The 53,366-nt window shown below is 45.7% G+C and overlaps 1 long non-coding RNA gene across 1 annotated transcript; it reads right to left on the bottom strand.

Moving 5' to 3' along the window:
* Nucleotides 1-26,324: 26,324 nt before the first annotated feature.
* On the bottom strand, nt 26,325-52,216 carry LOC115459203. The gene is made up of 3 exons (XR_003940215.1): nt 52,118-52,216; nt 26,795-26,892; nt 26,325-26,682 (listed from the first exon to the last, which is right to left on the bottom strand). It is a non-coding gene; the product is annotated as an uncharacterized LOC115459203 (long non-coding RNA).
* Nucleotides 52,217-53,366: the final 1,150 nt, after the last annotated feature.

Here is a 53,366-nt window from a genome sequence, read left to right as displayed (position 1 = left end):
TCAGTGCCCTGATGGAGAGTAAAGAGGCTTATGGATTTGAATTTGGGCTTCTGGTTCCCAACCCACTGTTCTAATAAAAGACTACTCTTTTACCATTTTAATTGTTAACCAAAGAGAAACTGTAACTATACCAGACCTGAGCTGAACTCTGTGTGGTAAAACTTATCAAATTGGAAGGACTGGTTGGTCTGTCTTCATTATAGTATGTATTATTTCATATGTCATTGCCTACAGAAAGGGCTGAGACATAATGGCATCTGGTTCATTTTTTTAACTAGGTTATTTTACATAGCAAGTAATAGATTATATTTTTATGCTATACTAGTAATTATGGTGTCCTTTTACTAAGGCACGCTAAATGATAAGACACCCACAGGAATATAAGGGACATCTTATCATTTAGCACATACTAATCATTAGTGTGCCTTATTAAAAGGACTCCTATATTACAGACCAGTTCAACTGTTGTCAAAAACTACTGAATGCATCTTTTTACTGATTGAAGAAAATGAATGAATGTAGTTAATTACAGAGCACTTATCTGATGTTTAAAAGACCCATGTGTTCAATTTTTTCGCTACTTGGTCAAGCACAGACAATTTAGAAGCTGCTGGCCAATATTTCTTATTCTCTGTGTCTCTATTTAGTTCATGAATAATTTGGTTTCCTGTGTCTTTAAACCTGCAGGTCTAATTTTAAAAAGTGCCTTTTGCTTCATTAGTGTCGTTGGGTTTGTCACGGCAGAACTGAAGAGAAAGATGGGGCTTTGGTTTGTGGCAGCATTTTTGTTGAGGTCACCCAACTTCTTACTGTGACCTTCCTCTCCAATCACCAGTTTTGCATAAGCTGAGAACACAAAGTGACTATTTGCAAGCACAGGACACCGTTATTTTTGAATCATCAAAGCCTAAAGCGTGGGAAGATGGTGCACATTTACATACACAGTTCTTACCCCAATCTCTGGTTCCTGCTTACAAAATGATAGAACCAATGTGGTCATTCTGTAACTGTCCACACAGGTCAAGACTTAGGGGCCCATACAGCTTAATGCACACGGCCTATAAAGCCCATTTTGTCCTTTCTAATTGTTGTTGCAAAATGTAAGCAACCTAGGGCTGCATTAGGTCATCGCTTTTGGCACTGCACATATATACAAGTATTTTGGAAGACCTTGGGCTCCCATGTCTCGTCCCTCCTGGGGGGTGCATTGGATCCTGAGGCCAAAATATTGTTTGGCAAATATGATATTGTCCCTCCAAAGCCTAGAAGTTATTTAAGATTTGTTAAATGTGTAGTATTGATGGGCCTTAAATGTATACTTACTTGCTGGTTGTAGCCATAGGCTCCTCTAGCTCAGTGGCGCTCAGTTATGATTGCACAGGCCTCTTTAGGGAGAAGAGAATTTACAACTCTTGATACAATACCTGGGAAACAATTTTGTGTGATTTGGGAGTCCTTTTGGAACTCTATGACTCACCAGGCTCAAAGTCGTCTGCTTAAATCTTGAGCTTGGTTATGTATATCATTCCATTCTTTGGGAAGTGGTGTGACCGATATTTTCTTTTCCCTTTTTGTTTGGGGGGGGGGGGGGTTGATTGAAGGATAAGGCAGATTCAGCTTTGTAGCAATGGACTAACACTTGTTTATTTTCTTACAGATGTTCTATGGATTTTTATATAAAGCAATAAAGATATTTTTCAGGAATGCTTAGGCATACTAGTGGATGTGCTAAGTACCACATGGCCCATAGGAATAAAATAGGATGTGCAGCATTTAGCGTACACTAATTCCGTTAGCGCGTGCTAATCTTTAGTAAACAGGCCTCTAAGAGTACACAGTATGGTAAGGGTCATGGATTTAATATTCCTCCTTTCTGTGGTTACAATCAAGGCAGTTTACATATTATATACAGGTACTTATTTTTTAGAGGAATTTTCAAGTGTAAAGGCCTTTAAATAAATTACCCCAAGAGTTAGTTATGTGTAGTGACAAGAAGGCACGCACTTTTATGTGACCAGCATTTATGTGACCAGCATATTCTGAGGCAGAGTTGGGTGGTAGACAAGTGGAATAGGTATAATTTTGCACAGCTTCAACCTAGCCACAATTTCTGCTGGTTTGCCCTTTGGATTTTATAAAGACACATGCACACCTAAATGCCTTTTTAAAATAGGCTAAAAATAGGCACCTACAAGGCCTTTGCACTACTCTTGTAGTCTGACTACACAAAGGTTTACCTGCATACTGGGTGATTTTTGTAACAGGCAAAGTGAAGAATGAATAAATGGATAACAAACAAATCAGTGCTTTGTCATGATGTGTTGTGATACCTTTTTTTAAAAAATGACAAAAATATGGGGAGTAAAGACATCACAGAACTCTATGAAGACCTCAAAAGTTCTTTCTGTTGGGCTTTTAAAAGGTATCACAGTCTAAAAATATTATTTTATTTTTTTCCCCTAGGACCGAAACAACTATTAGAACTTCATACTCATAAAACCTAGTGGATTTTGATGGTTTCCTCAGTTGAAAAGGTTATCAATAGAAATCAAACAAAATAAAACATGGGAAAAAAAATAAGATGATACCTTTTTATTGGACATAACTTAATACATTTCTTGATTAGCTTTCGAAGGTTGCCCTTCGTCAAAATACAACAGGATAAACTCACAAATAGTACTGCCACTTTATAATTTTGTTTGGTAGAAATGAGTTTCTAACAGTTGGATGCACTCTGAATCATTATTTCAAAGAGTGCTCATCTATATTTTGACATTTCCACCACAAAGTATTCATGACTATGTAAAAATGTTGAATTTCAAATGGAAATCAGCTAGAGACCCTGTTGTTTGTTTTTATAACAAATAAATGGTCAAGTGTGCCATATAAAAGAGCTATAAAATGATCATGCAAATCATATGTAGGGTGGTACTCATTGCAAACTTCACATAATAAAGGTACTTCAAAATATCACATGAACAAATTAAAACAATAAATGTGAATGCTAACACTGTTATGCTCAAACTAAATTTGCAGAATTTAAGGGGTCCTTTTACTAAGGTGCGCTAACAGATTTAACACTTGCTAACGATTAGCACATGCTAAATGATAAGATTCCCATAGGGATATAATGGGCGTCTTATCATTTAGTGCACGCTAATCATTAGTGCATGCTAAATCCATTAGCTCATCTTGGTAAAAGGACCCCCAAGTTATTTGCACTGACAGTTTAAAGTGCATGTTCAAAATGTCCACCCTTTGCTGCGATGTAAGCATGAAGATGTTCATGCCGTTGCTTAACAGCTTCATCGATGATGCACTGGTTCAAGCGCTCCCATTCCTCAAGGATAGGCTGCTGCAACTCTTTAGCATCTTATTTATTTATTGGGATTTATTAACTGCCTTCATGTTGGTAATATCAATTTTGTGAATAAGCTTCTTCAGTCTATCAAGTGACCATTGTTTTTTAAGAAACATTTTCACTCCATAACATTTTGTCTGTCTCAGAAATTGTATTATCTGCTTATCTTCTAGCTAAAAACCCATGATACCAAACTGTAAATAAAGATGATGTCATAATTATATCATGATTTGCAAAGAGTATTTATTATACTTCATATTTGTTGCATAATTAATTTTATAGCTCAATCACAGGACTATTTGTGAACCAAGTTTTATTATTGTATATCTAACCATTTATTTGTTATATAGAGATAAATCACACTTTTATGAAACATAGAGGGGGTCCTTTACTAAAGATTAGCTCGAGTTATCTGCAGCAGGGCCCATTTTATTCCTATGGCTTGTTGCAGATAACTCAAACTAATCTTTAGTAAAAGACCCCCAGTGTGCACAAAAAATGACCCCAGTAGAAGTGCCTCTCTATTGAAAACCTGGCACTTTCTGGGATGAGATAACCCAGCCCTTCTTTCATGGATCAGTATCAGCTGGGAATGCTCTAGATACCTGCATGTTTTGTAATAATGACAACCCCTGGCCACCTAAATGGTGCACTTGTAAAACAGGACACCAAGATTAGACTATTGCTGTGAGGACCCACAATGAAAGAAACACATTCTATAAAACTGCAGTATGAAAAAGGTCAAAGATCTAAAAATTTGGTGTCAGCATTTTGTAATGTCCTGTTTCCTTCATGTCATAATCCTTTCTCTAAAATGTTAAACTACTTTGCTTAAAGGAACCTCCAAAATCCATTTATTGAACTAATGCCAAATTATCCTCAAAGGTCCCTGACTTAGGAATGAAGTGTATTACTCCCATTTGGAGGCATCATCTCTAGGACCATTCTTACTTTGGTCCAGCATGATTTTATTTATTTATTATTACAATTGTACCCCACACTTTCCCACTCAAAGCAGGTTCAATGTGGCTTACATAGTAATAGGGATTACAGGATATTGATGAGAAAATAAAAGCTAAATATAACAGAATAACAAAAGTGATAGGTAGGTAAAGAAGGACAGGGGTGAGGAGTAGGAGAGGTGTAAACAATCTCTAGAACTCTACACTGTGGGATCCAAGATGGTGCTGAGCAGGGAGCAGTAAACTACAGGAGCTCTGACAAGAGAAAGGTTTCTTTGTCTGTATTACCTGAAATGAGCAAATAAGACCCCAGTACTCTGCAAGGGTTTCCAGTCTAACAGGAAGCCCCCACAGGAGGATGTGCCAGGGCCTGTGAACGTTCCCTGCCTTATAGTCCCCATGCTGACTGCCACTATTGAGCACAAATCACACAGTGGGGTAAGCTTTATTTTATTTTTTGTTACATTTGTACCCTGCGCTTTCCCACTCATGGCAGGCTCAATGCGGCTTACATGGGGCAATGGAGGGTTAAGCGACTTGCCCAGAGGCACAAGGAGCTGCCTGTGCCTGAAGTGGGAATCGAACTCAGTTCCTCAGTTCCCCAGGACCAAAGTCCACCACCCAAACCACTAGGTCACTCCTCCACAAGCTACCAAGCCAGGGTCCATGACCCCCAACCAACAATAATATGACCATATTTGGGGTCCTGACCCACACACAGTTTGACGACCATTGTGCTACTGATTTATTTTTTTCTCTGCTTTTTACATTTGATAACTTAAACTTATCAACTAAAGAGAAAGTTAAAAACTTAGGACTCTGCATTGTTGGTGAATATGCAACATTTCCATGGTGGTGAAAATTTTTGTTTGTTTGTTTTTTAGAATTGATCCATTCCTTTTGTTGAGTATATATTTTACAAAATTGATCTAGGTGTTGATAACATCAAGATTAGATTATGGAATATTCCATAGCTAGGAGTGCCCTGGAAATTAATCCATAGGTCATAGTAGCTCATCTTTTGTGTGGAATCAAATATAAAAAAACATTATACATCTGCTCTAGAGACATTACAGTGGCTACAGTAGTAACATAGTTTCTCCGAGGACAAGCAGGCTGCTTGTTCTCACTGATGGGTGACGTCCACGGCAGCCCCTCCAATCGGAAACTTCACTAGCAAAGTCCTTTGCTAGCCCTCGCGCGCCCGCGCGCACCGCACATGCGCGGCCGTCTTCCCGCCCGAAACCGGCTCGAGCCGGCCAGTCTTCTTTTGTCCGCACTCGGTACGGTCGTGTTTTCGCCGTGTCGAGCCCCAGAAAGTCGACCTCGCGCGTCCAATTTGTTTTGAACGTGTTTTTTTCCTTCGGGAAAGCTTTGTCCTAGTCGGGAAGTGCTCCGGAAACCCCCCGCCGGGTTTCGTGTAAATCCTCCCCGTACTTCCAGCTTTTTTGCCCCGGTAAGTTTTCTTTCGTCGTCGGGGTAGGCCTCTTTTCGGCCTCGGTCGAGATTTTTTCTCCCTCTAAATTTGGTGCTTCAAATTTCGCCATTTCGGCTTTTGATTTCGCCGGCGTGATTTTTCCGCCCATGACATCGAAGCCTTCCAGCGGCTTCAAGAAGTGCACCCAGTGCGCCCGGGTTATCTCGCTCACTGATCGACACTCGTCGTGTCTTCAGTGTCTGGGGGCCGAGCACCGCCCTCAGAACTGCAGTCTGTGTTCCCTGCTTCAAAGGCGGACTCAGGTAGCGAGACTAGCCCAGTGGAACGTGTTGTTCTCGGGCTCTTCGTCGGCATCGGCACCGGGATCTTCGAGTGCATCGACGTCGTCAGCGTCCAGACCATCTTCCTCGGCCGCCCCTGCATCGAGTGCATCGAGGCATCGGGCCTCTGCATCGGCGCCGAGACATCGGATAGCTGCATCGACGTCGGTGGTACCAGGACCTCGTCTGCTGATGTCGTCGGACGGTGGTGCATCGGGTGGAGTGCAGGTGAGGGCTGTCCATTCCCCTGCTGGTGGCGGTGAGCCCTCGGGTGGGTCTCCTCCTACCCTGAGGGCTCCTGCGGTACAGCCCCCCCGAGATCGACCTTCTTCAGTCTCGGCCCCGAGGAAGCGACGGATGGATTCGACGTCCTCCTCGTCGGTGCCGGGGAGCTCTGGTGACATGCTTCGGAAGAAATCGAAGAAGCATCGACACCGGTCTCCTCCCCGGGTCGGCACCGAGAGCTCTGGGTCGCCGAGGGATTCGGCACCCAGCAGGCATCGGCACCGAGAGGACCGCTCACCCTCTGTTCAGGAGGTGTCGATGCGCTCCGCTCTGGACAGCCCGGAACAGCCTCCACGCCCGGAACAGGTACTGACGTCGACGCCTGCATCGACCTCTCAGCCTTTCTCTGCAGCCGCTCTAAACGAGAGCCTCCGGGCCGTTCTCCCAGAGATTCTGGGAGAGCTGTTGCGCCCTACCCCTCCGGTACCGGCGGTGCTTGCGCCACTGGTACCGTCGAGCGTGGCGCCGGCTGGCCCATCGCCCAGGTTGAGGTCCCCGACGTCGGTACCGCGTGCGGTACCGACCGCGGCCACCTCCCAGGAAGGCTCCCCGACTACGTCGGCGGAGGGAGCTTCGCCGATGCGGGCGAGGGAGTCTACCTCTCGACGCCCCCATCGTGGACGGGGTTCCACGGAGTCGAGCAGGGCGAGGTTGCAGACACAGGTCCGTGAACTTGTGTCTGACACCGAGGGTGAGGCCTCGTGGGAGGAAGAGGAAGATCCCAGATATTTCTCTGACGAGGAGTCTGAGGGTCTTCCGTCTGATCCCACTCCCTCTCCTGAGAGACAGCTTTCTCCTCCCGAGAGTCTGTCTTTTGCCTCCTTTGTCCGGGAGATGTCTACGGCCATCCCCTTCCCGGTGGTTGTGGAGGACGAGCCCAGGGCTGAAATGTTTGAGCTCCTGGACTATCCTTCTCCACCTAAGGAAGCGTCCACTGTTCCCTTGCACCATGTCCTGAAGAAGACATTGCTTGCGAACTGGACCAAGCCATTAACTAATCCCCACATTCCCAAGAAGATCGAGTCCCAGTACCGGATCCATGGGGACCCAGAGCTGATGCGCACCCAGTTGCCTCATGACTCTGGAGTTGTGGATTTGGCCCTAAAGAAGGCTAAGAGTTCTAGGGAACATGCTTCGGCGCCCCCGGGCAAGGACGCTAGAACCTTAGACTCCTTTGGGAGGAAGGCCTACCATTCCTCTATGCTCGTGTCCAAGATCCAGTCTTACCAGCTCTACACGAGCATACACATGCGGAATAATGTGCGGCAGTTGGCGGGCTTGGTTGATGCTCTTCCCCCTGAGCAAGCCAAGCCTTTTCAGGAGGTGGTCAGGCAGCTGAAGGCGTGCAGAAAATTCCTGGCCAGAGGAGTTTATGACACTTTTGATGTTGCGTCCAGGGCCGCTGCTCAAGGTGTGGTGATGCGCAGGCTCTCATGGCTGCGTGCCGCCGACCTGGAGAATAGAATCCAGCAGCGGATTGCGGACTCGCCTTGCCGTGCGGATAACATTTTTGGCGAAAAAGTCGAGCAGGTGGTAGAGTCTCTCCACCAGCGGGACACCGCATTCGACAAGTTCGCCCGCCGGCAGCCTTCAGCTTCTACCTCTACAGGTAGACGATTTTTCGGGGGAAGGAAGACTGTTCCCTATACTTCTGGCAAGCGTAGGTACAATCCTCCTTCCCGGCAGCCTGCGGCCCAGGCTAAGCCCCAGCGCGCTCGCTCTCGTCAGCAGCGTGCGACTCAGCAAGGCCCCGCGGCTCCCCAGCAAAAGCAAGGGGCGAGCTTTTGACTGGCTCCAGCAGAGCATAGCCGACATCCAAGTGTCAGTGCCGGGCGACCTGCCTGTCGGAGGGAGGTTGAAAGCTTTTCACCAAAGGTGGCCTCTCATAACCTCCGATCAGTGGGTTCTCCAAATAGTCCGGCAAGGATACACTCTCAATTTGGCTTCAAAACCTCCAAATTGTCCACCGGGAGCTCGGTCCTACAGCTTCCAGCACAAGCAGGTACTTGCAGAGGAACTCTCCGCCCTTCTCAGCGCCAATGCGGTCGAGCCCGTGCCATCCGGGCAAGAAGGGCTGGGGTTCTATTCCAGGTACTTCCTTGTGGAGAAGAAAACAGGGGGGATGCGTCCCATCCTAGACCTAAGGGCCCTGAACAAATATCTCGTAAAAGAAAAGTTCAGGATGCTTTCCCTGGGCACCCTTCTCCCCATGATTCAGCAAAACGATTGGCTATGCTCTCTGGACTTGAAGGATGCCTACACACACATCCCGATACTGCCAGCTCACAGACAGTATCTGCGATTTCAGCTGGGCACACGCCACTTCCAGTACTGTGTGCTACCCTTTGGGCTCGCCTCTGCGCCCAGGGTGTTCACAAAGTGCCTAGCTGTGGTAGCAGCGGCGCTTCGCAGGCTGGGGGTGCACGTGTTCCCATATCTCGACGATTGGCTGGTGAAGAACACATCCGAGGCAGGAGCCCTGCAGTCCATGCAGATGACTATTCGCCTCCTGGAGCTACTGGGGTTTGTGATAAATTACCCAAAGTCCCATCTTCTCCCAGTGCAGAAACTCGAATTCATCGGAGCCCTGCTGGATTCTCGGACGGCTCGCGCCTATCTCCCAGAGGCGAGGGCCAACAACTTGTTGTCCCTCGTCTCGCGGGTGCGAGCGTCCCAGCAGATCACAGCTCGGCAGATGTTGAGATTGCTGGGCCACATGGCCTCCACAGTTCATGTGACTCCCATGGCCCGCCTTCACATGAGATCTGCTCAATGGACCCTAGCCTCCCAGTGGTATCAGGCCGCCGGGGGTCTAGAGGACGTGATCCACCTGTCCACGAGTTTTCTCGAATCCCTGTATTGGTGGACGATTTGCTCCAATTTGACTCTGGGACGTCCCTTCCAAATTCCTCAGCCTCAAAAAGTGCTGACCACGGATGCGTCTCTCCTGGGATGGGGAGCTCATGTCGATGGGCTTCACACCCAAGGAAGGTGGTCCCTCCAAGAAAGCGATCTACAGATCAATCTTCTGGAGTTGCGAGCGATCTGGAACGCTCTGAAGGCTTTCAGAGATCGGCTGTCCCACCAAATTATCCAAATTCAGACAGACAATCAGGTTGCCATGTACTATGTCAACAAGCAGGGGGGCACCGGATCTCGCCCCCTGTGTCAGGAAGCCGTCAGCATGTGGCTCTGGGCTCGCCGTCAAGGCATGGTGCTCCAAGCCACATATCTGGCAGGCGTAAACAACAGTCTGGCCGACAGGTTGAGCAGGATTATGCAACCTCACGAGTGGTCGCTCAATTCCCGTGTGGTGCGACAGATCTTCCAGGCGTGGGGCACCCCCCTGGTGGATCTCTTCGCATCTCAAGTGAACCACAAGGTCCCTCAGTTCTGTTCCAGGCTTCAGGCCCACGGCAGACTGGCGTCGGATGCCTTCCTCCTGGATTGGGGGGAAGGTCTGCTGTATGCTTATCCTCCCATTCCTCTGGTGGGGAAGACTTTGTTGAAACTCAAGCAAGACCGAGGCACCATGATTCTGATTGCTCCCTTTTGGCCGCGTCAGATCTGGTTCCCTCTTCTTCTGGAGTTATCCTCCGAAGAACCGTGGAGATTGGAGTGTTTTCCGACCCTCATCACGCAGGACGAAGGGGCTCTTCTGCATCCCAACCTCCAGTCCCTGGCTCTCACGGCCTGGATGTTGAGGGCGTAGACTTTGCCTCTTTGGGTCTGCCAGAGGGTGTCTCCCGCATCTTGCTTGCTTCCAGGAAAGACTCCACTAAGAGAAGTTACTTCTTTCATTGGAGGAGGTTTGCCGTCTGGTGTGACAGCAAGGCCCTAGATCCTCGCTCTTGTCCTACACAGACCCTGCTTGAATACCTTCTCCACTTGTCTGAGTCTGGTCTGAAGACCAACTCCGTAAGGGTTCACCTTAGTGCAATCAGTGCATACCATTACCAAGTGGAAGGTAAGCCGATCTCAGGACAGCCTTTAGTTGTTCGCTTCATGAGAGGTTTGCTTTTGTCAAAGCCCCCTGTCAAGCCTCCTACAGTGTCATGGGATCTCAATGTCGTTCTCACCCAGCTGATGAAACCTCCTTTCGAGCCACTGAATTCCTGCCATCCGAAGTACTTGACCTGGAAGGTCATTTTCTTGGTGGCAGTTACCTCGGCTCGTAGAGTCAGTGAGCTTCAGGCCCTGGTAGCCCAGGCCCCTTACACCAAATTTCATCACAACAGAGTAGTCCTCCGCACTCACCCTAAGTTTCTGCCAAAGGTTGTGTCGGAGTTCCATCTGAACCAGTCAATTGTCTTGCCAACATTCTTTCCCCGTCCTCATTCCTGCCCTGCTGAACGTCAGCTGCACACATTGGACTGCAAGAGAGCATTGGCCTTCTATCTGGAGCGGACACAGCCCCACAGACAGTCCGCCCAATTGTTTGTTTCTTTTGATCCCAACAAGAGGGGAGTGGCTGTAGGGAAACGCACCATATCCAATTGGCTAGCAGATTGCATTTCCTTCACTTACGCCCAGGCTGGGCTGGCTCTTGAGGGTCATGTCACGGCTCATAATGTTAGAGCCATGGCTGCGTCGGTAGCCCACTTGAAGTCAGCCACCATGGAGGAAATTTGCAAAGCTGCGACGTGGTCATCTGTCCACACATTCACATCTCATTACTGCCTGCAGCAGGATACCCGACGTGACAGTCGGTTCGGGCAGTCAGTTCTTCAGAACCTGTTTGGGCTTTAGGATCCAACTCCACCCCCCGAGGGCCCTGTTTGTTCTGTTCCAGGCTACACTCTCAGTTAGTTGGTAAATTTTTTAGGTCAATCTCAGTTATGTCCTCGCCGTTGCGAGGCCCAATTGACCAATGTTGTTGTTTTGAGTGAGCCTGGGGGCTAGGGATACCCCATCAGTGAGAACAAGCAGCCTGCTTGTCCTCGGAGAAAGCGAATGCTACATACCTGTAGAAGGTATTCTCCGAGGACAGCAGGCTGATTGTTCTCACAAACCCGCCCGCCTCCCCTTTGGAGTTGTGTCTTCCCTTGAAGTGTATTGTCTTGCTACATACTGGACTGGCCGGCTCGAGCCGGTTTCGGGCGGGAAGACGGCCGCGCATGCGCGGTGCGCGCGGGCGCGCGAGGGCTAGCAAAGGACTTTGCTAGTGAAGTTTCCGATTGGAGGGGCTGCCGTGGACGTCACCCATCAGTGAGAACAATCAGCCTGCTGTCCTCGGAGAATACCTTCTACAGGTATGTAGCATTCGCTAAATGACAGCAGATAAAGACCTGACAGGCCATTTAGTCTGCCCAACAAGATAAACTCATTATACATGGTATGCATACTTTATATGTATACCCGAGGGCCGAGTTTGATGTGTCCTCACCATTTTCAGGGCACAAACTGTAGAAGTCTACCCAGCACTGTTCTTGTACTGAAAGTTCTGAAGCTAAAGTTAAGCCCCTTAAAATTTACACTCCAGCACATTGGATGACAAAGGCCACCTTTGGTGTCCCTTGCCACAGAGCCTGCTTTCAAATAGGGCCAGTCACTTTGCAAAATAACACAAATCCCTACAAAAAGACATTCAAAACCTATGTCAAACCATAACAGCCCTAATCCATTTATGAAAAGACAGTGCTATAAATATTACACTGGGCTATAGAGCACCAATATACTTGCTACTAGGAAACTAGAAGATGCTGGACTGTTACACATTCCTATATGTTAGCAGAATCCTTCACCTCAGTCACACATGCAGAACACAGACAGACAAAACTGAAATGGAGACCCCCAAGAAAGCCAAACTCCATTAGCAGTGCAATACTTGTTAAAGAGAACAGTGGTGTTCCTGGCCTGGATGGCACCAGGGGCGGAGCGCCAATGCGCCCCCCCCCCCCCCCCCCCCCGCTAAATGACACCTTCCCCCCCCACCGGTGAAATGACACCCCCCCCCCGGGTGCACGCCGCTGGGGGGGTGCCGCGGCGCACGCCTGCTCCGAGTTCGCTAAACTTTGCTTCGCTGCAGCTCCCTCTGCCCTGGAACAGGAAGTAACCTGTTCCGGGGCAGAGGGAGCAGCAGCGAACGAGCGACGAAGTTTAGCGAACTCGGAGCAGGTGCGCGCCGCGGCACCCCCCAGCGGCGTGCACCCAGGGCGGACCGCCCCCACCGCTCCCCCTTGGTACGCCACTGAAAGAGAAACAGAAATACATTTGTACTCTGCTAAATACAAAAATTGAAAAGATATGAACACATACCAATCCTTAAAAAGTTATAAATAAAAATATTTTTTCTACTTTTGCTGTCTGAACACTCTTCTAATTGGGTTGGTTCTGATTCATTTTTTGTGTCAGTCTTCTCCTAAATTCTTTTCCAGGTTTACCTTTCCATTTCTTCTCTCTCCTCTTCTCCTTCCCTTTCTTCTCTACATTTGTTAGCATTGAACTTTTTTTTCCCACTTTTCTCTTCTCTGCCTCTATTTTCACCCATATATGATTTTTACCTTTCATTCTCCCTTTCTCTCATCCTCTAGTCCATAATGTCCTTCTCATCTCTTATCTAGCAGCTTTTTCCATCTCCCTCTCAACCCATCTTGAGTATTCCCATTACCTCCATTGTCTTTCTCCTTCCCCAGTTTCCTATCCCCTATGTTTCACCAACCTCTTACACCCCTATTTCTATCTTCTGTACTCACCCTCTCATCCCTCATCTACCTTCGACTGCCTCTCATCTTCTCACCAGCTTCATCCCTTTCTCTCCTTTCTTCTCTTGTCTCCAAGCTATTCTATCAGTTGCCCTCTACCCTCCATTTGACTATCCTTTATCATCTTTTAAATCTCATTTTCACCCTCACTCAACCCCTTCAGAGACCCATCTCCATCCTCTGTCATATACCCTTCCACAGCACCCCATCCTTTTTCATGCGTCTCATCCAGTCTCCAGTCCTTCAAATTATTCACTCCAAGTCTCAACCTCTTCTCACACTTCATCCGCTTTCTCTTACCACACTCTCACTCATACTCCTAGTTCATCTAACCACCCCCATTCAAACCTATTTCCTCCAAATTCCTGTTTCATCATTCCCTAACACCTCCCCCTCCAAATTCTCACTCAGTTTTTGCTACCCATAACCACCAAGTCCCATCCATCTTCTTCTCTGTTCCCCTTCCTCCCTCCTTTGAGTCCCATCCAACTTCTCTCCCTTTCCCCTTCTTCCTGACTCCCATCCAACTTCTGCTCCACTTCATCCCCTTGGGTTCCATACAGCTGCTGCTCCTTTTCCCCTTCCCCCTCCCATCCAGCTTCTACTCCCCACCCCCTCCTGCCCAAGTCCCATGCAGCTTCTGCTCTCATTCTCCCTGACATCTACCTGTCATTTCCCCTCCACTCCCAGCATCCCTTGTCCCATCTTGCTTCTCTCCTGTCCCTCTCCCTTCATGATCTAGCATCCATCTCTCTCTTCCCCCTCCCCCACCCTCTGCCACTGATCCTGCATCTCCCCCCTCTCTCTCCCCCTCCCACACATCTTCAATCTGGCATCTCCCCCTCTTAGCTCTCAGCCATCTGTATTCCTCTGAGTAGGAGAAAAGTTAAAATAACACCTCTCTTTTATCCCTCTCAATTCCTTTGCAGAATGTGTTTCCAAACTTTATTTTAAAATGGTGTTCTGCCATCTCCTGGCAGAATTTGGTCATAAACTCCCTCTAACATTCATACTATTAAGCATTATACCCTTGCCACAGTATATTTAAATAAATGCAATAAAAACATTAGTTTTCATAAGATCACATGTTATTGTGCATTTTCATGTATTTATTTAAATAATTCAAGGATTAACTTAGGTGGCGTATTGATATAAGGAGTAATCACCAACAAGATCAACCAAAGCCTCCAAATCATGCACTCCTGGGCGGATGCATTCCAATTAAAACTGAACGCTGAGAAAACACAATGTCTTGTACTCACCTCACAGCATAATACAAACAACTTCACCACCATAACCACTCCAAATTTTTCTCTTCCTGTCTCAAACAACCTGAAAATTCTCGGAGTCACCATTGACCGAAACCTCACACTCGAAACTCACGTGAGGAACACTATGAAAAAGATGTTCCACTCCATGTGGAAACTCAAAAGAGTAAAACCTTTCTTCCCGAGATCCATCTTCCGTATCCTGATACAATCAATGGTAATAAGTCATCTGGACTATTGCAATGCACTGTATGCCGGCTGCAAAGAACAGACCATTAAGAAACTCCAAACAGCTCAAAACACCGCTGCCAGACTCATATTTGGAAAACCAAAATATGAAAGTGCAAAACCCTTAATAGAGAAACTCCACTGGCTCCCACTTAAGGAACGGACCACATTCAAAATATGCACGATAGTACACAAAATCATCCACGGAGACGCCCCGTCCTACATGCTAAACCTCGTGGACCTGCCTCCCAGAAATGCCAAAAGATCATCCCGAAAATTTCTTAATCTACACTTCCCCAGTTGTAAAGGACTAAAATACAAACTTGTACACGCGACCGCCTTCTCCTATATGAGTACGCAGTTGTGGAACGCATTACCAGCTAACTTGAAAGCAGTTGACGAAATATCCAACTTTTGTAAATCCCTGAAGACGTACCTATTCAATAAGGCCTACAAAGAGACCCCATAGCTTAACTATACCACCTCACCAATCCGCCCTAATCAGAAAATCATCTTTCTACACCTATTTTATTAATAATTCTTTCCTTCCTTAATCTCTTTGCTTCAACAATTGTATCTGACATCCTGGTATGGTAATACCATAACAGACCTCTGTAAGCCACATTGAACCTGCAAATAGGTGGGGAAATGTGGGATACAAATGCAATAAATAAATAAACAATTTTTTTTAATCACTCGGTTTGAGCGTGCATGTCTAGTATGTTAGGTATTGAATATTTTGTGTGCTGTCACACCCCCTAAAGAAGCACTAAGCTGCACAAAACCTGGATAGGCAGACTAGCATGAGCTGAGTTATGGGAAAGCTAAGAAGCACAAGCTGACTGTTTTTACCCTGTGGTTTTGTTCTCAGCATACCTCTTTTGCAGGACAAAAACTGTGATGAATTAGCTTCCACCTTTCTACAGCTGTCTTGCACATCCAAGATGTTTACTGAGGAGAGGCAGAAAGTTCAGCTACTGGGAAAATGCATCAACCACATCTCCACAGACTATCAAGACCATACTGGCAAGGTAAGGGTCTATGATTATTTGGTGACTATAAAAGCCCAGTTCATCAGCAGCTTTTCAATCCTGATTTTGTTGCCGGCTGGAATTAGTATCAAGAACTCTTTGGTCCGAAGGCCACACCAGTTTCACTCATCAGATTAAGTAGAGGAGTGTGGTAGCCATGTTAGTCCACTCTTAAGGTTATCAATAGAAATCAAACAAAATAAAACATGGAAAAGAAAATAAGATGATACCTTTTTTATTGGACATAACTTAATACATTTCTTGATTAGCTTTCGAAGGTTGCCCTTCTTCGTCAGATCGGAAAAGAAGGGCAACCTTCGAAAGCTAATCAAAAAATGTATTAAGTTATGTCCAATAAAAAAGGTATCATCTTATTTTCTTTTCCATGTTTTATTTTGTTTGATTTCTATTGATAACTCATCAGATTATAATAGGTCATTTACTGGCCAGATGCTTGCTTTGATTCATCAGCAACAGATTCTCTTTAAACATACACATTGATAATCCGGTGCACCAGCTTTGTCTGTACTCTGTATTTCTCTTTGTTTGCCCATGTTTTCAAACTGAGACCATCCATCATCGCCCTAGACTTTATGTGCTTTCTTCTGTCTCTTTTGCCCTCCAGTACTAGATTAGCTAATATATCACCAGGGCTCCAGCTACATTTCCAGCAAATATGTACAAATATAAATTTCATTTTGGCCAGAGTTCTTCCATCTCCTCCACAATGAGTAACAGTGCCACACATATATCAGCATTCATTCAAGTATTTATATACTGCTTAGACCTAAGCAGTTTACAGTTTCATTTTACAGGTACTGGGTCTGTCCCTAGTGGGCTCACAATCTAAGTAGTACATTGTACTACTGTTGTACCTGGGACAACATAGATTTAAGTGACTTGTCCAAGGTCACATGGAGCTGCTGAAGGAATTGAACCTGGTTCCCCAGGATCTCAAGCCACTAGTTACCATCAAGCAGCAGCAGGAATTGAACCCAGTTCCCCACGTCTGCAACCTGCTACACTAACCATTAGGCCACTCCTCCACTCCATTATTATTCATCTGTATTTATTTATTTGGCTCACACCTTTTTCAGTTGTAGCTCAGATACAATAGATATTTCCCTGTGTCTGGAGGATTCACAATTTAAACAAAAGGTTAAGCAATTTGCCCAAGGTCACAAGGAGTCACAGTGGGATCTGAACCAGGTTCCCTGACTCTCAGCCAGCTTCTCTATCCAGAAGACTACTTGTGGTTTGGGGCCTGTTGATGACATAATGGTGTACTTACCTGCACAGACAGAACTATATGCCGCTATTACTGCATGGGAAAGGCCACTGCTCAGATATCAGCTTGGCTATTTAATACTCATCTTTGAATCTAGGAAAAGCAGATTATGGTTGTATGTAAGAGCATGACCACTTGTAACACCCCTCCCCTGGTTCAGGAAGCCGCTGAAGGCATAGGAGCTGACTTCTCAAAATAATTGGGGGTGCTCAAATTGACACACATTCTATAAGGAACCACCTAGTTTTACACAGCAGGAACACACATACATCACCTCTTATAGAACACCAACTAGCAGAAATATATGCACCATGTTTTGATGGTGTGTACTTTCCAATTAGGCATGTGCATGGATGGAGATCTCAGTCACACACAGAACAGAGATTCTCAACAAATATAGAATAAGTAAGCACAAATTAGAAATACAAATATGCAGACAAAAACTGAACTGGGAAACCCAAGGAGACATACCCTGTATGCAGTGGAACGCTGTGCAAATAGAAACAGAAATACGTTTCCTCCTGTATTGTGCAAAATTTGAGAGAAGAGACGCACATTCCAATTTCAACTACAAAAATCACTTTGTATTATGTATTCTTCTTGTCTAGTTATTACATTTTTTAAATTATTTATACATTTCCAAAACTTTTCAGCTAATCTCCTTAATAATTCACAAAATCAGAAGAGACCAATGCAATACTGCAAGAGAAAAATGAATATATATATATATACACACACACACACCAATGCAAATCAAGGATATTAACTTATTTAGTATCTGCAGCAACAACCTGAGGAGACAGCTTGAGCAGTCACCCCACTTTTTAAACATTTTCATCGGCTACCTGTCAGAGATAGAATTAATTTTAAGATCCTAACGATGGCTCATAAGGTTTTCTATACTCGCTGAGTTCACTGGTTGTCTTATATTCCAAGCACAATGCTGAGATCAAGGTAAGACTTCAAAATGGTAACTTCCCCTATTGCAAAAGCATGTTGAGAAATAACTCAAGAGAAGGCTTTTTTTCTTGTTAGCCCCTCCTCTTTAGAATGGACAACCAAAGTATATTAGATCTGAAGAAAATGTTTAAAATGTTACTAAAAACATTCTATTTTGAAGAAGCGTTTAATATTCAGTTAGAGGATGAAGGAAAGATATATTAGCATCCCTGTGAGCCCTGAATCAGAAATTGGTTTATTAAAAAAAAATTAAATTGTGTATGAGTTGCTCTTCGTATGAATATAGCAGGTCTTTTTCATCGATCCTATGGAGCTCTTTTCTATCATTGATTTATATGTTTTTAGATTTTGTAAACTGCCTGGATCCTTTATTGGCTTGGTGGTATATCAATTTTTTAATAAACATAAACACACTTCTTATCCAGCTCATTGTGCCATGTGGATTTTATGGGCAATTGCATTTACCTTGTGAAACCCACACACCTGTACAGGCAGGATCAGTCGCTCTGGCTCCCCTTGCATCAACCAGTGCTAAGCCAGGATCACTGGATACCAACTCTCCCACAGGGCAGGGCACAAAGACACTACCCCTCTGTGGTATGACTACCACCTGCCACAGAGGGTTTCCCCAAAGGTAGGAGAGGAGGGCTGGTGTTGTAAAGAAAGATGTTAGCAAAATACAAAATTCTTTAAAGGATGGAGAGAGGCAGGCAATAACCAGAAATGCTGAATAACTGAATACATTTTAGTGAGAGTTGTAAGAGAAAAAAAGAAAGAAAGGCAAGATAAAGGAACATAAAGCAATTTTGAATAATGAACACCTCTTAGCACTTACAAGATTAGCATATTCACAGAAACAACACACTTTACAACTGTTACTACTTTATCCCCTCTAGAATTAGCATCAGTAGTGTCATCCAAATTTTTCTTTAATCTTTGCTGCTATATTCTTTAACTTGAAAAGAGAATTGTTTTTATAACAATAGACTTTTATTCATTTAAAGTTACAGACAATGAAGAACAAATCTATAATAACAATGAGAACCATAACAATAGTATTCAAAGATACAGTAATTACTAAATGTATACGTCATAGTAAACCGCTCCAAATCAACTAAACCCCAACGTCCATAATCTATGTCTCCTACCCTCCCACTCAACACCCCCCCCCCCCCCCAAACCACTTTAATCTCACCTCCATCCATCTGGGACACAGGTACTCTTCAGTGCCCCAGAGTGAAATTCCAACCCCCCCCCCCCCCTTGCAATGCAGGCCCCCTTTTACAAGGACTGCACAGTTTGTAGTATGCGTTCCAGGTGAGTCCATTCATCAGCATCTAAAGCAAAACACCCCAAACATTTATCAGTTTCTCCAGTTCGCTAACAATCCGCAACTCTAAGATCTAGTCCAGTTGCATGGGACTCTCAGCGCACTTCCAGTGGGCAACTATAACAGATTTAGCAGGTGCCAGACACATCCTTTTGAAGCGCTGCTGCCATTTGCGAGCTCTCCTCTTGCCCAATCCCAGTAAACACCACTTAGGGTCTGTAAGAAAGGTACTCCCCACGTGTGCAGAAATAATCTGTGTCATTGCTGCCCAAAAGTCCTGGATGGGTGCACATTCCCACCAAGTATGCATAAAAGTACCCCGTTCCACCCCACACTATCAGCAGACATCAAGCACCATAGGAAACATTCTATGAAGTTGTACTGGAGTATAATACCATCTGGTTCGCTAGTATAGTATTTCTGTCCCAGTGTAGCGTCACCCCTGCACTCTAAATAGTGCCACATTTACTCCTAGAATGAATGTGTACTAGGGTACCTCAAAGTATGTGACTGTTCGGGTTCACAAAAGAATGCGCTCATTGGAACTCTTCCGTGGGGTAGTACTAATGCAGTTAGGTAATTCCTCAGCTCACTAACTGTGGCTCTTCTCAAGCCTTTTACCTCTTGACGAAACACCACGTTTTGCTACTTGTTTACAGACACACGGATTCAGTGCTTATGTTTGTTTTCAACCAAGGTCATTTTCATGACCAATCTATTGCACCAGTACTCAAGGAATACCTTATATTGAAGACTTACATATCTGTTCAAGTTAATAAGACTCCTGAGGCGAGACTGTTGCCGAAACACAGATCTGTGTCAAGTCTTTAACTAATAAAATTATGTAAGACCCCAGTCTGTTGTCCTGGTCTCTTGAGCCCATGGCCCACTTCCCACTGTCTGTTTACTACAGAACCACCTTGGGATTCAATGGGAAATGACATAAGAGAGGTGGAGCCAGGAAAGCAGGAACTAGGAAGTATAACATCTTAGGGCGCTTAGCTAGGTTAAGGAGGCCCAGAGGGAAGCAGTGACATCCAACCACATTTGCCTCTACCACCTACGTGTGAACTGCAACTGTGACAGTCAGGTAGGCCTAATGCTACTGAGGACCTTGAAAAACTGTATGCTTGATCCAGCCAGGGGCCAGCTGGTGAATGTTGTTGATTACAGACCAGTGAATGCCGTGGCCTGCAGCAGTAGGACCACGGAAGGAATTTTTACTTACACCTAAGGACTAGCTTGTGTTATTATTCCCCTTGCCTGTGACGCTAACAGGACCCCCATACACAGCACCTTTAATAAACTATTATTATTTTGCTGATCTTGTCTATTGTTTGGCTCCAGTCTATCCTAGCTCCAGTCCAGGGCCCACCCTCGTTTACGTTACCACAAGAAAACTAACAACTACAGGGTTTGAGAAAGGGAGAATCTAAGTAAAATCAAATGGGTGGATATAAACACTATGAAGATAAAAGTGTGGGGGGTGGGGTGGGGTGGGGTGGGGGAGAAGATAAAAAGATCAGTGCCAGACAGATATAGAGAAGGAAAGGAATCTAACCTGAAAAAAAAACAATTAAAGAGAAGATTAACACAAGGAAAGTAGAAAAATAAAATGCCCAAAGGTAGAAAATTTTTAAAATGTATTGTTTCTCCGACTCATCAGCTTCGAATACCATTTCCGGCACCGGTATCCCACCCAAATCTTCCTTGGTGAAGACTGAAGCAAAGAATTAATTTAATCTCTCCGCTATGGCTTTGTCTTCCCTGATCGCCCCTTTTACTCCTCGGTCATCTAGCGGTCCAACTGATTCTTTTGCCGGCTTCCTGCTTTTAATATACCTTAAAAAATTTGTACTATGTGTTTTTACCTCCAACACAATCTTTTTTTCGAAGTCCCTCTTAGCTTTCCTTAAGAGCGCTTTGCATTTGATTTGACATTCCTTATGCCGTTTCTTATTATTTTCAGTCGGTTCCTTCTTTCATTTTCTGAAGGATTTTCTTTTAGCTCTAATAGTTTCCTTCACCTCATTATGTAACCATGCCGGCTGTCGTTTGGTCTTCTGTCCTCCTTTTTTTGATATGTGGAAAATATTTGGCCTGGGCTTCCAGGATGGTGTTTTTGAACAACATCCACGCCTGGTGTAAATTTTTGACCCTCACAGTTGATCCTCTAAGTTTTCTTTTCACCATTCTTCTCATTTTATCATAGTCTCCTTTTTTAAAGTTAAACACTAACGTATTTGATTTCCTATGTATACTTACTTCAAAGCTAATATCAAATCCGATCATATTATGATCACTGTTATCAAGCGGCCCCAGCACCATTACCTCCCGCACCAGATCATGCGCTCCACTAAGGACTAGGTCTAGAATTTTTCCTTCTTTCGTCGGTTCCTGTACCAGCTGCTCCATAAAGCTGTCCTTGATTTCATCAAGGAATTTTACCTCCCTAGCGTGTCCCGATGTTACATTTACCCAGTCAATATCGGGGTAATTCACCCATTATTATTGTGTTGCCCAGTTTGTTTGCGTCCCTAATTTCCTTTAATATTTCTGCATCCGTCTGTTCATCCTGGCCAGGCGGACGGTAGTACACTCCTATCATTATCCTTTTCCCCTTTACTCATGGAATTTCAATCCACAGTGATTCCAAGAAGTGTTTTTTTTCCTGCAGAATTTTCAATCTATTTGATTCAAGGCTCTCATTAATATACAGTGCTACCCCTCCACCAATTCGATCCACCCTATCACTACGATATAATTTGTACCCCGGTATGACAGTGTCCCACTGGTTAGCCTCGTTCCACCAGGTCTCAGAGATGCCTATTATGTCTAATTTTTCATTTAGTGCAATATGTTCTAACTCTCCCATCTTATTTCATTGTGAAATGTAAATCTAAGGCCTGGGTTTTCCCAGAGGAACCTGGACCTAATGCCTCTTTACCTGGAATGATGGGCGCGTTTGTACTGAGTGGCCTGGGACTTGAAACTCTGGAGCAAAACGTGGCTGGAGGAATCAACAGGGAAGAAGTTGGTCTCTCCTCCCTCGAAGCAGGCCAGCTTATCTCTAGAACAACAGAGTCTGCCAGTACAACCGCACCCACCGATGCTATCGGGAGAAGGCGACAAGTTGAGTAGCACTAAGAGTCTGCAGCAGAACCGCATGGAGGGATAAGAACCTGAGGCTACTGTGATGCAGGGAACAACTGTGAGAGAGCCAACTAAGCAAGAACTTTTACTTTCTGAAGAAATTCAGTTGCAGGAGGCCACAGATACTTTATTAGCTTTGGTTGCAGGAGACACAGGTACTTTATTAGCTTTGGTGGGGCTTAGGACTGAATTGACCCCATTGCAGAGACCATCAGTCAATATAGAGTTGATATGGCAGGCGATTTCATCTCTTCAATTGTCACTGGGCGCTCAGATATAGTCTTTATCTTCACACTGCAGTTTAATAATATCTGAAACAGTCCACAAAAGTAGAACACATGTCTTCTAATAGTTAAAAACAGGGGCGTATCTACGGGTTGGCCTGGGTGGGTCCAGGCCCATCCAATATCGGCTCATGCCCACCTAGTTTAAGTGCTGAAAAGTGCACCACTGAGTAGGGTTACCATATGGCTCCAGAAAAAGGAGGACGGATTGAGCCAGCCGGGTTTTACTTCATTGCTTTCCATTGAAAGCAATGGAAGTAAAACCTGGCTGGCTCAATTATTTCCATTGAAAGCAATGGAAGTAAAACCCGGCTGGCTCAATCCGTCCTCCTTTTTCTGGAGCCATATGGTAACCCTACCACTGAGCAACCACTGCCTTTCTGCCTCACAGCAGCGCCGGCCCGCTCAGCCACCTCCCACCTGCTTTTTAGTCTCTTGGGCGGCACTGGCAGCTCTTTTGAGTCTGACTTCTGGTCCGCTTGGCAAGAGCTACATAATTGCCATCCTGCTCCAATGTCTCACCGCTGCGCCACTCTGGTTTGTTAAAAGTAAGCAAGCTCAGCTGCAAGGCATGAACCATGCTACAATGCCTGCTCCCCACAGTGTGCACGGTATGATAGTGTTGCAGCCGCACACAGTGCTGCGTGGGAAAGGCTGCTGCCAGCCCGGCTGTGTCGTGGGCTCGGCTCCTCCAGTCACTCCATAATGTGCCTACCTGCCTGCCAGTTCTAGATTTAGTCATGGTGTGGGTGTTGGTTCTCGAATCGATCATCATCACAACAGCAGCAGCAGCAGTAGCAGTAGCACTCCCCGTGGCCCCACACAACACAGGTACAGGAGCCATGTGCAACTGCAAGCAGCAGCTGCCCAGCAGGTAACATTTTTTTTTTTTTTTTAACATATCATGTAATTGTACTCAAACTTCTGGCTGGTGGTGGTGGGCCTCTGGGTGGGGTAAGCACGTCACTGTCTACAGGGCAAAAAAGGTATATTTAATGGTTATTAACCTGATTATCCCCAGTTATTATTTATCTGAATCATTATTCCACATTGATCGTTTGGTTGTCTTCTTCAAACCCAAAGCGGTGTATAGTCAATTTATTTCATTGGAAACATACTTATTGTCCAATATTAGTGGAAATAATACACCTGATTTCATTTTTTTCTCTTTTAAAACCAGAAATTATTTAACAATACAAACTCTTGAGTCTCTAATCCAATTCTCACTGATTAAGGTAATCCCAGTTTCACAGGCTTCACTCCTTTTGAATTAATATACTAAGAGGAATCATTTCAGAGGAAAAAACTTTAGGAGTCATACCCGGAACGCTGGGAAAACAACAATCTCGATAGTAATCATCTGTAATAATATTCATTTTGTTCAAATTTTTCTGGTCTATTATCATTTTCAAAATCTTAACCGTTTCCTACTCCTGTAGAACTTCATTTGCTGTATCAATTTTTAATTCTCAAAGGATTCGATTATAAGATTATATCTGAAGCTAAATTATTTACTACCTCCGTTAGGTCCTGGAGCGCCTTCCAGATGATATTCAATGTAACCTCCACGGGAGCCAAAAACTCCAAGCTGATAGCTCTTATGGGTTTAGGAGTGGCACCGCCGACACGGGTTCAGTTGTAAACGACTTCTGTTTCAGCATACACTCTTAACTCACTCCTCCACTCCTTTGGACATGGTGGTTAAATGATTCGGGAACGATGAAATTGTTTCCAGGTCCAAGAGCATCGACGCTCCTTTGCCGGCGCTAATCAAAGGACTCACCAACCCAGTCATCTGTAGGCAGCTCGTCATGCAGCGGTCCCACACTTGCTGCACAGGGGACAAAATGCTGGCCATCGGCGGCTGACCCCCCATTGTCCCCTTCTTCTCAGTTAAGGTAACTTCAAATGCAGAGAGGAAATTTCAAGTAAACAAAGACAGAACTTCAGAGGACAGCTGGGCTGTTGAGTGTACGAGCTTCAGGTCGCCATCTTTCCACTCTCCCTAGTTTGGGACACTCTTTGTCTGGTTTCTCCTCAGAGGCCTGTCTGATATGGGTAACCCTTCAGCATAGCCCTCTGAGTCATTGAAACACAGAAGCCCCTCCACCACTACAAGGTGGTGTCCCTTCGGAGGTTTTTTTTTTTATTTTTAATGCATTTCAATATATTATTTACAAATGACAATTTGAACAGGAAATACAGACGTAGAAAATTAAAAGAAAAAAAACTGTCATTAAGTCAAATTTTAAAAAAGGGGAAATTATTACACGTCTTCTTTAGACCACAACTTTGGGGGACATGTACACAGTATGTTTTTGGTTTTTTTTGTTACATTTGTACCCCGCACTTTCCCACTCATGGCAGGCTCAATGCGGCTTACATGGGGCAATGGAGGGTTAAGGAGAAAACTTAGAGAATTAAAGATTACAGTTGAATATCACTTAACACGCCATTTCCTGACCTTCTACAAATTCTCAATCATAACAGATGTTAAACTGTAACTAACTTTTTCGGGTTAAGAAAAGCACTTAGTTGTTCTGGCAGATGAAAGACATATTTGAACCCTGTATATTTTATAACACATTTACAAGGATAGTTAAGATAAAAGGACGCCCCTATTGCTAGGGTTTCCTTCCTCAAGGCTAAATAAGCTCTTCTCCTATCCTGAGTTTGTTTAGTAACATCCGGGAACATCCATATTTTCTTCCCATGGAACAATGCTTGTGATTTCCTAAAATATAAACGTTTGACTGCCTCTAAATCCTGTTCAAAAATAAAAGATACAACTAAAGTCAATTTTTCAGATTCTTCTGATATAGATAACTCCAATATATCAGTTAAATGTAAGTTTCCCTCTTTATTTTGAAATTGTTGGGGTTCCATGTCCACTTGTTTTTCTGTCTTCTGCGGTATATAATATATTCGATTAATTGGAGGAATATGTTTGGGGGAATAATTCAAAACTTCCATCAAATATTTCTTAAACGCTTCTAGAGGAGTAGTCCCCACAGATCTTGGAAAATTTATGGTTTAGTTATTATTAATTTTTAATAAATGTATGTTTTTTTTAATGTTTCACCACATAGTTGTTAATCCCTGATGCAGCCTCTAGAGAGGCGAAACGTGGCCCATTGGGTTGTGTTTTAAAGTAGCAAGAATAAAAGCCTTGATTACCCAAAGACAGTTAGGAAAAGAGTAGTCCTGGAGTACATTGAAATAGAGCAGGGGTGGGCAACCTCGGCCTTCGAGGGCCACAACTCAGTCAGGTTTTCAGGATTTCCACAATGAATATGCATGAAATTTGCATGCACTGCTTCCATTTATGCAAATAGATCTCATTCATATTCACTGGAGGAATCCTCAAAATCCCAACTGGATTGCGGCCCTCAAAGACCAAGGTTGCCCATCCCTGAGATGGAGTAAAAGATCTGCAACCTGAATGTTTTAATAAGAAAGTTTCAGAATAGTGCTTTGGGAAAGTACCCATGGCTTTGTTGGTTAAACCTGTAGAATCCTTCAGTGTCCTCTGGTGGAGAAAAGAAGCAAGCTTATTTGGAAGTACAGTAGAGTCTCGATTATCCGGAATAAACGGGACTAGTCTGTTATTGGATAAGTGAAAAGTCAGATAATACGGAAAAAAATGGGAACCCTCAAATAATGCACAGAAAACATACTTTATGCATGATAAACAGGTGTATGGTGTCTTTAATTAAAATATTGTTTATTAACACTAATCAGCAACGAAAACAATTTAAAAAAATGTACAGCAGGAATCTGAGCACAAAGACAGAGCAGTATACAGAGCACAGCAATTGTACAGCAAGCACTGTGAACAGAAATACTATCCAGGTACAGAACCAAGCAAGGGAAACCATATTTATCAAAGCATAAACAGAAATACAAGACCAAGCAGAGCCCCATTTCTCAAGATAACTGCATGTTCAACCTCACCCAAGTTGTCTTCTCCAGTCATTAACATTACCATATGAAGCAGAAATCAAGACAGCAGAACCAAGCACAGCCCCATGTTTCAAGAAAGTAGAACTGCAACTGGAAAACCTCCGGATCTAAGTATGACAGTAAGAATAAAGGCAATGCTATAAATGTAAATGAACAAACAGGAATACAGTGGGTGTACATAGGGCACTGCATAAAACTCATTGTACACAAGAATCTTACCATGGTTCCATTTCTGCAAAAGCACAGCCTCAGATCAAAAATGGATCCCTGGCAGGAAAAGCAGGCTCGTGGGTCACATATTTCAGGTTCAAAAATTTCTGCAAAAGCATGGTCTCAGATCAAAAATGGTTCCTTGGCTGGAAAGCAGCTCAAAACATCTTTAATGTTCACTTTCTTTAGCACCTCGTTTCTGCAAAAGTTTCTGCTCTATAGACAAAACAACATTTTTCCTCTTTCGACTGGCCAAAAATTGCTGCCATGCTGTAATGTAAAACGTTTTCTACAGTTCCCTCTGCACAAGCGGGGTCCCAGATCTAAAAATTACTGCCTTGCTGTAACGTTATAAGAACATAAGAACAGTCACACTGTGTCAGACCAATGGTCCATCTAGCCCAGTATCCAGTTTTGTGTCATCTGCAAATTTAATCACCTCACTTATCATTCTGATTTCCAGATAATTTATAAATATGCTAAATAGCATCAGCCCCGGTACAGATCCCTGCGGCACTCCACTATTCACCCTCCTCCATTGAGAGAAATGGCCATTTAACCCTACCCTCTATTTTCTGTCTAATAACCAATTCCTAATCCACAACAGAACATTGGGGCCCTTTTACTAAGGCGCGTAGGCGCTTATGCGCATCAAATTGGAACTACTGCCTGGCTACCACACGCCTCAGGCAGTAATTCCATTTTTGACACGCGCCCAAAACACATGGTAGAAATTTTCTACCGCATGGTGCTTACCCAGCAGTAATCGGCAGTGTATGCGCGCTGACTATTACTACCCGGTTAATGCACAAGACCTTACTGCTAAGTCAATGGGTGGTGGTGGTAAGGTCTCATGCCGAAAACGGACACATGCTGGTTTTAATTTTGCCACACGTCCATTTTCAGCTGCAAAAAAAAAAAAAAGAGGCCTTTTTTGCAGGTGCACTGAAAAATGGACCTGCGCGCATCCAAAACAGACGCCTACACCAGTTAAGACCATTTTTCGGCATGCCTTAGTAAAAGGGCCCCATTGCCTCCTATCCCATGACTCTTTAATTTTCTCATGAGACTCATAAGGAACTTTATCAAAAGCTTTCTGAAAATCTAGATACACTACATCAACCGGCTCACCTTTATCCACATGTTTATTCATGCCTTCAAAGAAATTAAGCAAATTGGTGAGGCAAGACTTCACTTCACTGAACTCATGCTGACTCTGTCCCATTAAACCATGTTTATTTATGTGTTCCTTAATTATATTCTTTATAAGCAAGGTCTAAGCTTAAAACTTTTTCAACAGGTCCCTCGCTGCAAAAGCGGGGTTCCAGGTCCAAAAATTGCTTCCATACTGTACTGTTGTAAAAGCAAAGTCTCAGCTTAAAACTTTTTCAACAGTTCCCTCGCCGCCCAAGGGGGTTCCCAGATCCAAAAATTATAGTTCCCTTGCACAGAACTATGGTCTAAATATTTAATGCATGGAAGCACGGTCTCAAATAGAGAGCTGCACGGCTTCTGTCCCCGCGGGAATCCCGCGGAACCCGCGGGATTCCCGCGGGGACGGAGGCAGTTCCTGCGGGGTTCCCGCGGGGATGGAAGCAGTTCTGCGGGGTTCCCGCGGGGACGGAGGCAGTTCCTGCGGGGTTCCCGCGGGGATGGAACCAGTTCTGTGGGCTTCCCGTGGAAGTGTAAGCTGCACCTGCACCAGCCTCTCATCTACCGAATACCAATTTATTTGAGTGCTGTCTCCTCCTCCTCCTCCTCTTCTTCCTTGCTTTAACAGCATAAATGTGGAAAGTCTTCCATTAAGGAGGTGGTAGAGTCACAAATGATGACGGAATTCAAAAAGGCGTGGGATGAACACAGAGGATCTCTAATTAGAAAATGGAAGTTATATAAAAGCTAACCTTAAATGGCTGCATGTGTGTGGATATGTCAAGTGACACTTAGATGGCGACTCTGGCTGTGATGAACTAGAGCTGATACCTGGCAGACTTGTATGGTCTGTGTCTCATACATGGCAATCTGGTGTAGGATGGGCTGGAAAGGGCTTAGACAGCAACTTCAGTGGCTGGAACATGAGGACAGTGCTGGACAAACTTTTACGGTCTGTGTCCCACAAATGAGAACATGAATAGGCTGGAGTGGGCTTCGATGGCAACTCCAGCAGTTGGAACATAAGGATGGAGCCAGATAGACTCCTGTGGTCTTTGTTCCAGAAACACGAAAGAAAAACCATAATCAAGTATATAATATCACACTCGTTGATTTAATGATGAATTGATCATGAGTGTGACTATTGGGCAGAGTGGATGGACCGTTCAGGTCTATTTGCTGTCACTTACTATGTTACTATTAATCCTCTTTGCTCCCAGGCTGGTGCACAGACCTCAGCTCTGACACAGGCACAAGAATCAGATGTCACCTGACCTACTGGCGCGTGTATGTGGCGGCCTCTCAGCACACACTGCCAGTGAATCAGAGACAAATCTTACATGTGCGCACCAGAGTGTTCCAAGTTCCAACTTCCATTCCTTCCTTGCCTACAGTGCTGTGGCTCAAATCCAGAAAGAGACTGAGGGAGCTGACTGGAACTTTCTTTTATGTACTATTAAATTCTTACGGGGATGGGTTAAATTCTTACGGGGACGGGTGGGGACGGGTTGGGATGGTTTAAATTTTTGCGGGGATGGGTGGGGATGGGTAAGATTCCAGTGGGGATGGGTGGGGACGGGTAAGATTCCAGCAGGGACGGGCGGGGATGGGTTGGATTTCTGTCCCCGTGCAACTTTCTAGTCTCAAATCAAAAAACAGTTCCCTCACTGGGAAAGCAGGGTCCCAGATCCAAAACTTCATGCATAGAAGTATGGGCTCAAATCACAAACAGGAAGAGAAACCACGAGCTTCTTAACTCGGATGAGAGGTGAATATCAGCTGCATCACAAGGTTCCCTTGCAGCATGTGAAGCCAGAAACAAGAAGAGAAGCCGAATGCTTCTTAACGGAAATGCAATGACCACTGGGCGGGGTCTGTTGGATGTGCAGGATGGTCAGATTAGCGAAGGTCAGATAATCGAGACTGTACTGTAATCTGTCTCTCATTTATAAAAATGAAGAACACACTGATGTTGATATTTTTGACAAGTGGGAGAGAGGTGTTGTAACTCTCTGGGGAAAAATATATTTAAAAGTAATTGCTATCTAGTTTGAAGTTCATATCTCAGAAAAGACAGAGATGGAACAGAGAGAGGTATGCAAATTGGTGTGGTCTCTTCACCAAAAGACATATGAGATGAGGACCTAAATACATATACATAAGAACATAAGAAGAGACATACTGGATCAGACTGAAGATCCATCTAGCCCAGCAGCCTGCTTCCAATAGTGGCCAATCTAGGTCACAAGCACCTGGCAGAATTCCAAAGAGTAGCAAGATTCCATGCTACTGATCTCAGGAATAAGTAGTGGTTTTCCCCATGTCTACCTTAATAGAAGATAATATGATAGTATTTCACCAACTCCCAAAAAATGGTTCAAAGCGGATTCCAACTATAAATGTAAAAAACAGAAAAATGACAAATAAGATTTCTGAAACAAAATAGTCTTCAAATTAATTTATTTATGCATTCTTGTATCCCACTGTTATCCAAAACAAGTTTTGGTTCAAAGTGGCTTACAATTTACAGTACAATTAACATTAGTGTTTTACAGTTGTGGTTTAAAAGAAGTCAATTGTGGCTTATGTGCTTAGTGATAGAATTCTTGTAAAAGGTATGTTTTCAGTTCTTTCCTGAACTGAAGATATTTAGAGATGCTTTTTATGGTTTTTGGTATTGAGTTCCACCATTTGGATCCCAGGTAGCTGAATCCGGCTGTGTAGATGGTTCTGTATGTAGTGTTTTTGCAGTTGGGTAGGTGAAGAAGTAGGCAGCTTCTGGTTTCTAGACTTGCATTTCTTGGTGATAGATGATCATGTCTTGCATGTATGCAGGTGCCATTCTGAATAATATCTTAAAAATGAGGGTGCTAGCTTTAAAGATTAACCTTGCTTTGACTGGCAGCCAGTATAGTGTTTCGAGTAGTTTCCGAAAGGAAAGGTAAGTAGGGGATATCCTCACTGAAATGGGTGAAGAGTTCCAGATCTGAATGGTTTGATATGAAAAAAGATGTTTGTAATGATTTTTTGTATTTAATGCTAGAAAATGTTGGAAAATATAAGAGACGGTGGTTGCCTGCTGAAAGAGTGGGGGCCAAAGGTAAAGAGAAAAGTGTGATTGAATACTCAGGACAAGAAACAGCAAAAGTTTTATTAAATCCAACAAGCCAATTTTAAAGATTATTGCCTTTTCCTCCAGGAACCTATCCAAACATTTTTTTAACCCAGACACACTAACTGCTGTTACCACATCCATCGTCAACAAGTTCCAGAGCTTACCTATTCATTGAGTGAAAAAATGTTTCTCCTATTTGTTTTAAAATTATTCCTATGTAACTTTATTGAGTGTCCCTTAGTCTTTGTACTTTTTGAAAGAGTAAAAAAATGATTCACATTTAACCATTCTACACCACTCAGGATTTTGTAGATCTCAATCTTATCCCCACTCAGCCATCTCTTTTCCCATCTGAAGAGCCCTAACCTCTTAAGCCTTTTCCTCATATGAGAGGAGTTCCATTCCCATATTCATTTTGGTAACCCTTTGAACATTTTCTAATTCTGCTTTATCTTTTTTGAGATATGGCAACCAAATTGCACCCAATACTCATAAGAGCATAAGTGTTGCCATTCTGGGGCAGATCGAAGGTCCATAAAGCCCAGTATCCCATTTCCAACAGTGGCCAATCCAGCTCACAAGTACGTGGCAAGATCCCAGAACCATAAAACAGATTTTACGCTGTTTATCCTAGGAATAAGCAGTGGATTAAAAGTTGTTAAATTGTAAGAGGATTGTGAAAAATTACTAGAGGACCTTACAAGACTGGGAGATTGGGCGTTTAAATGGCAGATGATGTTTAATGTGAACAAGTGCAAAGTGATGCATGTGGGAAAGAGGAACCCAAACTATAGCTACGTAATGCAAGGTTCCACGTTAGGAGTCACCAACCAAGAAAAGGATCTCGGCTTCGTTGTTGATGATACATTGAAACCCTCTGCTCAGTGTGCTGTGGCGGCAAAGAAAGCAAATAGAATGTTATGTATTATTAGGAAAGGAATGGAAAACAAAGTGAAAACGTTATAATGCCTTTATATCTGTCCATGGTGCAACTGCTTCTCGAATATTGTGTTCAATTATGGTCACCGCATCTCAAAAAAAGATGTGGAGGGGCATTTTTGAAAGGGACGCCCAAGTTTTGATTTGGACGTCCTCACAAAATGTTCCGATCCAGGGGCGGGGAAACCCGTATTTTCGAAACAAGATAGACGTCCTTCTTTCGTTTTGATAATCTGGACAGGGATGTCCAAATCCTGAAATTTGGTCATCCCTAGACATGGACGTTTCTGATTTTCAGAAATTTTCAAAACCAAGGACGTCCATCTCAGAAATGACCAAATGCAAGCCATTTGGTCGTGGAAGGAGCCAGCATTTGTAGTGCACTGGTCCCCCTGGCATGCCAGGACACCAACTGGGCACCCTAGGGGGCACTGCAGTGGACTTCATAAATTGCTCCCATGTACATTGCTCCCTTACCTTGTGTGCTGAGCCCCCCAAACCCACTACCCCCAACTGTACACCACTACAATAGCCCTTACGGGTGAAGGGGGCACATAGATGTGGGTACAGTGGGTTTGTGGTGGGTTTTGGAGGGCTCGCTGTTTCCTCCACAAACGTAACAGGTAGGAGGGGTATGGGCCTGGGTTCGCCTGCCTGAAGTGCACTGCACCCACTAAAACTGCTCCAGGGACCTGCATACTGCTGTGATGGACCTGAGTATGACATCTGAGGCTGGCAATATTTTTAAAGATATTTTTTGAGGGTGGGAGGGGGTTAGTGACTACTGGGGGAGTAAGGGGAGGTCATCCCCAATTCCCTCCGGTGGTCATCTGGTCATTTCAGGCACCTTTTTGTGCCTTGGTCGTAAGAAAAACACGACCAGGTGAAAACGTCCAAGTGTTCGTCAGGGATGTCCTTCTTTTTTTCGATTATGGGTGAAGGATTTCTAAATGTTAGGCACGCCCAAGTCCCACCTTTGCTACACTTCCGACACGCCCCCTTGAACTTTGGCCGTCCCTGCGACAGAAAGCAGTTGGGGACATCCAAAATCGACTTTCGATTATTCCGATGTGGACGTTTCTGTGAGAAGGATGTCCATCTTCCGATTTGTGTCGAAAGATGGGCGTCCTTCTCTCTTGAAAATGAGCCCAATAGTGGAATTAGAAAAGGTACAGAGAAGGGCGACAAAAATGATAAAGGGGATGGGACAACTTCCCTATGAGGAAAGGCTGAAGCATCTAGTGCTCTTCAGCTTGGAGAAAAGATGGCTGAGGGGAGATATAATAGAGGTCTATAAAATAATGAGTGGAGTGCTCTCCCCGAGCGCGAGTGATGGTTAATGGACAGGTATGTGGAGATTTTATGATTGGGCGAGGAACTCGACAGGGATGTCCATTTGCTGGTTCTTCTGATGGAGCCTCAGAAATCCTTGAAAGACATTTTGAAGGCTTTTGTTTAATATGGGGAGTTCGCGGGGTTCCAGCTGACTCTGGATAAGTCGGAAGCTTTGGGAACCACTCCGGATGTTAGACTCCTTTGGCGGGCTACAGTGGGCGAAAGGCTCTTAACTATTTGGGCATCAGGTTAGCTTCTAAGGTAGAGGAATTATATACTCTCAATATGAACTGGATAATGGAGAAGATGGAGAGACAAATGGAGAGCTGGCAGTCGTTACCTTTGCCACTAGCAGGGCAAATATGTCTTATTAAGATGGTAATTCTGCCTAGATGGCTTTATATGTTTCAAACCTTGCCTATACGATTACTACAGAAAGATTATCAGAAGATTTATTGTCTGATTCAACGTTTCTCTTGGGCGAAAAAGAAGCCTAAATTTCGCTGTCAGTATTTGATGGGGAACTGGGCTCAAGGTGGGCTAGGCTTACTGAATCTGAAGTTGTATAACTTTGCGTGTTTGTTGAGACATGTTTGAGACAGGTTTACCCCCTTAGAGCTGGAAACTGCATATTTTGCTCCTTATAATAAGCTCTCATTACTACATATGAAGCGCTCATTAATTCCTAAGAGGCCGAGGAGTAGTGTGCTTTTAAATCCATTAAGAGAGGCATGGAATAAGCTGGTGAAAGGCCTGGGTGGGGATCCACAGGTAACTGATCTGCTCTCCTTGCGAGGTAACCTCACTTTTCCACCCGGACTGGATAATCCAGTTTTTGCCCGCTGGGAGAGAGCGGGTGTAGGGCTCGTGGAACATGTTGTTGATGTGGATGGTGATCTCTGCCCCTTAGAACAACTGAGAGGGCAAGAACGTCTTCAATGGGGAGATACGTTTGCTTACTGTACGCTAAAACATTATGTTTGGTCATTATGCAAGGAATCTTTGAGAGTTCATATGGGGACCACTGTTTGGGATTTTTTGGATGACATTTCACCCAATACTACCACTGTCTCAGGATTCCATAAGGCATTGTGGAAGTGTGAAGTTCCTAGAGATTTGGAACCACTTCGACAAAAATGGGAAAGAGACATTGGTCACCCAGTGCAGTCTCAGGATATTGCATCTGCCATTCGGCACTCCGCGTTTGACCAGTAATGCCAATCTCAGGGAATGTGTTTCCGAGCTTATTGTTCACAAGCTAGGCTGATTTGCGCTGGGGGAGTGGCATCGCCTTTGTGCTTAAAGTGCAAAACAGCTGATAATACCTTTTATCATGCCTTTTGGGAATGCTCAATGGTGAGGCGTTTTTGGAATAAAGTGGTTCTATACTTGAAATCGATCCTACATTGTAGGCTTGGAGATAGGCTGTTACGATTACTATTGGACTTTCCGGGATCTAGGAAAGGGTCTGCTACACCCAGTATTCTGTTACCTCAGATATTGTGTCTCTTGGCAAAGAAATGTATCCTACAATCTTGGACTTCCGCAGATCCACCTACATTTTGGCACTGGCGTAGCCTGAGTCACTCCAGTGGCGTAGCCAAGGGTGGGCCTGGGTGGGCCCGGGCCCACCCACTTTGAACTCAGGCCCACCCAGTAGCAGCACACCTATGATGTGGCTGGCAGGGATCCCCAAGCCCCACCAGCCTAAAACTCCCAATGACTGTCCTTCCTGCATACCTTGTAAATAGCAGATCTTTGCCTGCATTGAGCAGTGACTAATACATACTGCTCACACCAGCCCCACTGCCTTCTCTCTGATGTATTCCCGCCTATGCGGAAACAGGAAGTTGCATCAGAGGGAAGGGTGTGGGGCCAACATGAGCAGTGTGTATTAGTTGCTGCTCACTGCTGGTGAAAATCTCCTATTTAAAAGGTATGCAGGAGAGGGGGGGATGTTTGAGAGACCATCCTGCTTATAATCGAACGAGACAAACGCCCAAGTTCCGACCTAAATCGGGAGATGGACGTTAATCTCACAAAAAAGAGTAAATCCATATAATTGAAAGCAATGTTTCAGTGCGCCCGTGTCGCTCGTACGTGGACGTAAAAACGTCCAAATAAGAGGCGTGTCGGGGGCGTGTTAGGGGCGGTGATACGACGTGGACGGGTACAACGTATAACGATTAGCGAAAGGGCTCTGGTTGAGCGGGAAGATGGGCGTAATATGATGGACCCGAAATAAAAGCGACCAGAGCAAGGGGGAAATCGTCTTTAGACCCATTAGCGATTGTGTGTAGTTGGAGAGTGGCGATATTGTTGGTGGAAGAGCGGAAGTGGTGGTTGCAGAGAGAAAGCCGAGCGTGTTGAGTACCTGTGACCGTCGTCTGTGTGCCCTGCCTCTTTTTGTGTCTTACCCTTTGACCGTTCCTTACTCCTACTCCTTTGCTCCATCGCCCCCTTCCCCTCCCCTCCCCCTATCCCTCCCCATTCACTCTTCCCACGTGTGTACTCTATTCCCTGACCTCCGTTTGTCTCTGTGTTCCTGTACTGTTTGGCGAGTGAGTGGCCAGAGGGCGTGGTGGCTGGAAGTGAAAGATCTGTGTGTGTTGCTGTTTGTTTGACTACTAGTCCTAATACTTGCACTGGTGGTGGGGATATGGATGCACTTAATGCACTTGTGGCATGCATGCTACACGAAGAGGCCACCCACCGCAGGAGGTATTCACGGCCCCTAGTGTTTAGGCCCCGCACCACCTTCCTACAACTCACTGACCAGCAGTGTCTAACAAGGTTCAGGTTTGATAGGGCCACTATTCGTCAGCTGTGCGAGCAGCTGACACCCCTCCTTCAGCCCCAGACACGTAGGAATAACCCCATTCTTGCCCACCTCAAAATCACTTCCGCTCTCTCTGTCCTGGCCACTGGCAGTTTTCAATCCGTATTAGCTGCTAACACAGGCCTCACCCAGGCTTCTATTTCACACTGTCTCACCCAGTTCCTGGATGCCTTCATAACTCACACCTCACACTACATCACTTTCCCCACCACCCCCCAGGCCCTGCACAACAACATGGCCGCCTTCTATGCTGTTGCTAGATTCCCCTCGGTCATCGGTGTGATAGACTGCACACACGTAGCCCTCAGACCCCCCCCCGGGCACACGAAGCCACCTACAGAAATAGGAAGGCATTTCATTCTATGAACATGCAAGTTGTATGTGATGCCCAGGGGGAGATATTAGACGTGTGTGCCAGGTACCCCGGCTCCAGCCACGATGCCTACATCCTACAGCACTCGGGCATCTTCCGCAGGTTCGAGCGAGGGGAGTTCATTGGTGGATGGCTACTAGGTAAGTGCAACATGCATGTACCACCCATACTAGACCTCCTCCACTGGGCAACCCTCCGCCCTGGCTTCCTCCACCACAACCCACTATCCAAATCCCCCCGCCCCCCCCCTGTACCTGCTCCAAGCGATACACACTCATCTATCTCATTCTGCTTTTCTGCAAAGGTGACCGAGGCTACCCGCAGAGGACATGGCTTATGACCCCCCTGATCCACCCACAACCAGGGCCAGAAGAAACCTACAACAGGAAACATCGCAGCATCCGGGGGATCATTGAGCGCACCTTTGGTTTATTGAAAAACCGCTTCCGCTGTCTGGACCGGTCTGGAGGAGAGCTGCTCTACAGTCCAGAAAAGGTGGCCAAGATCTTTGTGGCGTGCTGCATGTTACACAATTTGGCCCAGCGCAGAGGACAGCCTCTCCCAGAGGAGCCACAGCCACCACCAGAAGAGGCCCCAGATGAGCTGGAAGAGGAGCCCCCTCCACCCCCAGCCCACAGAGCAGAGCTCAATGCCTACCAGCTTGGCGTAAGAGCAAGACAAAGACTCATTGAAACAAGTTTTAGGTGAAAGTAAGTGAACATTTATTTGTGACATTCAGTGCATATGTGTGTGTTCAACCCCACCACCACCACCACCACCACCACCCCCCTCCCACAACCACCCCCCTCCCACCAACCCTCACCCTACAGCATGTCCCATCATTTTCCCCTTCCCTTCCCCCGTCCCCTCCTACCCCTCCCACGCCCTTCCTTTGCAGCTGGTGCTGCATGGGAAGTCTCTTCACCCTCTTCTGAGCTGCTGCTCCCAGTGTCCTGCTCCCTATCCCCACGGCAGCCTGCGGCTTCGGCTGCACCGTGGAAATCGGGCCACCTTCTTGGTTCTAGTGGTCTGGCCACAGAACCCAGAATGGGAGCAGATTTGGTGGGTGCTGCAGGAGTGGGTGCGGAGGCTGAGGATCGCAATGCCCACCTCTTAGCTGGTGGTTGCTGGTGGTCAGTGGAGGAGGATGTTGATGGCAGGGGCTGCTCCAGCAGCACGGGGGCTGGAGTAGGCGCGGTGCCCTGAGGGCGCAGGTGTTGGATGCTCTGCTCCAGCCGTCTCAGTTGCTGGAGCACCTCCTGGTGGCCTTCACGTTGCGCCTGGAGGAGTTCCTGGTGTGCTCGCTGACTTGCCTCCAGTGCTTGGCGCTGCAGCTCCAGTTTCTGCTGGCGGTACTCCTCCAAGCGCACGTTGTGGCGGAGTAGTTCGGTGGCCAGCCGCAGGAGTTGCCTCCTTTGGCCGGATGGCCTCTGGCGGGGAGCTGGGCCCTCCTCCTCCTCAACAAAGTCCTCCGGTGCTGAAGGTGCGGCCTCTGCTGGTGCAGGTGGTGGTGGTGGTGGTGGCAGAGGCTGGACAGCTGGTGCAGGTGGTGGTGGTGGCTGGACAGCTGGTGCAGGTGGTGGTGGTGGTGGCAGAGGCTGGACAGCTGGTGCAGGTGGTGGTGGACGCAGAGGATGCATAGCTGGTGCAGGTGGTGGAGGCTGGACTGCTGGTGCTGCAGGCTGTGGAGGTTGAGGCTGGACGGATGGTGTAGGGCGTTGGCCTTGCAGGCCACTAGGGCCGGCCTCCTCCGAGTCTTCACCTGTATAGCACAAGAGTGAGGAATAGTGTTGGTGCAAATAACCCACTTTTGTCTTTCAGCATTCATATACATTGGTATGTCCCCCAACCTGATGACCCAGCAAAGAGATGGTGAGGAGGAATGGAATTGACACGGGTACGAAAGAGAGAGCCCCGCAGGCAGCTGGGTAGAGGTGGTGGATGAGCAGCCAAGAGAAGGACACCACTCACAACGTTGTGCTCAAGCTGTTAGTTGTATAAATGTTAAATTGAACAACATTGCAGCATGTGTTGTGTTACTACTGACTTGCTAAACTGCATAGAACTGCTTTATGACCCCCATTACAGGCTCCTTCAGTTGAATGCATGTGGCCCACACTCAGTAGAGCACAGAGGTCACAGGAGGAACTAGGCACAGTTTGGTAATGGGAAAATAGAGGAGTAGTAGGGAAGGACGGCCCCCAAAGTTCTGCCACAGTAGTAACCTACACACACCCATAGGAGCCAACTGGAAAGTAGTATTGGGGGTGCTAAGCCCAGTGACCAACCCTCCTCCCTGCACAGCTACATGATCTTTCCTCAATATTGGGGGTGCTCACACACACACACAGCACCCACCCTGTCTGCTTGCTCCTATAACACACATGACCACTACCACTACTCAAATAGAGCTTACAATTAATTCAATAAATATGGGCACACAGGACAGGTAAGAGGAAACCCAATGACAACGGTAGGGATAGGGAGTAAGGGTACAGAGCTAGGGAGTAGGGGTTACCAGGTCACAACAGCATCATAAAGGTGGCCTGTTAATATACATAAAGACAGCCAGAGATACTCCCCCCCCCCACCTACCTCCCTCCTCCTGCCCCCCACTCCTCACCTCCCTCCCCCTGACCCCAACACAAGTGTAGTGCAGCACAACAGATACCCCAACTGCATAATGAAACACCTACCTGAGTCCTCAGCCTGGCCCGAGGTGTCCAGGGAGCCAATCCCGTGGATGCCCTCCTGGGGTAGGAGGGAGTACACCATCAGCTCCATGGGTGTAAGGTTGGCAGTGTCATTGCCTGGGGGATTGGCCCCCGCCTTCCTGCGAACATCCCTCCTCAGCTTCCGCCACTTCCTCTTGCAGTCCTCCACGTCTCTCCCAGCATGGAAGACAGCATTCAGGCTGTCCCGTACTGCCTCCCATTCGCGCTGCTTTACTGTTGCTGCCAGCCTCTGCCCTGTGGGAGCAAACAGACTCCGGTGGCGCTGTACAATTTCTTGGACCAGGAGCTCCACCTCTGCCTCGACAAAATTACCCTTCCGGGTCGGCGGCATGCGTGGTGGCATTGTACCAATGGGGTTTTCGAAAATACGGAGTGGGCGTTTATATAGGCGCCAAGAACGCCCATTGAGACGGGGGAATAGGCGTTTCTGATATGGGCGTTTCTTTTTCAATTATACACATAATTCCTAAGCGTGCCCAGCTCAGATAGCGATTAGGAACACATGGTTTCGATTATGAGTAGATAAGTATGGGCGTCTCCACCTGCCTTCCCTTTCTTCATTGCCATTTTACCTGCCATTTCCTGCACTTAGACCTTGCCCGTTGTTCGTAATAATCATTTACAGGGTTTTACCCTCACTTATATGAAGGTATGTGTTTAGCTAAGTATGCTTGGGTACACCTGTGTATTTAGGGGGGGAGGAATACTTGTTGGCCCTCAGCCACCACGCCTTCCGTTTCCTGTCTTCCACATCCCCTGATGCTCCCTTCCTTTCTCCCATTCTCTCTGCCTGGTTGTAGCAGGCAGTGTGTGGGGGCCAAGAATTTAGTACAGTCGGCCCACATCAAGCACCCCTCGGTAAGGGTCATTTCAATCAAGGAGATGTGCAGCTAATGTTCCAGAAGATAAAAGGCGCACTACACAGTCTTGAAACAGACGTTCATGGTAAGCTCTCATTTGTCTGCCACCTCTTCTCTTTGTGCTCATAGTCAAGGAGTGTGCATTCACTGTATGTATGTAGTCTGGAGTCAGATGTTAGGTAGCTCTCTTTTCACCAGGTTCCTGTGCACTGTACTGTGGGGTTGGCAGGTCCTCAGTGGTGTGGGCCAGCTGTTGGAGGTGCTGTATTGGTTCCCGGTAGCTTCCATCTTCCTTGTTTATGTGGTGTACCCCAGTCCCCATTTATGAAGTGGCCACCCATTCTCAAGGTCCATAGGCGGGGGAGGGGAGAATGATTAATGCAATGGATGTGTATAGCACATTATGGAACACCTTCCTAAATTGCTCCATAGGTAGTAGGGTAGGGAACATGCACATTACATTGTTTTTAATCGGTAGCCTGGACAAAATGATCGAGGTGGCTACAGGTAGTCCCACTGAGGCCTATGACGTGGTGGTGAGGGAGAGGGGTGTGTGTACAGGTACCAACCCAAAGTAACTGGTGGTGGCTAAAGCCTGGTGGCTGCTGTGGTCTAGTGGTTAGAGCACCAGCCTTATAATCATAAGGTTGCTGGTTCAAATCCCACCTAAGGCAAGTCACTTCAGGGACAAAGTTTGACACAAACCCAGAATACTTGAATGTAACACACCTTGATCAACTACTGGAGAAAGTGTCATCACCCACACCTGCAAATAATGAGCACCATTTTTATTTGTGCCCTTCCCTAACACAAGTATTACATTGCAACTGTGATGAAGTAACCATCCATCTATTGGGTTTCCCATTGTTTCCCTTTTGCTCCTCAGCATTATATACCATAGCTGATGTATTCAATGTGAACATATGAGCCAGCTGTTTGTAGGTCCTTCTTGGCCCCCCCCCCCCCCACCAATGTGGATTGTGGGTAAGGATATGTGTCCATCAGACAGCAAACACTGTGTATGTGGTACCTGGAGTTATGTGGAAGTGTGTACCTGGCAGATCACACGTGGTACACTATTAATCTCTTATTGATGGCACTCTGTATTGTGGGTCAGTATGGTGGAGGGTAGGGAGGAAGGGAGAGAGAGATGCTGGCTGGCCATTTTTATTCATGAACACAAATATCCATCCAGCCTCCCCGGCCCAACCCCCCTGCACATATGGCCATGCAGGTTGGAATGAACAGGTGGCGTTCTGTATGGCCAACATTCTCAGACATACATCACCTTCTCATTCACACAGCACATTTAATGCTATGCATATTGCTGCCTCCTTCCTCTCAACTCAACAGCACCATTTGGTGATATGTAATGCACAAGGGAGACAAACACACACACACACACTGATAGTTATATTGTAACAAAACATTTATTTCCCCCCACCCCCACCCCTACAAAATAAGCCCCAACAATGCCCTCTTCCCCCCCACAACTCCCCACACAACCCCAACAATTCCCTCCCCCACCCCCCACAGAACCCCCAACATTTCCCTCCCCCCACACACACAACCCCAACAATTCCCTCCCCCACCCCCCACAGAACCCCCAACATTTCCCTCCCCCCCCACACACAACCCCAACATTTCCCTCCCCCCACACACACAACCCCAACAATTCCCTCCCCCACCCACTCCCCACACCCCCAACAGGCCCCCCCTATTTAAATTAAGGGCGGCCACGCCCTCTTAGTAAGGCCCTCTGTAGCAGGGCAATGAGCAGCCCCAGCAGTACCCTTAGTGGGCCCTGGAGCTGCTCATTGCCCTGCCGTAGGGCTGTCACCTCCTGCAGCAGCTGTTGCTGGCCAACTATAAGCTGGTGCTGGCCATCTACCAGCTGCTGCAGGAGGCGCACTACAGTAGCCGGGCCAAAGGCTGGAGGTGGGCCAGGGGACACGGAAGATGGCCCAGGGGATGGAGGTGGGCCAGGGGACACAGAAGCTGGCCCAGGGGATGGAGGTGGGCCAGGGGACACAGAAGCTGGCCCAGGGGATGGAGGTGGGCCAGGCGATGGCGCTGCATGTGGGGAGGGAGAGGCCTGATACGGAGCTGCAGGTGGGGAGGGGTCCTCATGAATGTCCAGATCCTCATCTATGATGAGGACTCCCTCCTCCTCCTCCTCCTCCTCCTCTTCTTCCTGGTGGCCCGCCTCCTGGCCTGGCTGCTGCTCCTCCTCCTCCTCCATGTGCCCCTTCTCTTGCTCCTCCTGCTCCTCCTCCTCCTCCTGCTCCTCCTGCTCCTCCTCCTCCTCCTCCTGGAGGTGGTGGCCCTCCTCATCCTGCCGCTCAGCTTCCTGCTGGTGGAGCCCTGTGTATGTAAAAGGAGTGTGATTGAGATCAGTGCATACACCATGGCTTGCATAGTGCAGTAGCTGGGTGGCGTGAGGCAGGGGATGGGGCAGGGTGTGGTAAGGCGTAGCCTATGCCCATGGGGAATGAGCTGCATCAGATGACATGAAACAGAACCCTGGACCCTCCTCTGACACACACCACACAGGACATGTGGCCATACCAAATTCATTGCTGACCAGCATGTTTGCATTGTGAGATGCAACGAGGGGTTGATGGGCAGTTGTTGTAGGAGTTATTGGGGGGGGGGGCAGTGGGAAGGGTGTTGAGCACAATTCTTTTATGTGATTTAGGCCATAACATGCAGTAAAAGTAGGGCCTCAGGCAGCTGTACCAGGACACAGTAATCAGCCACCACAATAAGGGGAATAGTAAAGTGTGGCATATCATCTCATTCATCTCGGGGGGATGGTCGGACGTTGCAAGCACGCTCATGGGAGAACCCCTGCAACCTGCATCCTTGATCTGGGACAGATATGGTATTACTAGGTGGCTATTAGGCACATGGGAAGTGATATTGTACAACACATTTGCTTTATTCATGAAATGTATGTAGTAATGTGTACAGGTGTCCTGTTTTTGAATACTTACGGCGAGCCCTGAGGTGCCTTCGCACCGCCCGGATGAGGTCGGGCCTCTCCCGCCTCACCCGGCGGAACCGCCTCCTTAGGGACTCGAGGTCCCGGTGGACTCCAAAGCGTCTGTAAGATATAAGTTTGTAGAGCAGGGGTCAGGGGTGTTGGTCCTTTTTGTCCTCTGCACACATTCATTTGCTATTCACATACCAGAGAGAGAGGGTCTACAGTGTTGGGGGGGGCACCTCCATTGGTAGTGAATCATAGGAGCCACCTTTTTACCATTTTGGGGGGTGGAACCCCCAGTGGAGATGACCCCTCCCTCCATACATATTTGATATTGGGGGTGGGGTGGTCAAGCACCCACAGCAGCCACCGAGTTGGTTCCTATGCAGATGATGCCAGAGAGGTGGGCATGAGGCCAGACAGTACCGTTTGTATACATTATAATGTATGCTTGTTAAACTACTTTATATGTGTTATCATGACCATGTTATAAAGTATGGTATAGGTTTCATTGGTCTCATGCTTCCACTATTCGGAGGCGTTGTAACCCACTGGCTGCAAAGAGGGGTTGGAAAATGTGGCCTTCACATAACTAACGAAATTTTCACATAACACTAATAGCATAGTCACGATACTAACCTAACGAAATACATTCTTGTAGGGATGTGGGAATGGTGGTCGTTTAAATAACATACAAATTATTAGTGATTGTGCATGTTCCTATATTACTCATGATCCTTGCATGGACACTCCAGTTACTGCTGGTAACATTGATGACGGAGCTGTTATATGTGTAGGTACAGGAGGGGAGGGGGGTTGGGCCATAACCTTACCTTTGTAACCTGTCCCGGATGCGGGACCAGGCTCGCATGGCCTGCAGCCTGGGGGGCAGGTGGTGGTGCTGTATGAAGAGGGTGTGCTGACGAGCAGCAAACTCTCCTCCTCTCCAAAATTCGGCTCTCGCCGTTGTGCCATTTTTCCACGTGTTGGAAAAGAAGTGCCTTATATAGACGACCTTGCGTGAGGGACGTCGTTTCATGCACAGCTCCATATATGGATGACCATTCCATATATGGCCCCTATCAGCACGTGGACGCCCTCGTAAGCATAGACGTCTTTGACGTGCACATGCCTGCAGGAGTGTGAAACGTGCCTTATATAGATGAGTATGACGCACCCCACCCGACCCTTTTCACATATACACAATATGCATTTACTGCATGTTCAGTAGGTGTACAGTGCATGCAGATCCGGACATTCAGATGGGCACATATGATGAAAGTATGGGTGGAGCAGCATTATATGTCTGTAGTTGACACATATATGCGTTCCTCATATATTTCCGTACCCGGATGGCATGAACAACATGTACTGTACTTGCGATACACCTTTGTACATTATTTTACACACCACGTGATTTGGTCGTTTGCACCTGCAATAATCGACCATCTTAGAGCGCCCAAGTTAGTCACGCTTATGCGCTCGTCATTTGATTGTTTTCTTACAGGGATAATCGATTATCGAAAAACGCCCACACTATTTTTCCATTATACAGGTCTATTTTTGGGCGTTTTCGTAAGAACGTCCTAATTCGTACTTGGACGATCTTTCCATTTTGCCCCTCCATATGGCATACAGGCGAGAGAGGGAGAGATCAAATCACCTGTGGGACAAATGGAATTCTTCTGACCACCCATCTTGGACCCAGGCCCACCCAAAATTGGGTGTCTGGCTACGCCCCTGAGTCACTCTATGGTAACATGGGAGGTGAGGGATGCGAAGGGATCGTATAAGCGTAAATCCAGATTTTTGAAACTTTGGGACCCATATTTGACTTCATTGACCCCCAGGAGTAGAAGTTTGGTTCTAAATGGCCTGTGATAGTTCATTTGACATGAAATTTAACTAGGGATTAGTAGCGATTGTGATAGCTCATTCTCCAGATTTGATATGACAATTTAGCTAGGGATTGGGAAGGATTGTGGAATGCTTGTTATAGCGACCGCTTCACTCTCCTGGGGGCTATAAGAGTGTGGGCCCTGGGGGGGGAATGGTTGTGAATTACTGGTTGGTTATTAATGGGGATGCAAGGGAAGGGGGGTTGGTTTGGGTACTGGCTGTGTTTTGAGATGTTGGAGGTTGTGGAGGGATATGGGAAGGAGGTTATGGTATACTGCCTTGGGGACCCTAATTTGATTGGTTTCCAATTGTTTGGAGGGAGTTGTGCAAAGGGTCAAATTTTAATGACGACATTTACTATTTTGTGTTCTTTTTTTGAGTATATGGTAACTTTTGTATCATTGTTCAATACATTGCTGAATAATGTATACTTTGCTGATTCATCAATAAAAATTGTTTAAACATAATGAGTGGAGTGGAACGGGTAGGTCTTCTGTCTGAGGACCAGTCTACTAAAAATGTTGGCCCCTCCTACATCAAATAGCTTGATTTTCTACATTTTTCACTTGGACTTTTTTTCTTTTTTTTTTTCGAAAATGGACCAAAAAACAAAACGTCCAAAGCACAAAACCTTGTTAGAAACAGTATTTTTGAAAACAAAAGATAGATGTTTTTCTTTTTCGAAAATGACTTTTTCCAGTGGTGTAGCAAGGGCGGGGCGGTGGGGGCGGTCCGCCCCGGATGTCAACGGGTGGGGGGGGTGCATCCGTCCACCCCCCCCCCCGGTGCAGCGCCTCCCCCCAACACGGTCCCCACCTGTCTACGAGCTCCATCCATCTGCAGCGCTGCTGTAAAAATCGCTTCGTCGGCCCTTCCCTCACTCACTGTGTCCCGCCCTTGAGGAAATAGGAAGTTACGTCAGAGGGCGGGACACAGTGAGTGAGGGAAGGGCCGACGAAGCAATTTTTACAGCAGCGCTGCAGATGGATGGAGCTCGTAGACAGGTGGGGACCGTGTCGGGGTGGCGCTATGCCAGTGGGGGGGGGGGTCCATGCCGGTGGGGGGTGTCGTGTTGGTCTACACCCGGGGGGGGGGGTGCAGCGGCAATCCGCCCCGGGTGGCAGCCGCCCTCACTACGCCACTGTTCTTTTCTATTTGGATTTTGGACATTTTTTGCAAAATGTCCAAAGCCGGACTTAGATGTCATATCGAAAATACCCCTCCATGTATATCTGTGTTAAATCATGAAGAAGTGGAGCCAGTGCAGAGTGACAGATTCAACTCTGGCCACTTTGTTGGGCAGACTGGATAGACCATGCAGGTCTTTATCTGCTGACATTTACTCAGGGGTCCTTTTACTAAGGTGCGCCGAAAAATGGCCTGCGCTGTTGTAGACACATGTATTGGATGCGCATAGGTCCATTTTTAAGCGTGCCTGCAAAAAAGGCCTTTTTCATGGCTGAAAGTGGACGTGCGGCAAAATAAAAATTGGCACATGTCCATTTTGGGCCTGAGACCTTACTGCCAAGTTACTTAGTGGTAAGGGCTCATGCATCAACCAGGTGGTAATCGTCGGTGCACATATACTGCCAATTACCGCCTGGTTAGCGCCACGTGGTAGAAAATAAAAAATATTTTCATATGCACGTATCGGACACACGTAAAAAATGGAATTACTACCCAGGGCTCACAGTAGCCGGGCGGTAGTTCAAAACTGACATGCGTTGGATGTTCATAGGTGCTTACATGCCTTAGTAAAAGGGCTGCTATGTTACTTGGGCTTGCAAGATGATATTTTTAAACAATGTCCATGCCTGATTTAAAATCCTAACCTTTGCAGCTGATCCTTTTAGCTTTTTGTAACCATTTTCCTCTAGAGGAGAGAAGGGACAGGGATGATATAGTAACGTAGACAGGCAGTTTCGAAAAAACAAGTCAGAATTGGGACATTTAGGGCTAGATTCTATATATGGCGCCTGTAAAGTCCACATGGAAAAAAATATGCCTAGGCATATTCTCTAAAGTACATCTATATTTTATAGAATAGGCCTAAATACACCGAATGCTTTTCCACGTGACCAAATTTAGTCGTGGCCATTGATGCCATGTTTTACGTGGCGTAAATCCTAATGCCTAAATTAGGTGCAGAGCGGGTATAAGGTATAACAACATGCATAGATTTTATAAAAGACCACAGCCCGTCTAGGGCCACCCAGGGCCATGCCTCCTTTTCAACTATGCTACTTAGAATTTACACGCACCATGTTACAGAATATGCTTAGCGAGTTGTGCACGTAAATCTTAATTAATGCCAATTGGTGCTGATAATTGCATAACATCCAATTGACAGCTCTGATTAGCTAGTTGACCAATTACGCTACATGTAATGTTATAGAATATGCTTCTATATCTGCACAGAAATTAAGGCGCGATATATAGAATCCGGTAGTTAGCTCATTACGTTTAAAAAAAGTCCATCATAGAGCCATTTTCAAACAGGAAAAACGTCTGGGTTTCCCTTTCAAAAATGGCTCTAATATGGATGTATTTGCATAGAAGACATCTACAGAGAAGAGCCATTTTTAAAAGTGACAAGTCCAAATTGTAAACGCCAAAAAAACCAGGCCCTAGAAAGTCTGTCTGGCAACATTTTGAGAGAAATGGCCACACAGACATCCCTGCAGATCAGAGGGTAGACTCTAAGCAATGGCACCCAGGTACAATTCTCACCATAACTCCTTTATTTTGTATTCTGAGCTCTCCAGGAACAGAGTAAAACTTACTGTACCTAACTGTACACAATTACAATCGCCTTCAAGCCTGCAGGTGTATCCTATATTTAGTTATAGTAGGTAATTTGGTGGTTTTGGAGGGCTCACAATACCGTGTTTCCCCGAAAATAAGACACTGTCTTCTATTAATTTTTGCCCCCCAAAATGCGCTAGGTCTTATTTTCAGGGGCTGTTTTATTTTTCGGGGAAACATCGGGGTTGGATCGGGGTTGGCCCGCCCGCCTTCCGTCGCTCTCGGAACTAACCTTAAACGCCTCCTTTCACCTTCGCAGCAAGCAGCAGCAGGGCAGGCCACTCCTTCCTTCCGTGTCCCGCCCTCGCCTGACGTAACGTCCGCGAGGGCGGGGGCACGGAAGGAAGGAGAGGTCTGCCTTGCGGAGGCTTGCTGCGAAGGTGAAAGGAGGCGTTTAAGGTTAGTTCCGGAAGCAACGGAGGGTGGGTGGAGGGGGGGCCCGGTGACCTCGGGTGGGGGGGGGGGCGGCCTTGTCCGGTTCTCGGCGGCCCTGCTTTCAAACAAAAATTTGCTAGGTCTTACTTTCGGGGGAGGCCTTATATCTACCAATTCAGGAAAACCTCTACTAGGTCTTATTTTCGGGGGATGTCTTACTTTCGGGGAAACAGGGTATCCACCACAAATTTACTAGGGGAAGGGGATTTGAAGCTGGAGCCCCTTATTCTATCCACTGTACTGATCACTAGGCTACTCCTGGGAGCTGCTTGCTGCTCTGTTGGTTATGCCCATCATACCTGATGCTGTCATAGCACCTGGTATCCCCTTTCAGTTTTAGTTCTTAGTGGGGTGAGAAGGGGGACAGTGTCCACTGGGGGATTAAGGAGAGGTCATGCCTTAATCCATCCAGTGGTCAACTGGTCATTCAGAGCATCTTTTTAAAATTTGGACATGATTGAAGCAGGTCTAGATAAAAACGTACTTCTTTTAATACTTGGATATCTTCCTGTTCCATTATCACTGAAAGATGTCCTAATGTTGAGGTCACCCTAATACCGCCCAAAACATGTCCACAACACGCCCCCTTGCTATTTGGATGAACTCAGTGGAAAACCTCCAAATTCTACCAGTTCAAAAATTGCGATTTAGACATTTTCAGCAGGTAGACATGTTTTTGGCCATTTTGAGAAGCAAGAAACTGGCAAAAAAACAGTTGGACCACTAGATGATAGAGGGGGTAAAAGAGGCACTTGGGGACGACAAGGCCATAGTGGAGAAATTAAATTAATTCATTGCTTCGGTCTTCACCAAGAAAGATTTGGGAGAGATACCAGTGCCAGAAATGGTATTCAAAGCTGACAAGTCAGAGAAACTGAATTAAATCTCTATAAATCTGGAAGATATAATGGCACAATTTGACAAACTGAAGAGTAGCAAATCACCTGGACCAGATGGTATTCATCCCAGAGAACTGATAGAATTGAAAAATGAACTTGCTGTAGTACTGGAATATTGGAGGGTGGCCAATTTTTTTAAAGGGTACCAGAGGTGATCCAGGAAATTATAGACTGGTGAGTCTGATGTCAGTGTTGGGCAAAATGGTAGAGACTATTATAACAATTATTACAGAGCATGTACATAAGAATGGATTAATGAGACAAAGCCAACATGGATTTAGTGAAGGAAAATCTTGCCTTACCAATCTACTACATTTCTTTGGAGGGATGAACAAATATGTGGATAAAGGTGAGCCAGTTTATATTGTGTATCTGGATTTTCAAAAAGCATTTGATAAAGTATCTCATAAAAGACTCCTGAGGAAATTAGAGAGTCATGAGAATAGGCGGTAATGTCCTATTGTGGATTAAAAACTGTTTTAAAATATAGAAAACAGAGAGTAGAGTTAAATGGTTAGTATTCTCAATGGAGAAGGGTACATAGTGGGATTTGTGCTGGGACTGCTGTTTTTTTTAACATATTTATAAATGATCTAGAGATGGGAATACAAAGATGTTAAATCACAAAAGGATTGTTAAATTGCAACAGGACCTTACGAGACTGGGCATCCAAATGGCAGATGACATTTAATGTGAGCAAGTGCAAAGTGATGCATGTGGGAAAGAGGAACCCAAACTATAGTTACTGTGATGCAAGGTTCCAGATTAGTAGTCACCAACCAGGAAAAGGATCTAGGTGTCATCAAAGATAATACTTTGAAACTCTTTGTTCAGTGAGCAGCAGAGGTTAAGAAAGCAAATAGAATGTTAGGTATTATTAGGAAAGGAATAAAAAGCAAACATGAAAATGTTATAATGCAATGGTGCATCTGTAACTTGAATTCTGTATGCAATTCTGGTCACTTCATCTCAAAAAAAGATATAGTGGAATTAGAAAAGGTACAGAGAAGGGCGACAAACATAGGTGGTCGGTGCCCCAACTCTTTGGGGAGGCTAAAGGGGGCGGGGTCATGGGTGGTGCCAGGGGTGGGGCTTACATCCATAATTATCTGACAACATAGAAAAAAAAAATAAAAGTAAAATAGTAACAAGTAATACCTTTTATTAAATTTAGATATTAGATATGTATCATATGTCAAAGAATAAAGTGGTTGCTCAAACTGTCTGAGAGCTTGATGGCTGAACAGTATAGTTGGAAGGAAAGTGCATTACTGAATAGCCAGCCAGAACTTTTGGATGACACAAAAGCACCAGTGCTAAGGTTCAATTTCCAGAGTGCAGAGATACCAAGGGTGTCCTATCCAAAATGTGATAGTAAGATTCAAGGTTAGCAAGTGAAAGTTGAGCTACTACTGAGAATGCTATGAGCTAAATCAAGTCCAAATTCTAATATTAGGCATATTGAAAAGTATTACAAAACCTTAAAAAGTCACTCAGGACCTATAAAGCAAATTGACTGAAACATAAGAATAGCCATACTGAGTCAGACCAACAGATTTAAATTTCACTAAATTAAAAAATGAATAAATATTTGGAACAAAAATGTATAAGGTGATACCTTTTTATTGAACTAATTTAATACATTTTTACTAGCTTTTTGGAATTTACTAACCTGAGGAAGGAGGTTTAGACCTCTGAAAGCAAGTGAAAAAAATGTATTTAGTCCAATAAAAATTTGTCACATCCTTATCCCTGGGTAAGGAAGGAAGGATTGAGAATGATGCTCTGTTTCTTTAATTCTTCTCTGATTTTCCTGTTCCTCTGTCTTTCCCTTCTGTCTTTTTGTCTTGTGTTATTCCTTCTCCCATTTTCTTGTTGTTGTGCTACCCATAAGAAGTCTGTCTAATCTGTTGCACTGGAGCTGTAGTACTTTCTGTTCCGAGCTCTCCATATGCTGTATAGTTGGAATCCTGGCTGAAGTCACACTTCACACAATGGTATCAGAAACCTATTAGTCCTGTATTACTGTGGCTGTCTGTTTCTGAGCACAAGGGTCAAAGGTGGTTCTGAAGGGAAGTTTCATGTCTTCCTTTGAAAGTCCAAAGGTTGAAGAGTTGTACCACAAGAGCCCTTAGAAAGGGAAAGCTCCTCTTGCGATTTTCTTCCTGATGTGGAAAAAAAAATTCAGATGATGGGAGATGAAAGGTCTCTACTGGGTTTTGGAATACGGGTAATATCTCTCTCTGGAACACATCAGGGCAGAGGAATGTTTCTGTACAGCACATGTTGTGCAAGGGGAATATCTCTCCCTAATGCGTGCGGGATACATATAAGGTATTTCTCTCTCTCTAAGGGCTGTTGTGGTACAACTCTTCAACCTTTGGACTTCCCCTTCTCTGACTCGGCTGACATTCAAGCCTCAAATTGACAAAGTAATCCGTTAGGATTCTTTGCTCTAAATCATATCCGCCCCTTTGCTGTTATTTAGACCCTAACCTTATCTGCTCTGTCCTCCTATCCATTATCATTTCCCATCTAGATTACTGCAACTCACTTTACCCTGGTCTCCCTCTATATTCCATCAAGTGCCTTCAGCTCTTTCAATCGACTGCAGTTAAACTTTTGCATTTGGCTCACTATTTTGACCACTGCATCACTCCACCACTTCACTCGGAGCACTGGCTGGCCAGTCTCTGTATGTATTAAGTTTAAAATTGTCTTACTTACAAATAACGTTTCCTGACTGCTCCTGCTTACTTTAATTCGGTAATACTTCTTATACCCCCGCGTGCTCTCTTTGTTCTTCCACTGTAAACCTACTTGTTCTACCTTCCTTTTGTCTAACTCTTTCTCGAGAATCTTCTTTCAGCTTTTTAAGTCCCACTCTCTAGCATGCCCTCCTGCTCCTTCTCCTCATGGAAACCTCTTATAGTAAATTCAAATCACAACTAAAAACTCACCTATTCTCTGTGACCTTTGGATAATCTGCATTCCATGCTGTCTTGCTGCCGGACCCGCTGTCTCTCCGATTCAGTGGCCGTTGGTAGGCAGACACTGTGCACGGGGCCATCATGGATCGCTGCACGGCGGCGCTGACAGCTCTTCTGGTCCCACCCTCTATGATGCAACATCCTGTTCAGGCGGGAACCGGCAGAGCTGTCAGTGACGTGTAGCGGAGCTCTATGGTTCTGCGCACGGTCTGTTTATTGGCGGCCACTGGGTTAGGGAGCGGATAGTCGGGCAGAAAGGCAGCTCAGGGAGGGGAAGCTCCAGTTTACATTGTATGCTGCCGCCAGAGATTGGGAAGGTTGCATTTGGGCTGGGGAGGCTTAGCCTCCCCAAGCCTCTTATACGGGGCGCTTACGGCGACAAAAATGATAAGAAGGATGGGATGACTTACCTATGAGGAAAGGCTAAAGCAGCTAGGGCTCTTCAGCTTGGAGAAGAGTCAGCTGAGGGGAGATATGATAGAGGTCTATAAAATAATGACACTATCAGGCTCATTTTCAAAGCACTTAGCCTCCCAAAGTTCCATAGAAACCTATGGAACTTAGCCTCCCAAAGTGCTTTGAAAATATGCCTCTATATAACCCTCCCTATCTTCGACCCCCTGATGTGCCTGAAACATACCTACCTATTCGACCCTAACATCACATTGTATTTGTTCCTTTACCGGACTTGGCGAACGCCTTTACAGTACTATGTAAGCCACATTGAGCCTGCAAATAGGTGGGAAAATGTGGGATACAAATGTAACAAATAAATAAATAAATAATGGATGGAATGGGCGGACGTGAATCGCTTGTCTACTCTTTCCAAAAATACTAGGACTAGAGTACACGCAATGAAGCTATTAAATAGTAAATTTAAAACAAATCGGAGCAACTATTTCTTCACATAACATGTAATTAAACTCTGGAATTCGTTGCCAGAGAATGTGGTAAAAGCAGTTAGCTTAGCAGGGTTTAAAAAGGTTTGTATAACTACCTACATTCCATAAGCCATTTTAAAGATGAACTTGGGGAAAATCCACTTCTTATTTCTAGGATAAGCAGCATAAAATCTATTTTACTGTTTTGGAATCTTGCCAGGTACTTGTAACCTGGATTGGCCACTGTTGGAAATGGGATGCTGGGCTTGATGGACCTTTGGTCTGTCCTAGTATGGCAACACTTATGTTCCTATGAGATGTCTATCTGCTTCAAAAAT

Source organism: Microcaecilia unicolor, unplaced genomic scaffold (genome assembly GCF_901765095.1).
Source record: "Microcaecilia unicolor unplaced genomic scaffold, aMicUni1.1, whole genome shotgun sequence".
Lineage (NCBI taxonomy): Eukaryota > Metazoa > Chordata > Amphibia > Gymnophiona > Siphonopidae > Microcaecilia > Microcaecilia unicolor.
Note: the sequence above shows the minus strand (reverse complement) of the source record. Positions and strands in the feature narration are given on the sequence as shown.